Below are 72089 nucleotides of genomic sequence, written 5' to 3' on the forward strand. Positions count from 1 at the left end.
AAGTGGCCGGGTCCAGGATCCAGGCTGCTGCCTGGCCCCACACAGCAAGGTCTGGGGTCCCTACTGCCCAGCCCCCCCACCCAGGGCTCCACTCCTGGCCCCACTCTGTGGAGGGGTCTCTTGGCAGGAGGCGCTGGGAGGGCACGCTGTGGTTCTCAACCTGCGGTATATACAGCCCACACTGATAAACAGGTTAAGAACCACTGGGCTAGGGGAATCTAATGGACTCATCTAGGGCATGAACTAACTCCTCAGGGGGATTAGGAAGAAATTTTTCCTGGTGTCAGTTTATCCCATAACTGTCCACTGCAGGACATCTTTCATCTTCCTCTGAAGCAGCTGGTGCTTGCCATTCTCAGAGACAGGATATTGGATTAGATCTGATGCAGTGTTACAATTCCTGTTTCCCATATGCATGAGTAGAAGTCCATGTAGATGGCTTCTGCTTATACAGATTATGGATGCCTTCCCAGCAGATTGCCAGGTTCTGTAGAGTTGGGAGGAACTGCCTACTGCAAACCTTGCAACCTCTTAAGCCCTCCTGTTGAAGAGGGTACGCAGTGGAAAGCTCAGCAGGGTGGAGCTCAGGTTTCTCAGAGCAGGAAGAATTTGGCCCTGAGCTATTTAACTTTTAAATGCAGCTACAACCATAAATCCTGCTTTTTCCCAAGCATTTGCGATAATATGCAGTAGCATGTTTGATATAAGAATGGGTGAACCAGTGTGGGCTAATTCATGCTGCAGGTATTGTCCATGCAACTAGGCATGAGTAATGCACAGTTATTACCTGTAGAGCATTTTATTGTGACAACAAAATATTCCCTTTTGTAAAATATTAATGTTCATTAAAGGCAAACCCCAACCACTTCTCTCCACAGACAAGGAGGGTTCTGCCCTCAGGGAAACCAGTGTAGTTTTACAGCAGGAGGGCAGCATTTCAGGACCCCGGAATGCTGTAGCACTGAGTTCCCCAACCTGCAGGGGGTCTTGGAGAATAACAGATAGGCAGAGGGACCACATTCAAATCCACTGGCCATTTTCTTTTTCTCCTCTCCCTGCCCTGCCGTGCCCCACCCCAGCAGAGGGGAAACATGCTGGCTGTGCATGTTATTCCAACCCTGTAACCTCCACCTGAGCAGGACACCCTTGCACAATATGGAGTGGTGCAGAAGTAGTGGTATGGAATTGTATTCCTATGTGATACAGCTAAGAGGTTCCAAGCAGTGACTGTAATCAGTCCAGTGCATTGTTCTGAACTTCCTAAGTTCAAGGCAATGATTTTTGAGTATTATAGTCATAGCTCAGAATTCTTTTATCAGCCAGTGAAATTCCATATTCATTTTTCCTGCCCATTTAATGGTCTTGTTTATATATGTAGTTTGTAGATAGCAGAGGTCACAGAAATGATTGTCTTATAGCACTGAGGATATTTCTTAGATACATACCTACTGCTGGACCAACAAGAATTCACTATATATCACAGATCTTTATACTCTGACTATTCTAACCAGTACATACAACTGTTGAAGATCTGGGGTGGAAAGGTGAAAGTGAATCATAAAAAACTGAGAGTTTGTAACATGAAATAAATTTAACTTCCAAATGTGTGTGTTGGCTTTCTGAAAACACTTAACATGCACTTTGCTACGTTTAGCACTGTACTATTAATCCTGATGTTTCCACTTACTGTTGGCATGGTGTTGTTTGCACATAATCTCACCTTTGAAATGCTACTTGTCAAGCAAGCCAAATTTTATAGATTGCTAGTCTTGCTCTGAGCAGGTTACAAGTTCACAGCCATTTGCAAACAGTAGTTCTTTAATGAGAGATTCCAACGTTTTTGTTGATGCACAAGAACGAGACAAACTTTTCCCGAGCAGAAGCTAATCTTTGCTGCCAGAGAAAGGTAACAAATTGTTTCACCTACCACCACTGTAAAAAAAAAGAAAAAAGAAAAAAGAAAAAAAAAGCCTAAATAATTAATTGATGTTGCGTAGCTATTTAATACTATTTGCAATGTAATACCTAAGACAGATACTAGGCCTCCTTGAATAGAAGGCTTTAATATGAAGTTGTTGGATAATACTGATGAATAAGAATGGGCAGAATTTTTCTAAGTTAGAGGAAAGGATAAGAATCTTGAGGCACTAGAGAAGGGGAAACCAGTAGAGGTATTGAAAAAGGGAGCTTGGGAACACAGTCAGAACAAGGGGCAGGGAAGGTGATCTCAGAGGCTGTGTTTTGTGGGGGTGGTGTGATGGTAGTCAAGAAGACTAATTGCTGTGACCACTTAAACCAAGATGGAGAGAGCTTCCTGCGCAACAGATCTGCAGATGCGGTGCGAAGACCACTGCCTATCATGCAACCCAATATCACCTCATTGTTTCCTTATGCTCCCCTATCTCTCTGTCTATCCAGTACTTGACTTATACTTAGATTGCAATCTCTTTGGGGAAGTGACTTTCTTTTTGTTCGTTTGTACAGCACCTAGCTCCAGGACTCGGCCTCTTAGGCTATACTGCAATACAACTATAATACTAGTATTACTGATCAACTTGTAAGGGCATCCATGCATTTAAACTTGCCTCACCCTCTTAGACTAGGACAGCTTTAACCTAACCTGATAGGTTTCAGAGTAACAGCCGTGTTAGTCTGTATTCGCAAAAAGAAAAGGAGGACTTGTGGCACCTTAGAGACTAACCAATTTATCTGAGTATGAGCTTTCGTGAGCTTATGCTCAAATAAATTGGTTAGTCTCTAACCTAACCTGAGACACTGAAAGTGTTTTCATTTTGCTCTCTGGACTTCTACAATTGAGGTCCTAGCTAGCTCCCATTAAAACCAATGGCAAAGCTCCCCTAGTGCTGCTAGATCAAGTCCTTGCTGAGCAGCAAATATCATCTCAGCAGTGCTATACCTAGATAAAAAACATGGGGAGAAGTGAGGTGTCCATGACATAGAGTAGTTGGTTGAGAATAAGTCTTTCCACTGTTTTGCCCACAATAGTAAGTGAAGAGATGCTTCTGCTTTGGAGAAGAAATAGTCAGTGTGGCTGCACCAGGGTAACAGAATGGAATTTGGATCCCCTGTGTCTCCTAAAGCCACTTCAAAATGGAACTAATCATTCTACCGAACTGCAGAGATTTATGACCAGACATATATAAATGGGTTCTAAATAGCCTTCTGTGCATTATCTGCAATTACACTTTCCATTTTGACAGGGTACCAATTAAGAAGCTTACAGGCACTCAGTGCAGCTAAGGAAGCTTGTTCCAAAGAGGCAATTCAAAATCCTGTAATATTTACCTGTAGAGGATGAAACTGATTGGAGGATATTTTGGAATATTTTTATATCCTTTAACAAGTTAGTTCTTCCTGTTTTTCTCATGACCCCTTTTCTCAAAAGAAACACATAGTCCAGGGCCTCTTTCTGTAATGCCGTGGTACAGATCTGAATGGAAAAGAGAAATGTAATCCCACATGGTAGTAATGGTGAATGTTGACAGCATACCAAGGCCCTGAAACAGTTAAACAATGCAATGATCTATTTGTTATCAGAGCAGGCTTCTGGAGAGCAGTGGTGCTTGGAAGTAACTTCAGCATCCAAGTCATGTGTTGTCATCCAAAGGCCGGACAGGTAAGTTTATTTTAATGAAAAATGTGATTAGCCTATAATGGGAATGTGATGGAAAAGCAAGGTACCACACATGGCATTTCTTTTCTAAAGAGCAGAGGAAATTTATAGACTTGGCTGTGTTTTAAGCATTCCAGTCAGAATCTACCCAGAAATAAAGGATCACAAAGCAACTCATTCATCAATGAGCAACACGCAATGTAGAAATATACCTTGCAGTACTAGGAAGTTTCAATACTTATTCTTCCCTGCTGCAAGAGCATGACCCAAAACCTGTAACCATTGGTGCTATACAGCAAATATATTGTACTCATTTGAATTCACTGGTACTATAAGCAAGTAAACAGTGACTTGAATTCACTGGTAATATGATGCTGAATCAGCAAGAGAACAGTTAGGCAATCACTAGCACTCAGCACCCATTTAAGAAAAACGTGGGCACCAAAATCTTACTAACCCCTTCCCCCGCAATTTATAAATTGTTTTTTTTAAAGCTAGTATGGACTCAATGAAAATAAAAATCGAGCAAAAATGTGCGGTTATTCATAATGAAGACAGAGTTTGAAAAGGATGACCCTGGTTAAAATGATTTGGGATACTGAACTTCAAAAGATTTGACCCATAATATTTGCTCTTTTGGCGGTCTTAAAAGAAAAGCCTTCTGCCAGGTTTGCCAGATCTCTCTTCTTTATATTGAGGTCTATTATCTCAAGCAATTTCAGATGATCAAAGATGCCTCAGGTATCCTACAGGGAAAGGGGTGGTCACTCAGTCAGACAAGATCCAGACTATTTAGGACTTCGCAGATCAAAACGAATATTTTAAAATCAGAACTCAATTGGTAGCCAATACATGGAGCATAGGTCTCTTCATCCCACCATTCTTGAAAACCACAGGCAATTGCATTCTGCACTACCTGCAATTTTCAGCTAGTTTGAAAGTGGAGATTGTACATGAAAAATATGACCTAGAAAGGGTTAACAGTTCAGAGAGATGTGCATGTATATCTTATTTACTTTTTACATGTTTATTACCAACCCTCTAAAAACTTAAAACTGAATCTTTTCAAGTCAATTTTTTTCTTTTGTATTATGTAAATGGTGCTTGTTAGCTAACATCCCTCATTATGGCAACCTCTCGTGCTCTAGCTCTAGAAGATTTTCATGAACACTTTCTTCCACTCCTTGAAGAAATAAGATTGTATTTAAACTGTTAAATCCTCAAAGGTGGAGATGTTGCTGCACCAAAAGTATTTGATGGAAGGCCAAAGGCAGCATTCCATCACCAGCTGAAGGTAGCTCTCGGGGTTCTGTTGCCCCTAAGCAAACCACCAGATGTCCATCCTAACAGCCCGCATTCATCCTAGCAACAATTAATAAAGGTTTTGCTACCATCTGTTTTGCCTCTTTGGTAAGCCAATCCTGCCACCAGTCGCTGAAGCCCTGATTAAAAATATAAGAAGAAACCCCTGAACTACTCCCCAATGATCCTCCCCAACTGAGAAGAGCACACACGGATGCCCCCCAGTAGCCCTCACTCTTCTGTTCACCAGCATTTGAAACATTATTGTGGACCCAGGAAATCACATTTTATGGATTATATATCATTTGTGAGCCTACAAAGATGGCACAGCTTTATTAGTACTAGTTGCAGTTTGCTCTGCCATACTTGCTGAGGCTAATCATAGATTTGTCTAGAAAAACACATCACACCAGTGTAGCTAGAGCGATTTCTTGGCAGAATAGTGAAGGGAACAAATGTGCTTTAGTCAAACACAAGTTACTGGGCTCAAAATGGGTAGACTGAAATTTAATGGGCTTTAATATACAGAAGGCCAGAGTAGATGGGTTTCTGGACTCAAATGCGATGAAATCTTTGAAGAGTTCAGGGGAAAGATGGAAAAGTATCAGTATAGTATCTTTCTTACCCAGAATGGGGGTGTTGGATAAAAATGCATGTTTAGAATCCATGGTCTTAAACAAAAGAGTAGATTGTCCCAGGCACTCCTCTATCCTACATTGCACTTGTTGATTTACTTAAACTTTCCTTTGCTGAGCAGATCCCCAGTTCTGGAGCAAAAGGGGTGGGGAACGTCTGTCCTTCCCTTTGCACTGGTAGGGACACAGAGCCAGCATACCATGATGTTCTTTGGTTGCTGTGGCTTGGAAAGCATTTATAGTTTAACTTGGTCATTCATTTCTACTTTTAATGCATCAACTTAGAAGCTTGACTGATGAATAATATACCTGGGGTGAAATATAAGTCAGATGCTGCTCATATGTCAGGTACATAACTTTGAAACACTGGTGTTCCCCAGCGGTTTCTCTGTATTGGAACTGAAGTAACAGAAAGTACAGTCAATGAGCCAAACAACCCTAGACTCCTAGCATGAAGGATGGAATGAAAGGGGAGTTCTGCCTCCAAATCTGAGGCCTGGATTTGTCCCTCTGTTCTATTTATAATATTAGCAATCCATGAAAGAATGGTTTGTGTTCACTGAAACTGATTAGGTGATTTAAATACATAGAAAGTTTCTAGTAAGATTTCATAAATTAATTTAAAATGAAACCACTGATTCCACTATATCAAAATAAAATTTAATATCAAAATATTTTCCCCTATGTACAACAATAAATATATTTACAATATTTGCCTAATTAAGGTAAAATGAGAAGATTTTATACAAGTTAAAGTACATTTATTGATGCTTTTTTCAGATTTTTCTTGCCAAGTACGTGTCAACCTGTAATTTGACTTAGCACTTAGAAGATAAATTATACAAAAGTCTCACAACTGTTCACCATAATATTTGAAACACTGAACTTGACACACTATAGATGCCTTTGCATGTCTATAATACTTCTTTCATCAATGGTAGAAGTATGCTCTTTGTAGCTGATACCGGAGAAATTCCCCAGATTCCACTTTGTATTCCTAATCTCCATTTTGTATCCCTAGCTTCCTTCTTGAATAAGCAGGAGTCACTTCACCACTGAGAAGCTGCAGATCACATACCACTGGATGCTTTAGGTCACATGACTGGTGCTGCAAGTAGAATGAGGTATGGCCACAAAGTATTTCTGGGCTGAGCATGCCTAGTAGAATGTAGGTTACTTAATGTTGCATCTGACGAAGTGGGCTTTTACCCACAAAAGCTTATGCCCAAATAAATCTGTTAGTCTTTAAGGTGCCACCAGACCCACTCATTGTTTTTGTGCTTACTAAGGTATGGCCACAAAGTAATGGTGATCTGGAGCATGGGAAGTAAGGTCAGATGAGGTAATCATGGCTCTGAGGAAAAGCAACACAAGTCAGTATGTGCAGAATGAGAAAATGCTTGGCAATGAGCACCTGCAGTATAAGGGCAGAAAGAGGTCAAACAGCTCCAGCCTGGGATGGTTTGGAGCAGCTTTGTCCAGTAGCTACGAATGAGGTAATGTTTAGTAGTGAGCATGCTCAATAAACAGGAATGAGACAACGTTAGATTGTGAGCATGCTCAATAGAGGTCTGACAGTATCCAAAGCAGTTGTACTGTCATGTCTATAATAAAAAAAATTAAGATATATGGGGCAGGGAGCTGTCTTCCTTACTTTGTTAAATGCCCAGCATGCTTCTGAACTCTACAAAACTATTTAGATAAGACAGCATCCCAAATGTCATGTGCTAGTCTGCATTATTTACTTCAAATTCTTCTGATCTTGATGTGATCATATATCAACCCTGCTCCCTGTATATTTTTCATTTTCCTAAATGTTGCTCACTGTGAAGTTTATTCCCAAGATCAGCAAATCTTGTTCTTGAGGGAATCAATAGGTCATTATACATACATAAAATTCACCTCAGTATATTCTCCCGGACAGCATATAAACTTCTCCGTGTTTTACTTCCCTAATTATTCAGTTAAAAAATAAAATAAAAAATGGGTATTACTGTTAAACATCTCCCCATATTTCCATATGTAATCACAACTAACGGTAGCCAGAGATTTACTGGCCAAATTCCCAGAGGGGAGGAAACCACACATGGATTTTGAACCTATGGACTGCAAAACATAATCTTTTAATACATTTAGAAAATTATAACGCACACAAAATATGTAGAGGAAGGGAAAAATAGACACAGTGTATAATCTAATACGAGAGATACCTATCCTTCCTTTCCGTAGTGTCTGTATTTTAAAACTGTCCTCCAAAATAAAAATTAGCAAACAAAACTATATTTAGTGACAATTAAGGATGTAACAGGACACACTCCATCCAACCAAAACATGAGCAAGGAAATAAAAAGTTAGCAAGATAGTCCTTTCCACCTTCATATTACCTCCAAAGCTATTGACAATGCACTCCAATATTCCATGAGGCTTTTACTTCCATCTCCAGCAGATACCCAAAAGCAAGACATACACCCCTTCTAATATAAACTCTTAACAGCGTCCTCCTATGCTTTTACAGAAACAGATCAGCACATCTGATCGTTACATATTCCACACATTTATAAAGTTATTCTGCCTTAACACTGCTGAGGTCACTGTTAAGATTTTGTATTAGAGTGGAAGTCTAATGAAGCTGGGGTATGCATTACTTTTTGGTATCTGTGGAGGATGGAAGAAAAAAATTGTATGGAGTGCTAAAGTGCATTATCAACAGTATGTGTGTCTCTCTCTCTCTCAAATACAGCCTATGTATTATGTATGTATTCTGGAGTCAGCCCATGAGGAGCAACAATGTAGCCAAAGGGCATGGCCCAGAGTATTTCAGATTTCTTGTAAAAGGGGTACAAAAAAAGAGAGACACAATTCAGCAGGGAGGGGAAAATCACCAAGAGGGAAGAATTTTAAACTCTTAAATCTTTCCTTATCAATTCATTTCCATCAAACCACCATGAAAAATTAAAACAGTGCTCAAAGCTTATATTTTATGTATTGGTTTTTGCTATTTCAATAAGATTTTTACAAAATAAAGGTTTAATGTCAACCTGTTTTAAATTGAACTCTGCAGTGCAACCTTCACTATTACTGCTGCACCATAATCTCTCCAAGACTAACATGAAAGAACACTTCTATTTAAAACTCTTTAAAATCTTTGATCATCTCTTTAAAACATTTTACATAGAAGACAGCAATTTTAACAGATATCAGCTCCTTAATTTTGAAGGGTTTACAAATTAGTCAAGACTAATCAAGCAAAAGGCATTAGAACTCTTTTCTCGTTGAAATTCTGCTCATATAGACTAGATTATACCTTTAGGTACAGTCTTGAGCAAGTGGTGAGAGCATAAGATGCACCATCAAGAAGTAGACAAAGAGGACTGTACCTCAGGGACATCCCTCCAAAAGTACAGTTGCCTCCTTACTCTGGGATGAGAGGCAGTAATTTCCTGCTACTCTATACCAGCGTAGGATGATAATGCCCCAACAACAGCTCAGCTGTGCTAGCCAGAGTGTTCCCTTACCTCCCCACCCACTTGTTGCAGTACGGAGAGTAGTGGATGTAATATTGTCCACTTACTCCTGTGTGCTCCACATAGTCCAAATCACAACATGACCATATTATTTAGGCCACTGCTCTTCACTATTTTTGAAGTGGAGGCCACTTTGGCAAAAAACCTTCAATGTGAGAGCCATATCAACCCAACACAGATGGTTGAACAACTACCCGACACAGACGGTTGAACACTCTGAGTTCTTTGTTGGTTGACAGGGTAATATTATCGTTATTGGTAATATTTCTTGGGGTGCAGGAAGGGGTATTGAGGGCTGGCTCTGGGAGAGGGCTCAGGGCTGGGGTGCAGGAGGGGTATTACCATTACTAAGTTGTCATTCTGAGTCTGCTGACAGTCTAAAACAGCTATGAGGTCACAAATTCTGTTCTCATATTCTCTGGAATAATTCCAGTTATACTGACAGTTAATGAAATTACTGTGCACATACTTGAGTGTATCTGAGAATGGAATTTGGCCTTTAAAAGTTTCATTAGTACAAAAGGCTCATATCTTAGCATCAATCTTTGCACATCAGTAGGAGCTCTACTGCGGCCCAAGGTAGCATATAACCAGAGGCGAAAGCAAGCCAGTCCGGTCCGGCGTACCAGCAAGAACCAGTATGCCGTGCCGGACCGGACCAGCTTCCCCAGGCTGGTGCTTTAAAGGACCTGGGGCTCCCCGCAGTGGCCGGAGCCCCGGGCTCTTTAAAGCACCACCAGAGCCCTGCCGCCGCTACTCCAGCGGTATTTAAAGGCCCCACCTCTTCTGGTCAAGGCCACAGGCTTCAGAGTACCGGTAAGTCCTTTAAGTTACTTTCCCCGCTGCATATAGCCCTATTATTATAGGCTAGGCCCATGGATAATAAAAATATACTTTGGCCCTCTTCACAGAATAAACCTAGCACCATTGATTCAACACGGACAAAGTTTACTTCGGTTAAATACATTCCGGACAATTCTGAATGATCCTTTTCTGGAGCTAGCATTATTAGTCCTTTAAACTCGAACTGAAAAAGCGTAAGATATTTGTGCTGTTGCGAAACCTAAGTTATCCTTACATTCTGCACAACTGCACATTGCAAGTCTCATCATACAGTAAAAGCCTCAGGACTGTTTTTTTTACTTCCTTTTGCTTAATGTATTTATCCCCCCTGCCAATCTTCAGGGATTGTTTACCGGTTTATAAATAATATAGCTCTGAAGCGATGCTTGAATGATGGTTTCAAATATTTTCTACTTCTTCACCCTGCACTTTGTATGGGAACATATCTAGCACTTGCTTGACCACTCATTTTGGGCCAGATTCTGACATCCTTACTCAGGCTGAATCCACAGGCAGGCCCACTGACTTCAATGGCACCATTTGTGGGGTAAAGCGCTACTCGTATGAGGAAGGGTGTGTTAGAATCCGGCCCTGCGTGTCCCGAACATGAATTTTCACCAAAAGGGGCCAAATGACACAAAGTTTAACCAAGAAATTAATTGCAAAAAAAAAAAAAAAAATTCACACAAGTTAATCTTTTGGTGAAATGTAATGGAAAAGAACAATTGAGCTATTTAGCACATACACCCAGTTGTTCCAACTGAGGAGTCTAAAAATTATCACCCTAAAAAAGAAAGGATGCAAGAGCCAGTATCAATTCACTTTAAAGTCAGTTGTTGTGAAATATTGATGATTAGACAGTGTCAGAACTTTGGACATGAACTTTCCTCACAAAGGGTAATGGACATCTCAGTAGTTCCTTGAGGAAACAGCTTTGCCAGGCGGGCTCCATGGAGGAGGGGTTTCATCCTCAAGGATAACCTGGAGCTTCTTTTGTTTTTTCTCAATCTGGTCTCTCCTCTCTTTCGTTTCCTGAAATTAGAGGAGGTTGTGTCAGAGAAGTACTGTGTCAAAGGAAAATTAAATAATTACTATTTTACAGAAGATATTAGTTGAAAGTCCATGATGTTTCATTGGTGCAATTCATAAAATGTAAAAAAAGATGAAAATGGCTGAGAACTTGATCAAAACTGAGGACAAATCCCAGCGATGATTGAACCTGGAGATATTTTAAACAAAAAGTGCTCTCTTCACCCTGACTCAGACCATCTACACTTCATAGTGACACAAAGTCTGAGTGACAAGCCTGGCATCGTATTATAGAGAAGATATAGAGGTAATGTTAATGTGCAATGGGGAGTTGTGCTTGGAAGCTCATCCTAGCATCCCTTATAGAAATACAGCTACACAGCATGAGCAGTGCAACATCCATGCTACAGACATATTTCTCCAAGGTTCGGGTGGATGCTTGGAGCTGAGCTATGCTGTGCACTACCCAAACACGGAGCATGACATACAAGGCATAGCAAGCTAATTTCTGTATTTATCTTCAATTGCCTATTCACATCCTAATGCCTCAAATATAGGACTCTTGAACTCCAATATTAAATATTGTTTTCAATAAAAAAGGATGGCATTTGATGTCTATACCTTTCAGTGCTTTCTAAATTACTCCGGCACTATGCTGTAATAAAACAGGTTTTTAACAGTTTAGCTATAACAAATCTCTGTCGTTTTAATGTCATGCTAACAGTGTCATAAGGTTCGAATGACTTTTTTATAGTTTTAGACATACCATTGGGAAATTAGAACAATGATATTGAGCAGAATGTTTGCAAAATATTTTCACGTTACGTGAAATTTTTAGTTTGTTCCTTTGTAAAATATTTATAATTCATTCTGTAGAGAACCTTGGTTTTCAACAGAAATTTCAAAATGGGCAGTCAATGAATTCCCAAACTCTGACTCCTTCTAAAATGCTTTTTGAATTAGGGATAGGCAGTCTGGTTTGGCCAAATTCACATCTAATTGTTCCACCGAAATCAATGGAGAGATGCGAGGAATATCTTGGGCCCAAATGATAATATAAGCTTTGAGGTTCCAGACTAGTTGACTTAACTTTTGCCTCTACAAGCTGCCATTGCTCTCTTCTCCCCACTCCATCACAAACCTTCATTTGACTGACAAAGCCTGAGCTTTTTGACCTTCAGTCAAGCTGCAAGTTACTTCTTTAGGATTTTCTAAGGGAACACTGTAGTGGTTTGCGGAGGAAAGAGTTTGTACTGTCAAGGCAAAATTTTATATTGTTGAAATACTGAGCTGCATATGAGTTTAGGACGGATACATACTCTAAAAAGGAATAAATATATGATTAGTGCACACTGTTTGGAATAAATTCACACATACTGCAGATGTATTTCAGAATTAACTTAATTGCAGTCACTCTCGAATCTGTATTGAGTACAGAAATAAATTTTAGGACTGGTATTTGATATGTAATGATTAAAAAAATAGCATTTATCATATCACTGGTAGCCCGTACTTAACAAATAACATCTTACTAAGGAATTGCACCTTGCTATATGTAACACTGTATTACTGACTACATGCTGCATAGTATGCTTGTTTAACGAAAAACCTAATTTCACAGCATATACTCCAAGATGAGCATTAAAGCTGGTCTGGGCAGCTTAATTAAGAATTTCTTGAGATTTCAGTTCCTAACCTTAATTTGCATTAATGAAGGGTTTTGTTTTTTTTTAATAGTTTGAGTGTTCTTGTTTTGGTTTTGCTGGTTTTTAAAGATAACATTTGATAAGCAAGTCCTGCCAACAGAGCCCTTCTGCTATTATCTCTCCCACCCCTTCAACACAGCCTTTTGTACAATTAGTCCTCACCACTACTCTCAACCCCATGAGAAATAAATTTACCAAAAACCTTCCTCCTCCCCAAATAATATATAAGAAGGTTGTGTGCACACAGGTATTGAGGGAAGCATAATCAGAATTATGAAAGAGATACAGTAAGAAACAAAATAGCAGCAGCAGTCTGTCATACATTAAATAATGTTTGTTTCAGAGACCCTGTGTTGGGGTATGTTTACACTGCAGCTGCGAGTGAGCTTCCCAGCCTGGCAGACAGACGTGCGCGCTAGCAGGGCTCGAGTTAGCATGCTAAAAATAGCAGCAGGGATACTGTGTGTCCAGAGGAGGCTTGCCCTAGCCACCCAAGCTCAGGCACAGAGGGCTGACTGGACTTGAGAACCTGAGCTGCTGCCTGAGGCTCAACGTTCGCACTGCTGTTTTTGCACACTTGCTTCAACAGACCTAATGAGTCAGTACAACTTTTCTTCATTTACAACATCTGATAAGACCATACCCCATGGCAGTGTGGCTGCAACATAACAATTTTGTTTTACGCAGTTAATGAAGCATTAGGGAGAAAGATAAAAGGAACAGTAGTAAAGCCCTTGTTTCAACACTGCTGAGCACTACTACACCACTACTGAGCTAGATTTCCAATATATAAAATCTTTCAAAATAAGCCTTAACAACATATATCTGTAAAATCATCCGAGTTATTTCCAACATAGAAAAATAACAAATCTGTAAAACCCATCTAATTCAACTTACCACAACTTCTAGAGTGTACAAATGTACAAGGTGCATCATGAGATGAATAGTGTTAAAAACTGGGTGTTGAGTAGTACTAAGCCTCAGAATAAGGGCCAAGCTTCTTAGAGGGTACATAAACTTGCTATACTACACAAATCTCCAAGATCTGTAGTTTTGAAAGAGTGCTTACTTGAAATCTCACTACTCACCAGCTAGAACCAGGTGTGGTGTCAGTATATATGCTGGCAAACATTATAATGTGCCTACATGCATCTGTTCATCTATTTTAGGTATTTATATGACTCCATGGTATCACAAAATGGAAATTGAACCAATATTGCTATTAAATTGAGTAGCTAAGAGGTAAATAATATCACAAAAGTGGAATTTCCCCTAACTGTAGGGGAAAATTAAAGTTATCTTTTTCATGTTAAGAATTTTGGAAGTGTTAATAACAAAAACTCTGTCTCCATTTCTAGGGTTTTAAATTTCAAGATGGAAAAAGTCCTGTCCATGCCCTTCCCTTCAGATAAGCATCCCTTGAGATAATCAGTGAACTCTATGCCACAGTATGACACTTCAGTAACAACAGAATTCCCTGTTCTATTGTATTTTTATGTTTTAGAAGTATTTAGGGAGGATTTTTAAATTCCTATTTTTGCTATCCATAAAGGCTGCCATTTGCTCCATGAGCTGAAAGATTTAATTAATTCTCAAAACTAGTTTTTCCTACTGATTGCTAGGGGAAGAATTAACAGATTTTCATTAAGTTACTTGTCTTTTAATAGAACACTTTTACTTATTTAACTTCTTAGAACTTAGAACTGACACCAATAATCTGGGTACATACAAAAATCCTCCTAGTTACCTAGATAATAAATTGACAGCTTGAGTCACACAAGCGTTCTTTCCCTAAATTTATAAAAAGTGAGTTTTACATTCTCATTGTTTTTATATAAGCCTAAATACTGCTCTGGCTAGCAGAGCAAGGATGAACAGAAACATTGGCTGATGTGACCTCCAAAATACAGAGACTTGAGCCACAGCCAAGGGCTAGATTTTAGAAAATGGACGGAGGAGATGTGATGTGGGGTACAATCTGCTCCTGTTCAGAAGAGCAGCAACAAGCATGCCAGTTAGGCCCTGATCCTACAAACACTTTTGCACATACCCAGCTTTAAGCATGTAAGTAGGTGCTTCGCTTTAGTGGGACTATCTGTTTACAGGATTGATGCCTCAGCGTGCTGCCGACAGCATCACGACAAGTGCTGGTAGGGATGGGGCAGAAGAAGCTAGACATTCTCCTAAAATCATACCCTTTGAGAGCACAGTGTATGTTCCTGTGCATTAGCTGTCTATCTCCTAGGGTTCCCCTGAGCGGTGGTAAAGAAATCTTTACTTATTGGGGGACTGGAAAGGCTCCTAATGACTTCTTCCCACAATAGCACATCAGAGGTCACCCCTTCCTATCAAATGGAGGTAATCTCAATCCTCAATGTAACCGTTCTTATTTATTTTGATTTATACAACTCCCCATATTTAAAACTGTTTCCTTGAATCTAAATGCACTCACTTTTGCAGCTGGTGCTGCTTCTAGCCTTTGCTGGTTCTGTGCTGTGCTGAGTTGGCCCTTCAGAGGTGGCTCTTCCTGACATTGAATGGGAGAAGAGAAGACTGTACTTTCACTGACTGTAAAATGCAAAGAACTCAATGGCATACAGATAGGGAGAATATATCGCATGTATGCCAGATGCTATATACGCTGCACTTTTAAGTGATTTGCTAAAATAACCCTCAGAGGAACTGTATGAAAAGGTATATACTACTGCCATCACCTGGCCATTTTCATAACATGATGAAAAGCATTGACGATTATAATTCAAAAGTTATTCACACGCATTATTTGTTAAAAAACACAAGGATAAATGTAGTAAAGTGTGAACAAATATGTTTACCAGCCATCTTTCATATTCCTCCATAGACCTTTTATCTTTTTCTCCCCTCTCAAATTGTTCTATTTCTTGCCGTCTTTTCTCTTGGATTTTTTCTGTCTTCTTTTGTTTTACAAATTCTTCCTTTTTCTCATTCCTAAATATGGAGAGAAATATAACATACTATTCACTGAATTAAAAAAATGCTGCAAATGTGATTGGTTAACCAAACATCATGGACACTGCCAGGAACTCACATTTATGTCTACTGACAAATTTGATAACATGTAGTTATAGTGCTTGCTTTTTTAATCCTGGGTTACTAATTAAGCATGGGATTGGTAGTACAAGGTTCCATGCTACCCAATGTACCTCACTTTTGATTTGCAGCATTTTCAAATCATTGGCCTTTCTTGAGAAGAGACTTTCAATTCAGCAGATTGACTAGAAGCTGTATGGCAAGTTTTATAAGGTGGACAAATGGGAACGAAAATAAGGCTACCACATTCACATTTGGGAACACAGGCCTGACCCTGTGAGGTGCTAAGCACCCTTCCCTCCCACTGATTTCCGTGAGAATTGAGGATCCTCAGCCCCCTTGCAGGTTCAGGCCCTCAGGCCAAATATTCCCTGCAAAATGATAAGACAAAGGTGCTGGCCCGTACACAGTTATGTAACTAAATCCTCTGTAGCAGTACCATTTATCAACGGCAGACATGCTGTCTCGTTTCTTTTCTGCAATAACTTCCTCTTCTTTCTTCTTCTTGATTCTTTCAGCTCGTTTTTCCTTTCTACTTTGCTCTCTTAAATACTCTGCTTTCTTTTCTTTCCATTTTTCAAATGCCTAAAGAAGACCTCAAGTCCATTAGCAAAGTTGCATAACATCTTTGTTCCAAAACTTCCATTACATTATAGATATTTTTTCTTTCCTACCCATCCCCCTTTGGATTGCGCATTCACAGGGTTGTAGCTTAGCAAAGGATACTGCTACAAGGAGCAAGAATTTACTACTCCCAGCTCATTAGAAAAGCCTCTCTGCTGCCAACACGTTACTCTGTTGATTAACTACTTTACGTATATGGAACAAAGTATTTCACATTAAAAAAACCCTAAATGTCAATAGAAAAAATGTGTGTAAGTGCACAGGATGAGAGATTAGCCCCTGCTATAAAGATGACAATCTAGACATGAATTCTCCCAAAGATCGGGGTATCCAGCTCTAGGGGTATGGTTTGGGTCCCTCTTTTGTTGTTAACAACTACATTTTTACTAAGGACTCTCTTGAGTTAAGTGTCTGTCAGGTATAGATTTCTCACTGCCTTTTGAGCTGCTTCTTTTTTCTCTTCATTCTGTTCCGCTGCTCTCTGTTTCTTCAACTCCTCAAGCTTCTTTTTTTCAGCTAGTTTCTTTTTTGCTTCTCTTTCTTTCATTGCCTTCCAGGCTTCAAAAGATGCAATTGCTTCTTCTTTCTTAGTAGCTTCTTTCTACATAAGAAAAGTTTATACTTCAGAAAACACTGCATTTTCTAAACTCTCAAATGTAGCATTAGCCAAAGAAAAAAATGAAAGAAAATTGACTTGTAGAAAAAACATTCTAAAATCAATGATTCAGTTGTGATTTGAACTACTGCTTGAGCATGACCAACGTTTTTGACCTACAGTATGAGGCTGTTTTCTACAAGATTGGGAGATATAGAAACTACTATGACTCACTTCTGAAGACTGCGTATAAAAAACATTAGTTCTTAAATAGGAAAAATTAAGAGAATTTATGAAGAAAGATGAATATAATATAATTGCGTACATGTTGCTTTAAATGTAGATTACTTATGAGGAGAGACTGAGGAACTGGGATTGCAGAAGAAAAGAATGAGGGGGGATTTGATAGTTGCTTTCAACTACCTGAAGGGAGGTTCCAAAGAGGATGGATCTAGACTGTTCTCAGTGGTACCAGATGACAGAACAAGGAGTAATAGTCTCAAGTTGCAGGGGGGGGTTAGGTTGGATGTTAGGAAAAACTTTTTCACAAGGAGAGTGGTGAAGCACTGGAATGGGTTACCTAGGGAGGTGGTGGAATCTCCTTCCTTAGAGGTTTTCAAGGTCAAGCTTGACAAAGCCCTGGCTGGATGATTTAGTTGGGGATTGGTCCTGCTTTGAGCAGGGGGTTGGACTAGATGACCTCCTGAAGTCCCTTCCAACCCTGATATTCTATGATTCTATGATTATGTACAGCTGAATATAGAAGAGCCAAGATAAGAGCATGAAAATCTTCAGATACATGACTTCTTTAAATTTCATTGCTGAAATACAGACTATCCCATAATCATCATAATAAAAATACAAAGATGGACCCAGACTGCTGGCTATAGTCAAGACGCACAAAGTGAAACAAGAAGGGAGCTGCAAAGGTAGCTTTAATTTATATGGCATCCAAGGATTCTAAGGGTGCAGGGAAGCACCAGCTACACTCCTCTTTTCCCTAGCCGTATTCCCTGTGGCAGCCACAAGGATTAGGACATATAAGAGCTATTACATCAGCTCCATTCCACATAAACTGGAGCCATCTTCTTGTGGCTCTCTGTGATGGATTTAGAGATGCTTGTTGATGGCAGAGTGATTGCAAAGTAGCCCCGATGAAGGGGATAACAACAGTTTTCACTATTTCATTTCTGTGTTTCTTTCCTTTTTTAAATACACCACAACAAATATTGTAATGACATTACTCTATAGAGTGGCAGTTGGCTAGCTCCCATTTAATCAAATATTTTCATTTAAACAAACCTTTTCATTTGCGTTCTTTAAATGTTCTGCTTTGTTCCTTTTAATTCTCTGCAGTTCTAGTAGAAAGACTCTTTTCTTTTCCAACCAATCCTAGAAGATCAAGGAAAAAGCTGTAGCTGAAGAGTTTTAAGGAGTAACTAGATCTTGTACCAAAGTAACTGAGTATTATTGATAAAGCAACATCTGATGTAATGACCACAGGCAATACTGACAGTATTTCTGTTTTCATATATAACCATCATCATCATCTTATGTATGCAAACTACTTCTATAGCAATAAGCCCATCTGGATGAGTGAGGTGTCATTTAAACCACATTCTGAGGATCTGCAGCACAAAAAACATTCTGATCAAAAGTTTCAACTTTTAAGAATAAAACCTAAGAAATTAAAAACTTTATTTTAACAAAAAGATTTCAGTATGGAAATAAAAGAAAGAGAATGTGAGCATGGAAGGGCAGGAAAGAAGAAGGAGCATCATGGTGGGTTTACCTCCAGTGTTACAATCCTGGGGGGTTGAGGGCAGGGAGAGCAGAGCGATACAAATGACATAATACTACTTCTCAAAATCTTCAATAGTGCCTCAGAAAAATAGTTGTTGGGGAGCGAAGGAAGCATCCCCATGTACACATGTACAAGAATGAGCTGCAGCTATTAAACCTTTTAATACAAAATATTTACAACCACTATTTTAAGTTTCCCCTGGATAATTTTTGTTTTAAAAGTACAGAATACATTTTATCCATTTACGATCTATAGGACCACAAAATTTAGTAAAAAACCTCTAACCTATTATATGTTTAATTCAGAAATATCTACAGTGAAAAGTCCTCAACCCATTGACTTCAAAGGCAATACACACCCACAAAGTTTTAGAAGTGTGTGAGTGTTTTCAGGATCAGGGTCAAATTTTGTACATTTGTTCATGTGTTTAGTATGTTGTACTGAGAAGCTAAAATATCTTAATGAAGACTACTTGACTTTAGAAAGTGGCTATGAGTCAATGCACACATACTTGAGATAGCATGATATTTAGAACCATTAAACTGTTAAGTGAATATGATTTTCCTTATGCGGAAACAATTTACGATCAATAAACAGATATGACCACAGTTGAGATTTATGCTAATTTTTACTACAGAGGGCAGAATTCAGATAGATTATGCTGCTTTAGGGAAAAATTTAAGATCTGACATCAAGTTCTTTTTACCTTTCCCATGAAACGTAGCTTTGGAACAGAAAATACAGAGAAAAGAAACTATAGGATACACATTAAAAATAAAAAACAACAAATACAATAACGGAGATAATCTATTGTGTTTGAAAACATTTTGCCACAACAGTAAAACATAGATAAGTATGTTTCTTTCTCATCTGAATCTACCCTTCTTGGCTCATATGCTTTGTAGTGAAGCATAATTTTTAAAAATAAAAAAAAAGTCTCGATTTAAGAAAGGTGCATACAGACATTGAGTATAATTAACAGGCTTTTATTCTTATTGGCAGGATCTTTTCATGCAGGCTTTGGATATGCCAAAATTTACCTGATAAACAGCTGCTCGTAAACTATCTGCTTTGTCAAGCTCAGCACTATATTTTTGCAAGTGTTTATTGTCTAAGACCTTTAATGTTCCCAAGTATTGAGAAGATGTAGTTGTAGATGGAGGGATGGTTTTTCCAGCTTTCTTCAAGTATGTAGAAGACAGAGACCTGTGAAGCATCAATTCATAAATATATCAAAATAAGCTTTGAGTTTCTTATAGTGGATGCCAGGTAGAGTGCCTTCTCATTGCAGTTACATCCAGATATTGCTTATAATCCTGTTTTCACAAGCTTATATCTTTTTTTTTTTTGGCGGGGGGGGAGGGGAGAGGGAGGGAAGGGGAGAGGGGAAGAGAGGGAAAGAGAAAGAGGAGGAGACAGCCTGCATTGTCCATTTCTGTTTTTATGTGGATTTTATCACTACTAAAAGAACCTGCAGGGCCTACAAAAATTCTGCTAGTCAACCCAATAGAGAATGTGAACTCCACAAACACAATAATTTCAGTTCAAAAGTATTAAAAGCCCTATATGCTTTAACCTAACAAGAACATGTTGAGACAGGTACAAACTGTTATTCCTGAGGGCATTCTGCACCAAAAATTACAAATTCTGCATACAATATTTTAAAATTCTGCAAATTTTATTTATCAAATAAATGTGGAGGCTCCAGCGTGGCTTTGGGGAGCACAGGCCACTGGCTGCACAGAGGTGGGAGATCACTGTGCAGCTCCCCACTGGAACATGGACTCGGTGGAGAGGCTGCACCCAACCCTGACAGAGCGCAAGGACCAGACCTGCCCCAGAAACACCCCAGGACTCTGTTCCTCTATGCCAGGTGCACCAGGTGTGGGCAGGCAGGCTCAGCAAGGCAGGATCCAAGTGTGGAGGGGTTTAGTGTGGGGGGATCCAGGTGTGGGTTGAGAGGGTTCTGTGTGGGGCAATCTGGGTGTGGGTGGCTCAGTGGGGGATCGGAGGTGGGGGGGAATCTGGATGCACAGGGACTTGTTTGGGGTGTTCTGGGTGCAATGGTAATGGGAGTCTGCACAGGTGTGCAGGTGAAGTGGTTGGGGCTCAGCGGGGGGAGGGGAGGGGTCTGGGTGTGGGGGGCTCAGTGGGGAGTTTACATGCTGGGGAAGTGGGGCTCAGTGGGGTGGGGATCCAGGTGCAGCTGGTCGGGGCTCAGTGGGATGGGGATACAGGTGGCTCATCGGGGTGGTTCAGGTGCAGGGGGAGTGGGGCTCATCAGGGGTATTCTGAGTGCAGGGGTGCAGAAGGCTTGATGAGAGGGGCTGGGTATGAGGGGGTCTGGATGTATGGGGGTTGGGTGGATGGGGGAGCAGCTCCCTGTACAGGGATCCCTCTCCCTGCAGCTGAGAAGTGATGGGTGCAGGAAGCAGAGGGGTTGAAGAGTTTGCAGAGATTCCTGCAGCTGGCGGAGAAATCTGGGGGCTCCGGATGCTGTGTAGGGGAAGAGGAAGTCCTGTCCTCCCCAGCATAGCTGGGACTAGCAGCTGAGCCCAGCGCAGGGTAGGAGCCACCAGCCAGGTCTTCCCCAGTCCTGCCCCCTACCCCACAGTGATTTACCTCTCTGCAGGCTGCCCTGGGCACCCAAAATATACTGCTGGGGAGGGTCATGTGACCACTCTTGTGGCTTCCCTATCAGACAGTCATTTTTCTGCACGGAAACAAAGAAATCTGTGGGGGACATAAATTCTACACATGTGCAGTGGCGCAGAATTCCCCCCAGGAGTAAAACTGTGGGCTAGTCATTTGTGGGTCCCATGGCACAAACAGACGAAGATTTTGATAAAGGCCCTTGGTGGGTCTGATCTGCCAGTGGAGATGTGAAGGGTTGTCACCCTGCAAAAAAGCTGCACTCCCCTCCTCCAGCACCCTTTCACAGAAGGCCAAATGTTGGCGACAGGGTGATGATGAGCATGAATGAGTGGCCAGTGTGTGTCGATCATGTGTATCTTACCTTTCTGCAGAAATCACATCAGATGGGACCAGATTGTAAACCTTGACATATCAGTATAGTTTACTTACCTGCTTGATGAAGAAGGTCTCACTTTTTCTGAAAGTGTTTCCTTATATTCAAATTCTTTCTAACAAATGGAAAAGGAAAAATAAAAATATTACACTTACTGCCCAACAACAAAACCTGTTCTGCAGCATATATCTGTATATATATAATATATATATACAGCAAATGCTGTATCAGAGGCTTTACAAATACAGGAATGCAAAATATGAATGCAAGGACGGTGAACAAGTATTTCTGCCATTGTTTGTGCTTATTATAATAAACAAAACATAGCCTAGATGAAGTCCAGCATGATCTTATAAATAAAGACCAAAATAAAGTATACCATAATCTCCATTGTAAGTCTTTACACAGAAACATCACTATTTAGTCAGGATTACATTTTAAAAGTCTCAATATAGAATGAGAAAATAGATAGTATACAGTTATTATTCATTATTTGTATTACCAAAGCGCTGAACAGTCCTAGTTATGGACCAGGACACCAGCGTGCTGGGCTCAGACAGAACAAAAAGATTGTCAGCTTTTTAGGGCTGGGACTATCTAAATATAAGTAAATTCTCTTTTTGCCTTGTACTATAGCTAACAATTACCATATACATTACACAAATCACTGGTGTGAACAGCACTTAAAACATAGTAAGTTAGACCCTCCGCTGGTATATTCACCTAAACTGATCTAAGCCAGTTTATACCTCCTAAAGATCTGACTTAGTTTATTTTAAATTCTAGACGTGGATTTAAATAAGGCCAGCAAGCACAAAGTTTGATACGTTTTATTTGTTTTTAAATATTCATTGAATGTATGTTCCCCTCATCTTCTCAAAATTGATGCTATTTTATAACAGAATCAATACCAGAAGCCAGGCAGGAATGGGTGGCTTCTAATGTTGATTCTATTATAAAATAATATCTGTATGTATACAGGATGGAACCAACAAGTTTCATATGATAACTTTTAATTGAAGCTTCCAAGACGTTATTATAAATTATGATACAAATTATATATTTAAAAGATACCTTGTCCGAGTCCTCTGAAGTGCTCACTTCCGCCATGTCTTCAGATTTATCATTCAGTGACATTTCCTTTATGCCATCAGCAATGAATTTCTCTTCCAATGTTTGCAAATTTTCTTCAAGCTTGTCATCAGTTGATTTCTGTAGTTTCTTAGTTTTCTCATACACTGTAGTCATCATAAGTTCTATCACAGATGGGGATTTTCTGCCATTATTCTCCAGTTTCAAATCCCTGCAGTCATCATCTTCTGTTTGATCCTGCCCTAAAGCAAGTCAAAAAACCAATTTGGGAGATGAGACATCAAGAGATATAATTTTTAAGAAAAAGTGTGGTTCATTAATTCAGATATTTCTATACCGTACCTAGAATATTCATGTATGAAAAAGCTTATTAAGCTTGATACAAGACATATTATCTTCTGTATACTTTAATGACTTACAAAAGTATACATAAAAATCATATTACAAGTTAATATTACTGCTGCAATAAATGTATTTTTTATTTTAAGGCAAGTAGCAGCAGTTTTGAGATAAGACAGCTCAGCAAAACTGTAATCTATTAGTCACCTGATCATATCTAGACAAGTTTCTAACATATGAAGTAACAGCAAGAAACATTTGGATCACATCAAGAGCTACTCTGGCGTTCACTGAAGTATTACGGAGATTTTTGCAAAACAATGGCAGAAAACACTTTCTATGCTATTTCTGACTCTCATAAACATTCTCCCCTTTGAAAGAGGAAAATTTTGCTATGTAGCAAAAATGTATGCCTAACTGGAATAGTTAGTAATTATCATTCATTTTAAAAAGGCTTTAAACGGGTATCCCTAATGTAATTTACACTGTGATAAATATAGGATTTCTATTCTATACCTGTAAAACATAAAGACAAAAATCAAGAGGAGCCATAGTAACTCTCTAGTTGCATTCCTGTGCACATTTTTGGTGGAATTCTGAAAGGAGGAAGTGACAGGGAATTAGCTAGGAGATCACTGCAGCTGTGGAAGGTGAGCTGGGCCTACAATTTGGAGAGTGTAATCTAAAGACAAAGAATTGGAGAACTCTGTATCCTATAAGGCTTCTATAGGGTGACATTTGGACACGTTCTAATTTGAAGGTGTGAAAGCTAAGTCACTGGAAAGTCCAGCATACTAATGAGAACTCTAATTGTGCACAATTTCTGCATTACTATATAAACAAGTTTCTGTTTCCTGTGGATAAGTAAAGTTTGCATATTTTATTTGCATATCACTTTCCAATTACAGGTATTAGAGGACTTTACAAAAATTAATTAAACTGCAACACTTGCCATTGTCCTATGGAGTTAGTGGACAAGGCACTGGACTGCAAGTTGGGAAACCTGGGTTCTATTGCTAGCTATGCCACTGATTTACTGTGTGACTTTTGGACAAATCACTTTATTTCTGTGCCTCCGTTTGGAAGACAGAGATGACAGTACTATCTTCCCATAGTGCTTTGAGATCTCCAGTTGAAAAATGCTATAAGACAACCATTATAATTGTGATATCTTCCTTGCCAGATCAGACTATAGTACTCCCTCTTAGAACCATTCCACTTGTTCCCCCATCTACAGACTATAGTATCAAGTTTACATTTTCTCATTTTCTCTTTCAATGCCCTGAACAAATCTACCCCAGACTGCATCTCAGTATTGTTTGTCTATCGTATTTGTCCTTCTTCCTTTGCTCCATAGATGTCCTCATCTTCACTACCTCATCTCTTCCTTCCATGCATGGAAAACCTCTCCAATCAAGTACAACAGGGATCACTATCCTCAACATGTTCAAAGCTGTGCAAAAGACTTGCTTCATCCATAATGCCCACAAGCATTAACCCATATCAAATGTATTCTTCAACCCAAGAGTACAAATTAAATATAGATATTACATGACACTTTCCAGTCATCCCTCTGTTTATATGTTACACACTTTTTCCCACCCGTTGTCTATCTTGTCTACACTGTAAACTATTCAGGGCAAGGACTACTACCTTTTATACATATTCTATAGCACATAGCACAGTGGGGCCCCATTTAAACACTATTAATTTCTTTTATGAGCCTGCCTGTGCATCTTATCTATCTGTGTCAGTCTTACATATCGTAAACTCTTTGGGGCATGGATTCTCAGTATGTTTGTGTCTTGTACAATGCAGAAACAAAGTAATATTTATCATCCCCATTTAAGCAATAGTTAAACAGAATACAGAGAGGATAAGTAACTTGAGCAAGTTCACACAGCCAGGAACAGAACGCAGGCATTGTAATTTCCACAAGACCATCCTCCCATTATACATAAAATGGTGACCAACAGTTTGTCTACTCAGTTGATCTGTGCCTGGAAGGGATGAAGGAAGATAAGGGAGATGCAGGCAGATGGAGATTATTAATTGAAGAAAGTGACTAGGTTGGAATGGAGAGGGAAATTCAGGAGCAGTGGTTTAAGCAAGTCTCAAAGATGTTTAGACAGTGTTAAGTATACAGAATATGAGCAAAGGATGTTTCTGCATTTCTCAAACTTTAGCCTGTCTCCCTAAAAAGAATTTTTATCTGGTTCTTATGTATCATGCTTTGTGACGCTATTCAGAACTGTTTCTAACAAAGAACCTGAAAACAACATCAGTTATGATTTCAATTTGTTAATATAACTATAGTAAACTTCCAGAAGCCACCTTAGGTTAGGTCAATACTACACATCACTTTCAGCAGTGTGAAGTGTACATGTAGCTACACACCCTGGGGAAAAGTAGGCTGTGTCCACACTGAGGTGTGTAGCTACACATCTCAGTGAAAGGCTCTGGCAAGAGGGAGTCAGCTGGTAAACCCTGATGCCTCCCCGCTGCCAGAACCTTCCCCCAACTAGGGGACGCTTTCCATGGAGAGGAAAGGCTCCAAAGCCGGAACGCAGCAGGACACTACGCTGCTAAAAATAGCAGTGTAGATAGGAAGGCTTGGCTTGGGCAAGTAGAAAAAGTGTAGGTTATGTTTTCACATACCTACCCACATCCTTTAGGTATGTATTTACTCGCCTACGTCATGCCCCACCGGCTACACTACTATTTATATTAGGGGGGCTACATGGGTATGTATACTATAGGCCACCAAAAGTGGTGTATAGCGTAGATGTAACCTTATTGATTACTCCTCTGCAACAAACTGACACCAATAATACACAGCTGATGCATATTGTAGCTAGTCTCAGATTTCTAAAGTAAACTTAGTGGTTGGATCCACCTCTATCAATGGAAACAGACTACATTGATATCATGGACGCTAGTATCAGACCCTTAAAAGTTGCTTATACAAAGCAATTCTATTATTTCACTGGTTGCACATATTCAAGTATAATGGTTCTATATGAAGTATATTGATTTCTACCTTTTGAAGGAGAGCCTTCTCCACACATTAACAAATCCAAGTCTCCAGACATTTCATCAGCTGAATGAAAATGAATAGGGAATGGTGGTGAAGAGCTTGTTAGCCATGGACCCTTAAAGCAGAAAGTGACAGCATAAGCAACAACATGAACAATTCACACCAAATCAAAATCAGTTAACTTGCTTCTAAAACATAGTTTTCTATGCAATATTTTATTTAGAGTTCCTTAAGAAAAATATGGCTACGGTTTAAATTAAAGGAGATGTAAAGATAAACAGATTTTAAAAACGGTGTAAACTCACCACAAATTAAGGTCAAATCCTGCCCTTAGTAATGAAGCAGATGGCTTGTCTATACTGCCCCACAGTTTGGATTACAGGGGTGTGAAAAGAAGTGATGTTAACGCAAACTAGGAACCTTTTAGTTCGCACCTGCAGCATCCACACAGGGAAGATACAGCTCAGGACTTTGGGGCGCATTGCTAGTCACACCCCCTTAGTGCCAAATGTGGGGCAGCAGACATGGGCAAAGGAGAGCTAAGATGCTGTCAGCTGTACCTTCTGCCATAAGAATCCTGCAGGCACACAGTTAGGCACTTTCCCCATGGCAGGACACAGCAACAAGGAGTAGGGTTCAATCTGCCGCTGCTCTTCTGAACTATTATATACTGCTGATAAGTAGCATATATGCTAGTCAGTTTGAGACTCAGCATAGGCAACTACCCTTCCTTTGTAGAAAGGTTCTGCATTTTGACATACTAACTAGGTGTACTGCCTAGAGCATTTTTCTATCTTATGGAGGGAGGATCCTGTCCCCCATGACCTTCTTTCCACACCATCATCCACCAATTTTGAGAAAACAAAACAAATCCAGTCATCTTTAGGTCTCTGTTCACAGTATAAAGAAATCTTTACATACAACTTATTTGTCATGTTACATTGATGAAGAAAATGTGTATGCAAAGGAATAGAACTTTTTTATAACATACTTCTAGGCTTGGACGGATTAGATTTTTACTGATAAATGTCAATTTCACTGTGCACACAAATTCACTAAAAATATTTCTGTCAATAATAATAAAAATGTACAGATAAGTAAAAAAAATGCTGCTTGTTATTTGTTTTGTACATTTAGATATATGATGTTTACAATTTATGTTTTAATGGTTATAAAGCTTTAACTTTCTGAACCTTAAGGTCTACTGTCATCAAATAATTACTGTTTGACCCACCACCATCCTGACTCCATCCATAATTTCCTTCAACAATGAAAATTTAAATAGGTAAATACAAAAAAATGCTTAAAACCCGTAATTTTGCACAACTATGAAAAACTAAATCAATAAAAAATAGGGAAAAATGCTTTAAAATAAACACTGATACTATCCATTGAAATTATAAAAAATAAAGATCAAATTCTGCCAATACTACGTATCTCCCAGAGTTAATGACCTATAGTTGAGAACTACTTCCTTGTAAATCAATAAAGAGATATAGCAAGGCAACAGAACGCTCAAAGCTGCAGATGTAGGAGACTATTTCCTATAGAAGCTCCACTTTTTCAATCCAAGTAGCCATGCTCTTTGAAAACTTGATTAAATGTACCTCTTTCACCCTCCAATCCCTCTTTTTTTGTGTTATGAAAAATGGTATCACAATCACAGATGAATAAAAAGAGTGTTTGGATGATGTTATTCCAGTGTAGAATAGGCAAAACATATATAGAAGGGAAAAAAATAGATAACTGTGCACATATATAATAAATACTACAGTAATGCTCTTACCTCAGGACTAGGGCTTTCAGCAAGTGCCCTTTTCTCGGATGTTGTTATTTTGTCACTCAGCCTAGTTAGGGAGGATGGTGCAGAAAATGAAGGTAATCTGTAACTAGAAGAAGCAGCCTTATCTTCTGCTCTGGCAACATCTTTGTCTTCTACATGGCTGGTCTTTCTTAACACATTTCTTGGTTGAGGTGATGGTTTATAATGATCATCCAGTGCAGAAATGCTGATATTCTCAGCTGACAATAAACATTATTATTTCATCATCATCCACTAAAGATACTTTATTCAGTTTGGAATATTATTTTGTCAATTTAGGATTGACTAACATTTTCGGATGAATCCCTTTCTTCTGTAAATAAGCAGCAGTCACAGCAGGTCAATGACCATGATATATTATTTAAAAAAAATGAAGTGTCCTGAGGCTCTTACTACAATGAAGGTGAAAACAATCAAACCAGAACAAATGCAGCCAAGTGTATATATATATATATATATATATATATATAAAAAAGAGAGAGAGAGAGAGAGAGAGAGAGAGAGAGAGAGAGATATATATATATATATATATATATATATATATATATATATATATATATATATATAAAAATTGTATCTTCAGAAATGTTAACCAAAGTTTTGAAGCTCTGAATGTAATGTAAAGACACAGGTCAGAAGTTCATCTTTCAATTTACTTTGTTCTCTGTATAGTAAAGATCAAATTCTTTATATTCTATATATTTAGATATACACTTTGAGTATTATACTTGGGTGTTTATCTGGGGCCAGGAAGACAAACCTAATAGACTGTAAAGGCAGGAAAAACAGCATGTGGCTAATGTAGCACTGCTGTGGGAAGACTTTCCATTGTGATCCTACTCTATTTTTTTTAATAGGCCCACTGAACTCATTACATAAACCCATGTGCTTTCCTCTGTGCAGGGCAGAATAAATCAAATTTGTGGGGAAAAAATAAATGCAGTGAGAAGGGTGGAGGAAGGAACCAGGTGACTACTGGGATATTTGCCCCCTTGTATGCATAAATCTCTGTCCCTTTTGTAAAAAGGGAAGGGCTCAGCAGTCACAAAGAAATAAAGTGTGCTGCCAGGAATGGGGTGGAGGAACCTAGGAACAGCCAGTACATTCAGCATTTTCCCAGACAAGCTGCAGAGCCTTCAGAGCAGTGCTAAATTAGTGCCCCTTTTCAAGCAAAAACTCATTTTCCCCAATCCACAGCTGTCCCCAGGCAGCCAGTGGCAGTACAGCTATCCTGCCTGACATCTTTCACAAGGACTAGATTTATTCAGAAGAGAGGGAACAGTGAAATGTGTTGCTTGGTGTGCTCCTCTGCATGCTAACCCACATCCAAAATGAACCTCCAAAGCTAGCCATGGAAGTATTGGTATATGAGCATTAGGAAGTAACAGTACAATGTGTGTGCTTAGTGCCATTTTCTAAAATATCATTTCATAAAGTGCAAACAAGGGTGAAATTCATCCCAGTGCACAGGGCTCATCAAGGCCATCCACATTGCTTAAACACTAATTCAGCTCTTACTTGGGAGGAAGGACTTGCAAATAAATAAAGTGAATTTGTCCTCAATAAGCCATCAGAATATCAAAAGAGGCCAAGCTTATCCTTCATTAAAGGAAGTCACTGACCAGAGATTAGATCAAATTTTCTAAACATGAGATAATTTTAAATTAGTTGCCTGTTGGAGAAGAGAAGCAGGTGTCTGTGTACTTGCTTTTTTGATAAAAAGAAAAGGAGTACTTGTGGCACCTTAGACACTAACCAATTTATTTGAGCATAAGCTTTCATGAGCTACAGCTCACTTCATCGGTTGCAAACTGTGGAAAGTACAGCAGATCTTTTTATACACACAAACCATGAAAAAATGGGTGTTTACCAATACAGAAGGTTTTCTCTCCCCCCACCCCACTCTCCTGCTGGTAATAGTTTATCTAAAGTGATCACTCTCCTTACAATGTGTATGATAATCAAGTTGGGCCATAACTTGATTATCATACACATTGTAAGGAGAGTGATCACTTTAGAGAAGCTATTACCAGCAGGAGAGTGGGGTGGGGGGAGAGAAAACCTTTTGTAGTGGTAAACACCCATTTTTTCATGGTTTGTGTGTATAAAAAGATCTTCTGTACTTTCCACAGTATGCATCCGATGAAGTGAGCTGTAGCTCACGAAAGCTTATGCTCAAATAAATTGGTTAGTCGCTAAGGTGCCACAAGTACTCCTTTTCTTTTTGCGAATACAGACTAACATGGCTGTTACTCTGAAACCTGTTTTTTGATAAAGGACGTCTGAACTTTTGTCTGTCCAAAGTAAGATTTTCAAATTAAAGTACCTGAAGCTTTACTGCCACCGTGTGTATGGAAGTGGGGAATTACAAAGCGTTTGCTATTGTTCATCATGCACCACTCATTGCAGTTTGTGTTTTCCCATCATTAATAGTAAATGGGCCATGGATTTATCTCAAGATAAAATATCATTGCTAAGTGGCAAGTTACTGCATGGCAAACAAAGGTCTGAATCAACAGTGCACAAGCTTGCCACGCAGTAATGTCCCTTGTGGACACTGCTACAGTGTAAAGTCCCAGAGCGTAGCTTACCATATACTACTCTCTATTCCCTCTTTCTGACATAGTCTATCATGTGATTTCAGCAATCCTCTATTTGCCTATAATTTGTTTGTTTATCTAGTTACTTGTGGCAGCCAGTTGCAGAATATTAAAAGGAGCACTTAAAAAATTAGTTAAAAACTGTGATCCTCTTTGATATTAAAGATATTGAAACCACACCCTATACTGAAGTCTAAAAATAATTCTAACATTTTCATTTGCAACATTCGATTAATTTTAAAATATTATAATATGAATATACAAATAGCAGCAACAATATTCAAGTGCCTTCTTTTTACCTGATGATATATTTTTGATTCTGTGCTCCCTTAGCTTTGGTACTGGTTTGTTTTCAAATTCATGTTGAGTAATTTCTTCCCTTTCATTCTGCAGTACAGCCATATGTGATTCATTACAGTGGTCACCTTCATTACCACGACAAGTTGATTTTTCAATGAATGACCATTCTGTTTCATCTTCTCTGTCACCAGTCAAGTTTTGGCTATTCAAAATTGTCATCTGTTGATGTTTCTCTTCATCTTCATCTTCATCAGCAATTTCACTTTTGAAAAGGGCCTTTTTCTGAGTAGTCTCATCATCTGAGAGGGTAATATCAAAGGCAACTGATTTCTTATTTGTGTTTTCAACAGCTGAATTATTTTCAGGAAGTTCTTCTAGAATACCCCAAAACAATGTATTTTCATCTACTTCTATATTAGATTTGTATTTCATATATAAAAGGAATACAGCCATCTCATATTTTATACCATAAGAAAATTCTTTGTACAGCTCTGCTCTGGCCAACATCTCTGATCTTAACTCCTATTATGTTGCCCCCGATTCCACTAATCTTAATTTACTTTGCTTCCTTTTCCCACTCCTGTTCTCCTGCCTTTTTCAATTCTAAACCCTGTGCATAGAATGCCCTCCCAGTCTTCATTAGTTAATTCATACCAATCACCAGATTCAAGTTCCTTCTAAAAACCCACTTCTCCACGACTACAAGAAGTGAGTTAAGTTAAAAAACAACAATATATTTCAAGCAGAATCATAAAGATGGACACATACTATAAAATGAGCAACCTTAGGATCTTATTAATGGAACCTTTGTGATACCTCATGCCCTTCTATCGTTACACTCACTGGTTGTGTCCAATAGAAATTTACATTGTAAGCTTCACAAATAAGACACGGTCCTTGCCCTGTTCTGTACAACACCCTGAGGCAGGGCCGGTCTTAGGGGTGGACCACCTCAGCAAACTAAAACGTGCCATGGTCCAGGGGGGCACCACACAGCAGCGCAGAGCTGTGCACTGCTGGCATAAAGTCAGAAACTGCTCCTGGCTGGCAGGAGAGCGTTGCGTGGCGTGGCGGTGTGGGGGGACGCACCCCGATTTTTCCCTGCTTCCTCCTGGCATAGGAAGCTGGTGGGGGGAAGAGGGAGTGGTGATGCACAGATTCCGCTTTCCCTCTCAGTGTTCCTCTGCATCCCCCTAAGGGGCTGTAATGGGGGGAGCGAGGAGCAATACCAAGCGCTCCGTGCATACAGGTCACTTTCCCCACTTGTTTCAGAGTAACAGCCGTGTTAGTCTGTATTCGCAAAAAAAAAAAAAAGAGTACTTGTGGCACCTTAGAGACTAACCAATTTATTTGAGCATAAGCTTTTGTGAGCTACAGCTTACTTCATTGGATGCATAAAGTGGAAAATACAGTGAGGATGTTTTTATACACACAGACCGTGAAAAAATGGGTGTTTATCACTACAAAAGGTTTTCTCTCCCCCCACCCCACTCTCCTGCTGGTAATAGCTTATCTAAAGTGATCACTCTCCTTACAATGTGTATGATAATCAAGGTGGGCCATTTCCAGCACAAATCCAGGGTTTAACAAGAACGTCTGAGGAACAGTGGGCGGGGGGAGGAATAAACAAGGGGAAATAGGTTACTTTTTATAATGACTCAACCACTCCCAGTCTCTATTCAAGCCTAAGTTAATTGTATCCAATTTGCAAATTAATTCCAATTCAGCAGTCTCTCCTTGGAGTCTGTTTTCGAAGTTTTTTTGTTGAAGGATAGTCACTTTGAGATCAGAAATCGAGTGACCAGAGAGATTGAAGTGTTCTCCGACTGGTTTATGAATGTTATAATTCTTGACATCTGATTTGTGTCCATTTATTCTTTTACGTAGAGACTGTCCAGTCTGACCAATGTACATGGCAAAGGGGCATTGCTGGCACATGATGGCATATATCACATTGGTAGATGTGCAGATGAACGAGCCTCTGATAGTGTGGCTGATGTTATTAGGCCCTGTGATGGTGTCCCCTGAATAGATATGTTGGCACAGTTGGCAATGGGCTTTGCTGCAAGGATAGGTTCCTGGGTTAGTGGTTCTGTTGTGTGGTATGTGGTTGCTGGTGAGTATTTGCTTCAGGGTGGGGGGCTGTCTGTAGGCAAGGACTGGCCTGTCTCCCAAGATTTGTGAGAGTGATGGGTCGTCCTTCAGGATAGGTTGTAGATCCTTGATCATGCGTTGGAGGGGTTTTAGTTGGGGGCTGAAGGTGACGGCTAGTGGCGTTCTGTTATTTTCTTTGTTAGGCCTGTCCTGGTACCTACTACTGTTCCTCAGACGTTCTTGTTAAACCCTGGATTTGTGCTGGAAATGGCCCATCTTGATTATCATACACATTGTAAGGAGAGTGATCACTTTAGATAAACTATTACCAGCAGGAGAGTGGGGTGGGGGGAGAGAATACCTTTTGTAGTGATAAACACCCATTTTTTCATGGTCTGTGTGTATAAAAACATCCTCACTGTATTTTCCACTTTATGCATCCGATGAAGTGAGCTGTAGCTCACGAAAGCTTATGCTCAAATAAACTGGTTCATCTCTAAGGTGCCACAAGTACTCCTTTTCTTTTTCCCCACGTGGGCTGTGCTGTGAAGCGAGCATCAGGAGCTGCTGTTCTCCTGCCCTCTCCTTACTCAGCCCAGGTGGGGAAAGTGAGCTGGATGCACGGAGCCCTGACATCGCTCCTCGCTCCCCACCTCACAACCCTCTAGGAGTACACAGAGGAGCAGCATTTGGGGGAGCAAGCATCAATGCCAGCTGCTCCATGCATCCAGCTCAGTTTCTCCACATGGGTCTAGGAGGGGAGTGCAGAGCTTAGGGGCACAGGAGAGGAGTGCAAGGGTTAGCGGCAAAGGGTGCACAGTGCAGGGGTTAAGGGTGCACATGGGGCACAGTGCAGGGGTTAGAGGTGTAGAGGATGGTGGGGAGCCTGGGGCCCGTGTCAATGGGGGGCACTCGCGGGGGCCAGGGGCAATGGGAGGTCACCATGCCCACGGGGACCAGGAGCACCAAAATACAAGTTTGCCCAGAGTGCCATTTTCCCTAAAGCAGGCCCTGCCCCAAAGTACAGTTTTGATTAAGAAAGCTGTTTTATAGAACCTTGTCCCTGTTATTACTAATTGCTCGGAATTGTTTCAGGTGAAAAAAAAAAAAAAGGCCCACTAAAGAACACAGAAGTATCAACGGTTTCATAGTAGCAGCCATGTAAGTCTGTATTCGCAAAAAGAAAAGGAGTACTTGTGGCACCTTAGAGACTAAAAAATTTATTTCAGCATAAGCTTTCGTGAGCTACAACTCACTTCATCGGATGCATTCAGACATGTAACATGTGTCAAATTCAGGAAGGAAGGGACTTGCTGTGTAGTCTGTATTTAAAGGAATGTCTGGGCCTTTGCACATCAGTGTAATATAAAAGATCTGGACAGATATGGCGAGTAAAACCAGGTATCACATGGACGAAGTGTCTTAAAATTACAATGTAATGTAATGTAATTTATGACATTTAAAAGGCCAAACTTCCTTTAAAGAGATAGGGAGGGACCTGATTCATTAGGGCTTCATCTGCATAAAAAAAGTAAAAAATCCTTTAAAATTATATAGACCCTGGACTGAGGAAAAACAATGGCCCAATCTTGCACCTACTGATGTCAATAGGAATTCTGGCCCTAACTTTATTGAACAGGACAGGGTACATAATTTAGGAGTAGTTGTAATGTGGAATCTTAAACCATATTGGCTCCAAAGGATCTTTAGTGATCTATCAGCGAAGGGTGGAAGGGGGAGAACACAAACAAAACTGCTGCTATTTAACATACCATCCTCATCACTGTCAAAGTCATCTGAGTATTCAGCAGTTTGGTGTCTTGCTGCACGAGCAGAAATTGCTTCTTGTAGCTCATCCTGAAATATTTTAATAGATTCCTTTTGAATAAAAGTTAAGATCCATTACTTCAAGTTCAACTCTCATTCTTCCCACTACCAAAAAGTGTTTTGGGACAGTAACAGGTATGAATCTTTGGGGGCGAGAGGGAGTGGGTGAGCAAACTGGTGTAGTATAGTGTTTCCCAAAATTTTGAAAGCTGATGCACCTTTCAGGAAAACAACACCAATTGGACCCCCCTCTCCATCCTTGCCACATACTGATAAAAGTCTATGCATCTTAGTTTATATATCTTTTGAGTAAAACCCACAACCCCTTAGAACTTTGTGCTCCCTCTTCCCCAGTGGGCTTGCCCACTCTTTGGAAAATATTTGCCTAGTTAACAAATTGCTTGACTGGGAGTCAGAAAACATGGCCTGTTTCTGATAGTGCCTGCTGTGTGACATTGGGTATGTCACTTCAGCCCAGATCCAAAGGGACTTAGGAACTACACTGCTGTCACAAGGCCTTACTTTTAGGTGCCTTGAAGAGCACTGAAAACCACAAAGCCTGAGTTAGGTATCTAGGCTCCCTACACAATGAATGGGGAGAGATAAGCATTTAAGAATGGGATCCACAAAAGCAAGCATATTAGACAGCTCCCCTCCTAAGCTAGTCAATAGTAGAGAGTGTTTTCTTGCTCAAAAATTACCAGCCACTAGCAACCTGGAAGCAGTGAGACCCTCCAGTAAAGTGCATATAATCTTCATTGATGTGCTTTCACAAAGAGACCACACAGATCTTTTCAGGTCCTATAGAATCTACCACCAAAAATAAAGGATCTGATGATGGATAAGTGAGGAACTATGAATTAATTAATTAATTAATTAATATACCTAACAGGATATCTTAGAAGCACCACAAAAATCTTCAAGACAAAGTTTTTCTTTTCCTCAGTCACCTACTGTGTAGTTTATTACTAGACAGGAGACATCTTCTATAAACATCACCTGCAACCTTCAAAACTTAAACCCTGATCGTGCAAAGATTTATGCATGTGCTTATCTTCAAGCATATAACAAATCCCATTGACTTAGAAGTTAAGCATATGCTAAAATCTTTTCATGACCAATACCAAAGCTACTGTAACAAACTGGCTGCATGCAAAAGTTACCCACCCAGGATTTGTAGTCCAAAGTTCCTTGCTTTTATTGGTTTAAACTAGATGTTTTACTTTAAACTAGGACAATTATTGTGTACATTTAGGAGATCAAGAAAACCTCAGTATGATTTTTCTAAAGAAGCACACCGAAACTAAAGGAGAATGTCAATTCTACTTTTAAGATAGGAAAGTTTTTGCTTTTCTTGCATATTGACAGCAGAGTTGTTTTCGTCGCTAACCTTAGTAACACAAAGGCCAGGTCTACAATAGAAACTTTAGCCAGTATAGCAATGTCGATTAGGGGTGTGATTTTGGTGACATTTCTAAACTGGCAAAAACTCCACTGTACATGTACCTGCATAACAAAGCGCTTTTATTTCACTTGCCAAACGGGTACAGATTATCCTGGCAAAAGCACGTTTTTACTAGGATAAGCTGTACCTGCACTAGGAGGGTTTGCCAGTTTAGCTAGCCTAGAGTTGGCCGACTTTTTAATCGGACAACGTGGGGTAAAATAGTTTACCTGAAAAGTGGTTCTCCTGGAGACCTTGGGGCTCTTGGTATACGCTAAAGTGGTGCCAATATCTTCATCAGACATGGTGGGGAAAAAGGCTGGAGAAATGACTCTTATGCAGGTTCTTCGTGTTTTCACGCCTTCAGCACTGGGCTCCAGTGAACTCAAATCTCTCCTGCGGGTTTAAACAACGGATCAGACAGAGTGATTGAAGCAAGGCTCTGTCTGCCCCTAAAGGGAATGCACCTGGCCAGCTCCGCTCGGGCTGGCCCGGGGCGCTGCAGGAGGCGCCGGCGTGCGGCGGATTCCCCCCGCCCCGGGCAGGTCTGCGCTGCGGGGCGCACACGAGCTCTGACCCACTGAACCCCAGCCCCGGGGCCGGGCGGCGCCCCCCTGCCCCACGAGCCGCGCCCTGCACGGACGGGTCCCACCTCCCGTGGCTGCCTGTCCCGTGCCCGCGCGAGCCCGTCCGAGGGAGGCTCGCCCTAGGCGCTGCGCAGCAACCGCTCCGCTCCTGCCGTCGCCGTCGCAGCTGCATTAACCTGAGAGGCGGAAACTAAGCCCCCGCCGGCCCGCGCGGCCATACACGTTACCTAGTAACCCACCAACACCGGAAGTGACCGCATAGACCGAGCCCCCGCTACTCGGGGGACCGAGCCCCGCCCTCTCCCCTGCAGTTGGGAAGGGGATACGGTCACGTGTCTGGCTCTGTCTCCTGGAGTCCGGGATCTGGCCGCGCTTAGAACCGAACCAGAGCCGGCCGGGCGGGCGGGGGCTGGTGGGGAGAGGATGCGCGGGGAGTGGGGCAGCCCCAGGGCCCCGCCTCTGCAGCCGATTTGCCGGGGTTTGTCTAATAGCGTCTTCAGGGCTGCGGAGCACGGAGGCGATCCGGACGTGTCCGGCCATGGGCTGAGTTGTTTCAGATGCTGGCCTTGAATGTACCTGAGCAGAATGACTGGCTGCGCCTTTCACACGCTCCATTTTGCGTCCCTCTTAAGTCTTACCCATTAACGCTTACCAAATGCGTTTCCTCTTCTCCGAGTGGGTCCTGACACCTCACTCATTCTGCCAAGACCGTGTGCTCCCACTGCCCCGTGCAACTTGGTTAAACGGCACTGCAACTTTTGTTAATTACAACGAACCTGCGTATATCTCAAAACCCAATCTTCCCGTAGGAGACCCCCAGCGCTTGTATGGAAAACTGTGTGAACAGTTGTGTCTCTGTTTGCACTGGAAATGATCACTGTGGTAGGGGCAGAGTGGGTGTTTGTGCATGCAAGTGCCATTTAAACACCTAGCTGTTCGCACGTGACTTCTATAATCGTTCACACAATAGTCAAAACGCAGTTGCAAATACATTTTTGCCCATGAAACTTGGGCCTCTGTTTTTGAACATTTGGTTTTCAAGCTGTATGAGCTGCTGGGCACAGGTCTTGCTTGGACCAAACTCCACCCTGCTTGATGCTTTATACAAGCTGAGGGAAGTCAATGGGATTTGTCAGGATTGACTTTAAGGCAGAACCTAACTCCTCCCTTTCTTAGGGCTGAGGGAGAACATACGTACATGTAATTGAATTATTTGGGACTCATACCCTTAAGTATTCAGCTTCCATTTTCTCTAAAATGGTAGGTAGCAGTGCAACCTTTGCTAAAAACAATTCATGCTTGAATGAGTGATCAATTTGCAAAGGAGTATTAATTCTTTTGGGACTGTCTGTTGTGAGTGTCGCTAATCTCCTCTATGAGCAGGTTAATGATTGCAAGCAGGCAAATCTTCAGAACATTGCAGCAATACTTAAGTCATCTATATTTGAAAAAAACTTAACTTTAAACCATTTAATTTAAAACTCCACAAACACATGGATAATGATCATTCTCTTTTTTATTAAATCTAGTATACTCACATTCTCTCCCTCCAGATTAAATGCTTGTGATTTCTTCTTTCTGTAGAATAAGACTGTCTTTAATCATTCCAGAGCATCAGTCATCTTAATAACAATGAACCTGACATTTTTAATATTGTTAAAAGACATTTTTATTATATTTGCATATATTAATCTTCCGTAAACAAACTGCATATACGTATTATGTAGGAAAAAAAATCTGATTAAATAACAAATTGGACAGAACCCACAGCTTTAGTTTTTTTTTTCTTGTTTATTAATATAGAGTGGAGTTTTGAAAGCAACTCTATTGTGCTAGTGCGTGACTGCCACGGAAAAGGTTTGGAACTGAAATGGCACTCTCAAGATTAATATTAGATTTGAACATATAATACATTGTGAGTAATTTAATCTATGTTTGTGAATTGTCTGTGAGCAGTTTACAGTGTTGCCAAGTTTAGTTATTTGAAATCATAGAATAATTTTTGTGAATAATTCTTGGTCTGTAGATTACTCATAAACAGTGTAGGTAATAATGCTGGATACTCAAAACTCTGTTGTTACATTTTGATTGGTTCTTTTCCTTGCATTAGAATAACAATTGGAATGAGGTTTCTAGTGCAGACAATCATATATACCAGTTCAACATTTGGTTTCTGCCAGTGTACTTCTGTATTCACTTAAAATGTAATTCAGGTGACCAGACAGCAAGTGTGAAAAATCGGGACAGGAAGTGGGGGGTAATAGGAGCCTATATAAGAAAAAGACCCAACAATCGGGATTGTCCCTATAAAATCGGTACATCTGGTCACCCTAAATGTAATGCTTCTGCAAACATTCCTGTCAGTAAACTAATTTTCTAGAATATTCACAGAAAGTGAACAACAAGGGGCTCAACAGAGTCTAAGGTTTCAGAGTAACAGCCGTGTTAGTAGCTCACGAAAGCTTATGCTCAAATAAATTGGTTAGTCTCTAAGGTGCCACAAGTACTCCTTTTCTACAAAGTCTAAGTAACTTCCATCTTTAATTTAAATCAATATTTGCAGGTAATTTTGAAGAATTTACACTGCTCTACTTAATATGACGATAACATGCAGATTTCTGTATCTTATGCCCTGTCTGCTCTTGGATTTAGTCCCAATTTCAGTCTTTGATATAGCTGAATGAGTATAAACCCATAATATAAAAATGGAAAGCTGCCTTTTGCACCAGTAGAAGCAGGGGTAAATTCTACTAGTGCAAATTGTTGCTTTGGTTGTCTACATTAGAGTTTTGCATCAATGCACTTAAGTTGATATGTGAAATCAGGGCTAATTCCAAGTGCAGACCAGGGTGGATAAAAATCAATTATTTAAAAAAAATCAGATTTTTTTATTTTGAAAGCAATTCTATTGTGCTAGTGCGTGATTTAAAAAAAATCAGATTTTTTTATTTAAATTGGATTTTTTTGGATAAAATGCTTTTTGAGGAAAAAACCTAATCTAAAGTTAGTTTTAATTAAGATACTTTATAGCTCAAAGATTTCTGATCAGGGATTATAAATTCTAATTCTATAGTATGAGACAATATATTCATGTAATGTTTAAGAAAAGTTTTGTAAATGAGTTCCAAAAGTTCATGGCTTAGGGACCCAATCTTATGGAGTTCCAGGGGCTTCTGTATAGATTATTTAGGTTAATCTTTCTATCTACCCAATGGGACTCAGTGCTCAGTCTAGAAGATATCATCAGAGATGCTTAGTTGTGCAGTTCTCAAACTGTGGATTTGTGTCTCCAGAGATAACATGCTTGTTAACAGCAAAAATGCTTTTAAATAAAAAATATATATAATATATAGAGGTGAGAAATAACAGATCTCAACCGTATTGTCCCTCTGCACATTTGTGTACACAGAGTCAATCTCTCACTAAAAGTGAAAAGTTTCAAAAAGTTCAATGAATAGAAGATTGTTGGGGGTGGAATAGAGCTGGACAAGGAGAAGTCTGGAGATAAATGTGAGAAGGAAGGGACAGGCAGTAGAAACAAAAGTGAAACTGTTTGAACAGCATATTCCATAAATCTTGAGGTCTTTCTGAGTGTAGTCTTCATTGATTTGAGATCTACCATACAATTCTCTCACTAAAAGGGAAAACCTATAATGGCAGCAGGTCGTAAAAGAGACCCAATTTTGGAATATTTTAATGAAGTTCCTCTACCTGTGGGTAAGACAGGCATGCGTGCAAAATGCAAACAGTGCAACAAAGAAATGCAAGGCTTGGTCGCCCGAATGAAATAAGATCATGAGAAGTGTTACTTCTCAGGAGGAAGATGCATTGAAGATGATGAAAGGAACATGTCTGAACATGCAGGACCTTCAAGTTGGTAAACTTTTTTATTTCATACTTCTTTCTTAAGGACTTTCTGTCTTCCTTCTGGACCATTCTTGAATTCTCATGTTTGAACAAAAGATATAGTTGTTACTCTTTGGTACTATCATTTTAGATGGAGTTGTGATAAAAAATAAATAGCTGAAATAGGCAGATCTTCCTTTTACAATTTCATCTTTAAAGTAGTACGGCCCGTCAGTGAATGCAATGAGTAATACTAAATGAGCAGTATCGTAACAGTAATTAAATAACTGCATTGACTTATTTTGTTTAGAAGAATTCTGGATTCTGAAGACTATTCACCCTCAAGATCACCATCATTTTCTATAGTTTCAGAGTTATCTGCCAACAATAGTGTTTCAGTCACATCATGTATGTCACATAGTCATAGTATATCACCTGTAGCAAAAAGGAAAAAAAAATTCCACCATCCAGAAACAACCAAAGTTAAGTTTGTGATAAGAACCAGCAGATTACAAAAGGAGGTAATTGATTAAAAAATTGCCCAGTTTGTTTATGCAACAAACTCTCCTTTCCATATGACTGAGAACCTACACTTCATTAACCTGGTTCAGTCATTAAGACCAGGATACAGTCCAGCCAACAGAGCAGATGTCACAGGCAAATCGCTGGATAAAGTGTATGAAAGAGAAAATGCCCAGTGTGCGAAAGATCTAGAGGGTAAAATTGTTAACCTGAGTCTTGATGGGTGGAGCAATGTCCACAGTGATCTTGTTGTATGTACTTGTGTGACAACAGAAGAAGGGATTGCCTTCCTTACAGAAACAATTGATACATCAGGAAATGTACACACAGTAGAATACTTACAAGAAGTAGCAGTAAAAGTTATAACGAACTGTGAAAAAAAATTCAAATGTCTAGTACGCAGCTTGGTCACAGACAATGCTGCAAATGTATCCAAGATGAGAAGAAATTATTTAGAAGAGAGTCCTAAGCTAATAACATATGGTTGCAGTGCTCATTTGATGCACCTCCTAGCCAAAGACTTCAGTGTTCCAGAAATAAAGGCTAACGTTGTTGAGATTGCAAAATACTTCCGTAACTACCACTTTGCAGCAGCTGCTCTGAAAAAAGTGGGAGGAACAAAGCTAACTCTCCTACAAGACGTGCGATGGAACTCAGTAGTGGACTGTTTTGAGCACTATATCAAGAACTGGCCTAATCTGATGACAGTTGGTGAACAAAATTGTGAAAAAATAGATGGCACTGCCACAGCCAAAGTTCGCAACATTGGATTTAAGAGAAATGTTGAACACATGCTGAGTGCCCTGAAGCCTATTTCTGTAGCCTGGAACAAAATGCAGGGAAATAGCTGTTTTATTGCTGATGCTGTTGAAATTTGGAAGGAACTGAGTGAGATCTTAAAAAGAGAAATATGCAATGACAGAGTTAAATTACAAGCATTAAAAAAAAGAATGGGACAAGCACTATCTCCAGCTCATTTTCTTGCAGATATTCTCAAAACTCAGTACCAGGGTCAAATCTTAACTGCTGAAGAAGAGGAGTTGGCTATGACATGGGCATCCAGCAATAATAAACTTCAGAGGTAAGGGTGAACCATTCAAGAAATCTATGTTTGCTGATGTTTTAAAGAAAATCACACCAGTGAATTGATGTAAGTCACTTAAGCACTTGGATTCAGAGACTGTTGAAGTAATAATCTCACATTTAAGAGCAGTAGCTTCTTCTGCCGGTGTAGAAAGAATATTTTCTTCCTTTGGACTAATTCATTCCAAATTGAGAAATTGTTTGGGACCTGAAAAAGCAGGAAAGCTTGTTTTTCTTTTCCAGATTAAGAACAAACAAGAAAATGAAGGTGAAGACGACTGAGTTAGCTGCAGAAGCCAAAATTTTATGTTTCTCATGTTGACCTGGCTGACACAGTAGATTTAATTTTTTTTTAAAAAAAATATTTCATTTAACTATTTTAGTTAAAAACAATTTTAACAAAAACAAACCTGATTTTAAAAAACTTAAATGTTTAACTAAATTCAAATGCTTGTTTTGTTAAAATATTATATGTTTGCTGTTGCAGAAAAATATCCAGAATACATAAAGTTGTTGTTTTAGATAAATAAAACAATTTAGATGTTTGTCTGGTGATGTTCTCCTCCTAATACAGCATGGCAAGAAAATCCTCCACATATTAATGATTAACCTGTTGAACTGGAGATAGTTCACCTCCCAATGACTTCATAAATATTTGCTTCAATCACCTTTGGTAAATGAAATAATCAAACCATCATTCATTTTCTGATAGAGCTGTAAAACTAATCTGCCTTGCTCTGCCTCTTCCCCCAAGCCCCACCCCCAAGGTCAGACCCCCGTTTGCTCCTCCCCTCCCCCGGTGCTTGCTGCTTTACCCCTCACCCCCCCGCATCCCCTCTGCCCTGGTCGGGCGGGGCTTGCCTGCCAAGCTGGGGCTGGAAGCTGTAGCCACCTGAGATAGGTAGGAGGCGGCCCTGGCTGAGTAGGGGCTGGTGTGAGTGATGAGCTAGCGTTTCCCTGTCCCCTTATCAACCAGATACCTGGCACTCTACTTGCTATATGCTGGGTTTTTTCTTATCAAAATTACAGGTATATCCAAATCCTGAATATTAATCCTTAATGGGCATTCCAATATGGGCAGATTAGTATTTTTCTCCCGGAATTTGTGATTGCTTATCCAAATCTGGAATGGTCACATTTTATTTGAGTTGTTTATATGAAATCTGGCTTAGCTCTTTTTTAATAAGCAAAGCTAGCACTTTGAGATCAGAAACTTCCTGGTTTACTTTTTAACCTGGATGGAGTCTTACAAATTCAGAATCATTTCAAAAGGCAATCCTGTAGAAACTATACTCAACCTGTGCTACTGCATAGCCATAGAAAGTCACAGATGCTAGCTTCACAGCAGGCTTACCTATGCAGTAAACTGGCTATTGTGCAGCGGAAGCAAACATAAAACAAACCCTCCAGCTGTGTGGCTAGCAGTTATGGAGAGAAAAGCTTATGTAAATGAGCTTCCTAGTGCTTGTGCTCCAAAAAGACTGATTGTTTTGACAGTTTGCTCACCTCCCTAGGCCACAGAGCTGTCTGGAATGACTTCCCTGTGTAGACCCCCCTGGGAGAAATGGAACAATTCCAGGACTAGGCTCTGAATGATAGGCTACAAATCTCTGTCGTGTGTGAATGGTAAAGCATTTCAGAAAGGATTGCTTTCCTGTGGTAGTGAACAAGAATTTCTTTTTAGAATAAGAAAAAGATATTATCTCTTTATCTCCTCTCCCTCTGTCTCCCTCTGCTTCGCTGTGGAGCATCTGCCCGGGCTTGAAGTACAGTTTTAATGAAACAGTGTGTGCTGCAACTAACTCATATCACTGAGCTGCTGCAATAGAAAGCCCCCATTCAATTTACAAGTCTGAGGCCGTGGAAGACAGGCTCAGATAAGCAAAGATGAGCATTCCTTCCATCAATCTGGACTCCAGGTTGAAGGGTTCTTTGTTCAATGTTTTTTGGGTCTGAGGGAGAAAATCTACCAGCTTGGTTTTTTTTATCTGCAGCGCTGTTTTCTTTGTCAGTCTGAGTTGCCTGTTGACTATAAGAGCTCTAAACCAGCTGTGCTTCAGGAATCCTCAACCTCCCTATTAGGACAGTTTTTCAGCCCCTTGGCATACCCAGAGTGGCACAAAAGGTCCAGGACACAGGCTGGGCTCTTGCCCCTAAATGTACTTCTGTTGAGTTGACACAGCTCTTATTTTAACTTCTGGGAAAATGGTTTTTCACAGTGCTGCATTTAGTAGTTTAATTTCTCAAATCTATTTAGCACAATAATAGACATTCATATCCAGTTATTTGAATTAAGGGTAGGTCATATTATCTGGTTGCAAACAGATACTGGAGCAAAAGTACCTGAGAAAGTGACTTTTTGAACACAGCACAAACTTGATTAGGAAAAAAAAAAGAGCTTTAATGAGAAACATTTTGAGCCAGTGCTGCATTTACTAGCCACCTTGAACCTCTTGAAAGTAATGGGCATTGAGGCAGAGAGAGAACAGAAGGGGACATAAGGAATGAGGCTGGGGCACTGTGCATTTTAATTTTAAGATGCAAAATCAGTGATGTCATGAATATCTAATAAAAAGTTATCTTGCACTAATCTCTTTAGTTCCAGTATTAAACTTTTTGAAGTCAATGGGAGGCTTGCCTGAACTGGGACTGCAGGACTGGGTTTATACTGTAGTAAAATATTGGTACAATTCACCTCCATCTGAATCTTCAGTGAGGTGATGAGTAATATTTCATTTGTTATTCAAATGTTGACAGAATCCTTACAAGATTTAAAAGCCCATAGTTCCAAACCTTCTCAGAGATAATATTGCTTTTGTATTTCAATTATGTGAGCTGACAATCTTCAGTTTCTACCTATACCTTTATATAGAGGAAATCAGTTATATTGATAAAGGTTAGTTAGTGCTCCCTACTCAAATACACTGGAATAGCATTGCCTTCAAAATGGATGGTATTAGCACAAGGCTCTAAATTGACAGCAGTCAACACTGTACAGCAGTGATGAGGAGAGAATTCTGATGTCTTATGTACTCAGTCTGTTTTAATTGATAAAGATAAATCTCTACATCTTATTTCATTATTTTATAAACATAACAACCTAAAATCCTGGATTTGCACTATCCCATCTCTCAGTGGAACATAAAATCTGTGCATGCATGTTTAAAATGGTAAACATATTGAAGTAGAGAATGTGTGTATTGTTTGTCTGTACTAATGCCAGCAACTGTTACTGAAGACAAAAATATGTCATAGTGCTAAAAAAAAAAAATACAACCTCCACACAAAGCCCGACAATCAAACTGTTCTTAAACTCCAGAAGGTGGCAGCAAAAGATTTGAAAGGGACAAAATTATTGCCTTGCTGGCCAATTATCCATATTGTTCATGTTTCTTTTACATTATCACTGCTGGCTAAGCTTTACCTTTGTGGAAGTAGATAAAGGGAATTTGGATGCAGGCCTCTGAAATGAGCAGGAGTCAGGCTAACTCTAGCTTTAATAACGCGAGATTTGTAGAAGCGGGAATAGTGCAAAAGAACTGTGAAAGAGGCTATTGTGACCTTGTATAAGATAAGAATAGAATGTAGACCAGGGGTCGGCAACCTTTCAAAGGTGGTGTGCTGAGTCTTCATTTATTCATTCTAATTTAAGGCTTCGCGTGCCATTAAAACATTTTAACATTTTTTAGAAGTCTATATAGTATATAACCAAACTACTGTTATATGTAAAGTAAACAAGGTTTTCAAAATGTTTCAGAAGCTTTATTTAAAATTAAATTAAAATGCAGATCTTATCAGTTTAGTGTGATTCTTGCCCTTGCTTTTCCTTGCTGAGTTTTCCAATGTCTGGCACGTATTTGGATACTTTAAGCTGCACACCGGCTTCTGAGAGATCAGTTGTTAACCGGCTGCGAGAGGGACAGAGGACAGATTGCATGTGTGAAAATACCTGTTCACACAGGTATGTGGATCCAAATGCTGAAAGCATTGCAAACGCAATTTTCTTCAAACAGTTAAATTTCACTGGCAGGGACATCCAGCAGGTCAGAATAGGGGCCCCATGATCTTTCTCGGTAGCTTCAAGTGCGCTCCGCAGATCCACAAATTTTGATGTCCACAATTCTGAGCTTTTTAACTGAATGAGTTGCATTTCGAAATCTTCAACACCCATCCATTGAAATACAGACACATCCAAGTCGCTTTCTTTGAACTTTTCAGGTTTAATTAGAAAAGAAAGCATTGGGCCAAATTGCTGGAAATCTTGAAATCTGTCAGAAAATTCTGATTCCAGTTCTTGCATGTACTTTCCAATCTCATCAACATTGACAGTGCAACGTGTCGATAGCTCTTTTATGAGTTGGAAGTAGCGAAAGTTTGAATATCCCTGGAAAAAACTGCTAGTTTCACAACAAATGCTTTTCCAAATGCTTTCTTTTCATAAAGATCCAGAACTGTTTGCCCTGCACCCTGGAGACAGAGGTTGAGTTCGTTTAGGTGAGCGGTGATATCAGTTAGAAACATGAGCTTACACAGCCATTTGTCATCATCCAGTTCGAGGTAGTTTTGTTCTTTTTCCGACAAAAAGGCCTTGATTGCATCAAAACAGTTTACAAAGCGCAACAAAACCTTGCCACGACTTAGCCACCGAATGTTGCTGTGAAGTGGGATGTCGTTATAAGCACTGTCCATCTCTTCTAGCAGTGCTTGAAATTGTCGGTGAGTCAAAGCAGATTGAGCAAGAAGGAAATTCACAATTCGCACCACTGTATTCATCACATTATTAAGCTCTGAATTAGAAATTTTAGCACACAGGTTTTCTTGATGGATGATACAGTGAAATTTGACTGTCAGACGGCCAATTTGATCTCCAAGTAACTTTACAAATCCCTTCTGTTTTCTGACCATAGCAGGAGCACCATCTGTTGTCACACAAAATATTTTTCTGATGTCAACTCCTCGTTCTTCAAAATGGTTTACAAAACTTTCCAGTATATCTTCCCCCTTTGTTGTGCCATGCAGGGGTTTTAGGCAAGAAAGTTCCTCTTGGATTTCATCGGAAGCACAATATCTTGCAACAACTGCAAAACATGGAACGTCGTTTATATTCACGCTCTCATCAATTGCAACACTAAACACTGCTATGTCTTTCAATGCAGTTGTCTGCATTTCTTAATGTTTTCTGCCATTTCACTTATGCATCTCTCAACTGTTCTGGCAGAGATGGGCAGTTCTTTTATTCTAGATATGATCGTATCTTTATTTGGCAAATCATTGAACAAAATCTCCGAACTGCTGAGAAAAACTTTTTATATATTCCCCATCTGTAAACGGCTTTCCGTTTTTTGCAATGCACTGTGCAATTTTGTAACTTCCTTCTGTAGCTTGATTTTTACTTACACTTAAGCTTTTAAAAACACTGCTTTGCTTCTCATAGGCTGCTACTGCCTTTTTGATCAATTCAGTCTTGTCTGCTTCATCAAGAAAGGTCTTCTCATGCTTTGTTTCGAAATGTCGAATACTTGATGTGCAACAAACAACACTTTCGTAACAGAAAGCAGAAATAGCACTGTCCTTCTTTTCAATAAATCCAAATGCGTCTGTCCAAGCAGGCTGAAATGATCGGACATCTAGATTCACTTTCTTAGGAGCTGCCATTTTGTTAAATGTTCCCTTCAACTCTCAGTGGGAAAAAAAATGGCGATAGAAGGCAGGCAAGAGGTCAAATGCAGCGTGGTCTGATATAAGCAATTTTAAGATGGGGGTGCTGAGCTGCACCCTCTCTTGCCTCGTGTGCAACCCTCACTGTCCCAGGCTGGGGACGGTGGGCCACAGCAGGGAGGCTGCAGAGCACTGATCCAAGGCCCGAAGCAGAGCCCCAGGTGGCCTGCTGGGACTCCAGGACAGAAAGCAGGCTGAGCAAGGCTGGAGATCCAGACCCCGGCTGGCAGGAGGTCAGCAGCTGGAACCCCAGATTGGCAGCTGAGGTGAGTGGAGCTGGCCACTGGTACCCCAGACCAGCAGCAGGCTGAGCAGGGCCAGAGGCCTGGACCCTGTCTGAGAAGGGGCCTGAACTCCAACCGGAAGCAAGGTGAGTGGGGCTGCTGCCGGGGATCCCTGCTGGCAAGGGGCCAGCAGCCGGAACCCCAGAGCTGCAACTGAGCGGCTCAGCACGCCCCTGCTTTGGGGTTCCAGCCCCTGGCTCCTGCCAGCCTGGGTCTCAGCCCACTGCCAGCCTGGGGTTCCTTCACCCAGGCCAGCAGCAGGCGCTGAGTGGGACCGGTGGGGGGACTCTGGCTGGAAAGGGGCCAGCAGGGGAACCCCAGAGCAGCGGCAGGCTGAGCGGCTCAGCCCGCCCCTGTTCTGGGGTTCCAGCCCCTGGCTCCTGCCAGCTGGGGTCTCAGCCCGCTGCCAGCCTGGGGTTCCTTCACCCAGGCCAGCAGCAGGCGCTGAGTGGGACCGTCGGGGGACCCTGTCTGGCAGGAGCCGGCAGCGGAAACCCCAGAGCGGCGGCGGCTCAGGCCACCGCTGCGTGTCATCAGAAATCGGCTCACATGCCACCTTTGGCACGTGTGCCATAGGTTGCCGACCTCTGATGTAGACTATAAGAGAAATTGGTGAGAAAAATAAGATATCATGAAGGAATATGTATAAACAATATGCAGCTGTTGCTTATTATTGTCTGTAAAAAAGGTATAAATGCTTGCTCTAATTGTTTATCTTTAGAGAGACCTGCCTAGGTGGGGGAAACCCTGTGTCCTAGTGCACTCTCTCCCTCTGTGCAATTGCTTGAGATAATAAAGTGTATCTGACTTGCTGCACCAACCTGAGATTGAGGACTGTGTTTTTCTCTGACACCTGAAATGCATGTTAGTATCAGTTCTCAGTGTTTTCATAGTCTAAAAAGAGAGAAGACTTGTTTTTTTAATACTAATCACACAAAGAGGCCTGAAATCAGAAGTATTTTTTTAAAAATAATCTATGGAAGTTTTGTTTCATGGTCTCTGTGTGTATATAATGTCTTCTGCAGTTTCCACGATATGCTATGCATCCGATGAAGTGAGCTGTAGCTCACGAAAGCTCATGCTCAAATAAACTGGTTAGTCTCTAAGGTGCCACAAGTACTCCTTTTCTTTTTACTATATAACTTATGTAGGCAATATTTGAATAAAAAGTTGAGACTTCCTAGTACTGAAGGACTGAAAATGTGTGAATGTGTCTGTCAAAGCATAAAATAGTAGTTAGTTCCAGAACTTGCATTCCTTACTCAGGGCAAAACTCCCATTGATATATGTAAATTACATTGAGATGAATGGGATTTTTGCCTAAAGAATGCAAGATCCAAACGCAAATATAAATGTATTTTAAAGGTCTTGCTTATTTTTAAACGACTCTGATGAAACTAAAATAAACAGACCTGAGGTATTTAGGAATTCTGTTGCTCAAACGTTTGTGAAGCACCATCGACGTCTGATAGCAGAAAAAGAGAACCTTTTAAGGACAGAAAAAATAATACAGAGACACACATCATAAATACAATATAATTCTAAGAGTGTTACAACCAGAATGCAATCTGCTGTGATGATTATTTTTAGGTGTTTATTGACTACTTAAAGACTCTGATCCTATAACTCTTACTCATGTAATTAAATACAGCTACTTGTGAAAGAGTTACTTATGTGAGTAAGGATTGCAGGATCAGATCCAGTATTTTGTCAGAACAATGATACACAGATTCTTATATCCGAAGTCAAATACTATATATCTGTGTTGGACAGAGCAGTGTTTAATTTGCTTTGATATATTATTTCCTTATGGTGAAAGTTAACCTGAAATGAGATTTTTAGCTACATAAACTGCTTAAGTAGCTGCAAGTATCAGAGGGGTAGCCATGTTAGTCTGTATCCACAAAAACAACGAGGAGTCCAGTGGCATCTTAAAGACTAACAGATTTATTTGGGCATAAGCTTTTGTGGGTAAAAACCCACTTCTTCAGATGCAAGTGTATAAAGTGATTTTTGTTGTTGCATGACTTGAATCTTAAAGATATACTGATTTAACTTTGTAATTCCATACCCAATTGTCCAACTATTTTTTTCAAATATAAATAAATTTAAAAATCCCTAAATCCTACTCAATCTCTCAGTAATTTTTTTCTTGACAATCAAATATACAGCATTACACTCTCTCTTTCTGCATCATACAAAATAACCCTTCCTCTATAACACATCCGATTTCGGAAATCCATTCTTGCAGAATATATATATAACCTTGATATATTACACTGAGATACTTTTTGTTACCATCCTTTTCATTTGGTGTATAAAAACATTGTAGCATCCTTCCTGAAGACAAATATTTGTGTACTATAATAAATAGAACTGCACATAGTCTCATGTCTGTGTTATTATAATACTTTGTGTTTGTATAGAAACTTGTATCTTAGTGTTTTAAGCTTTATAATTAATGAGGTAGCTAAGCATTACTGGCTTGATCCAAAACCCATTGAACTCAATGGAAAGATTCCTACTGAATTCAAAGACTTTGGGTCAAGCCCTATTATTGTATCTAATTTGTAGATGGATAAATTGAGGCACATAGAGGTTAAGTTACTAGCATGAGATGATACATATGAATCAGTGGCAAATATGGGAATATAACTCAGAAGTTCTGTCTGTCACTAGACCTTATTAATTGGGATTCCACCTATTTATTTTAGTATTTAAAGGTGTGAGCAGCTCCTAACATTTCAGCAGCGTGATCTCTTTAAAAAAAAACGGCAGGAAAAGAATTGCTCTATTAATGTCTTTGCAGCCTATACAAAACTTCTAATGGGTTCTTTTCACTAGAAAAAAACACAACAACAGTGTCTAAGGTCTTGATTCTGATTCTTTAGGCATCTATTTACTTGAGTGGGCGTTTGGGTGTGAAAAAATAACAGAAGGGTCTCGAGTATGAAACGGGATCCAGTCTCCATTTGAACCAGTAATGAAGTCCCTTCAGCGATACATAGCTGTTAACTCCCTGCTCTGGGGTTCTCTGTTCGGTGAACCCTTCTGGATCCCTGATTTTCACCCTGTGACCCTCATACCCATCTCTGTTTTCTCATTAGTTGTCCCCTAGAATTGTTTGGGATCTGGGTCAGGGAGCTTTTAGCTGTGGGCAGGCTTGTGCCCACCCATCCCTGGCTTCCCAATAGGTGCTAACTCCTTGCACTTTGTCATAGCTTCCTTAATAATCATTTTCTGAGGTGAGATCCATGTCAAAATTTAGCTGAATTACAAAATGGCATTTTGAGTGAATTATAATCTCTTCATTTTTCTATCACAGAATTCCAGAAGCAATAATACTGTATCCTTTTATTCTTCACAGTTATTTTGAGTAAATTTCATTCATTCTCAGAGAAAGGTTTGTCCAGACTGTGAGCGGTATTTAATGACTGACCTAGATAACTATACTAATGGGCTTCTATGTGCATACCTTGATCAAATCTGCAACTACATTTTCAAAAGCAGAAAGACTTTGGGGCCAACCCTTCTAAACATCAATTTTGGCTCCTCCATGCTTGGTTCTAGGAAAACAGTTTTATTGTCTTCTTTGGACACCTAAACTATTCTAAACAAAAAATGATGCTAAGAAATGTGAATGTTGCACAACTATGAGTACAAAAGTTAGGAAATATCAACTGAAAAGGTTGCCCAAACAACTTTGCCTCTGTCACCTTGTGCATATTCATTGTGATCTAGTCTCTCATTATATGATAACATACACATTTTAATTTAGTTTAATTACAAAAACCGCAGAACAAAACTATTTCAAGGCCAAATACACATAGCTCCTTCCTTTATTTTTCATTAAAAGAAAGTGTCATCATCTGATGAGTAATACCCTAGCTGAGTCTCCACCGTGTATAGAAAAATGCTTGTGTTTCAATAGGGCACAAATAACATTTTTCAGGCATATCTGAAAACAAAACTAAGGAAAGGTGTCAAATTCAAAACCAACAACTTTAAATTGAACTTTATCTTCAGTCATTCCTGTAGTGAGTCTCTCAGTGGAAAAACATAATTTCTGACTTTTGTATGTAACAGACACCATGTTTCTAGTGCAGAACAGCAAAGTCAGTGAATGTATGCACAAATTAATTAGCCATGATATCAGCATGATAATGTGGTATCATGGGGATCTGTGGAAAAGGGTCTACATGCATCAAATATAATAGCTGTGCTAGCATCAGGGTGGTCTTCCTACTCTTACATATTTATCCTCATTTGTAAACGGGTAAAAAAAATCTGAGTAAGGATTTTGAGAAATGTAAGTTTTTATGAACCAGATCATTAAACTAGAATTGTATATACTGCTTTCAAGGTCAGCAGTCACAGATACATTGAAGGAAAGAACTGGGAGGTTTTTCATGTTTGTCTAATTTAGGGTTTTTTCCCCATACTTTAAGGCTATATTTCTTTAGGCTGCAGTTTGTTAAGAATACATGATGTGATTTATGTCATGGAATTTATAAGAAATGAGACAATTTTAACACTTCCATCAGTCACAGTAATAGGCACTTTTAAACTAGACAAAGTTTGTTTGTGACAGCAGAAAAGACTTTCTGTAAGTGTAGCTAAAGTGTCCAGTCCTGCAAACACTTGCTCATCTATGGAGTCCCTTTATAGACAAGTGTTGCATGTGAATAGTACCATTTATATATAAAGACTTTCCTCTCATGAGTAAAGGGTTACAGAATTGGACTTAAGATGGCCCAGTACCTTTTGGCCAGCATGGAAACCACAGTCAAGCCTAACCGTTTCATAAACATCTTGCATACTCAAAGCATCTCTAAGTGCACTGTCAAATAATGAGCAAATAATACTGCTGGGAAAACACATCAGCCATTAAATGTTGAGCAATAAATCTTAACATTACAGCATGTTTCACTCAGAGAGGGAGAATGTCAGTGAGGTTATCACCTACACTTTTCAGAAGTGCTGTAGTACCGCAAACTGTCACCTGCAGAATCACCAGAGGCACAGACGGGACCTTAGATTAAAGACATGGATGGTATTCCACAACCTTCTAGCTCTAAGGAGAGAGCCATGCTGTCACCATTAAAATTAATCATAGAAAACACACATTATATGACAAACAAAGCCAAATTAAATGGATTTATGGTCAAAAAGGTTGACTGACTAATGCTCCCTGATGATAGTAATGTTTGCCTCTGCTTGTCATATAATCAGTCATTAACAACCAGTGGGGCCCCTGGACGATCGAGATACAAAAGGAGCACTTAAAGACACTACAGTCATTGCAGAGAAACTAAATGAATTCTTTGCTTCAGTCTTCACGGCTGAGGATGTTAGGGAGATTCCCAAACTTGAGCCATCTTTTGTAGGTGACAAATCTGAGGAATTGTCATAGATTGAAGAGGAGGTTGTGGAATTAATTGAGAAACTTAACAGTAACAAGTCACCAAGACCAGATGGCATTCACCCAAGAGTTCTGAAAGAACTCAAGTATGAAATTGCAGAACTATTAACTATGGTTTGTAACCTGTCCTTTAAATCAGCTACTGTACCCAGTGACTGGAGGATAGCTAATGTAATGCCAATATTTAAGAAGGGCTCTAGAGGTGATCCTGGCAATTACAGACCAGTTAGTCTAATGTCAGTACCGGGCAAATTAGTTGAAACAATAGTAAAGAATTAAATTGTCAGACACATAGAACAGCATAAATTGTTGCGCAAAAGTCAACATGATTTCTGTAAAGGGAGATCATGTCTTACTGATCTATTAGAGTTCTTTGTGGGGGTCAACAAACATGTGGACAAGGGGGATCCAGTGGACATAGTGTACTTAGATTTCCAGAAAGCCTTTGACAAGGTCCCTCACCGAAGGCTCTTACATAAATTAAGTTGTCATGGGATAAGAGTGAAGATCCTTTCATGGATTGAGAATTGGTTAAAAGACAGGGAACAAAGGGTAGGAATAAATGGTAAATATTCAGAATGGAGAGGGGTAACTAGTGGTGTTCCCCAAGGGTCAGTCCTAGGACCAATCCTATTCAACTTTTTTAGTCAGAAATGATCTGGAGAAAGGTGTAAACAGTGAGGTGGCAAAGTTTGCAGATGATACTAAACTGCTCAAGATAGTTAAGACCAGAGCAGACTGAAGAACTTCAAAAAGATCTCGCAAAACTAAGTGACTGGGCAACAAAATGGCAAATTAAATTTAATGTGGATAAATGTAAAGTAATGCACATTGGAAAAAAATAACCCAAACTATACATACAATACGATGGGGGCTAATTTAGCTACAACTAATCAGGAGAAAGATCTTGGAGTCATCGTAGATAGTTCTCTGAAGACATCCACGCAGCGTGTACGGCAGTCAAAAAAGCAAACGGGATGTTAGGAATCATTAAAAGAGGGATAGAGAATAAGACAGAGAATATCTTATTGCCCTTAGATAAATCCATGGTACACCCACATCTTGAATACTGCGTACAGATGTGGTCCCCCATCTCAAAAAAGATATACTGGCATTAGAAAAAGTTCAGAAAAAGGCAACTAAAATGATTAGGAGTTTGGAACGGGTCCCATATGAGGAGAGATTAAAGAGGCTAGGACTTTTCAGCTTGAAAAAGAGGAGACTAAGGGGGGATATGATAGAGGAATATAAAATCATGAGTGGTGTGGAGAAAGTGAATAAGGAAAAGTTATTTACTTGTTCCCATAATATAAGAACTAGGGGCCACCAAATGAAATTAATCGGTAGTAGGTTTAAAACAAATAAAAAGAAGTTCTTCTTCACTCAGCTCATGGTCAACCTGTGGAACTCCTTGCCTGAGGAGGTTGTGAAGGCTAGGACTATAACAGGGTTTAAAAGAGAACTGGATAAATTCATGGAAGTTAAGTTCATTAATGGCTATTAGCCAGGACGGGTAAGGAATGGTGTCCCTAGCCTCTGTTTGTCAGAAGGTGGCGATGGATGGCAGGAGAGAGATCACTAGATCATTACCTGTTAGGTTCACTCCCTCTGGGGCACCTGGCATTGGCCACTGTCGGTAGACAGGATACTGGGCTGGATGGACCTTTCATTTGACTCAGTATGGCCTTTCTTGTGTTCTTATATTCCTTATTTCTCTTTTAAATCTTCCTTGCTATTATGGCTACACTAGAATAGAGGATTTAAAAATAGATTTGAATGCAGGATGTGATTCTTGCCACCCTCACTCATATTGAGTAGTACTTTACATTGCAGATAGTCTCACTGAGTAAGGTACTAACTATTCAACTTGAGTAAAGATGGCACAATTGGGCCTATAGTGTGTAAATCAAGTATTGATCACAAACTTCACTTGTTTGTTGAAGTAACTGATCATAATACTTATATACCCTCCTTCCCCCCCATATTATTGAGCACCACATGATCTTTATGTATTTAGCCTCACCATACCCCTGTGAAGAGGGGAAGTGCTATTATCCCTGTTTCACAGTTGGGAATTAAAGTACAGAAAGGGTAAGTAACTTGCCCAACGTCACACAGGAAATGTGTGGTAGAGCAGAGACCTGACCCCAGACCTCTCAAGTCATAGACCAACAGCTTAGCCACTGCTCCATCCTTCTCTCTAGCTAGATGGTCTGATAAGTACTTGTGTCGTGACATCACATGGGCAATATAATTAAAATTTGAAAATTAATAGTCTTCTGTAAAATACTATTTTTATTATCTTGAATTATGATTACTTTTAAGATATTTTTAAATACTGTACCTACTGATGTTCCTCTTAGATTTTTAACATAGCTGGGTTTTTTGTTGTTTAGCTATATCATTTTGTGTTTCTCTTTTCCTCTGTTTTCCATTATCACAATGCTACTATGAATGAGATGATGTATGTTTGTACAATGAATAAATAAGCCAGAAATGATGCATGCAGGTTCTTGAAGCTTGAATCCCAGCTGCAAATGTCAATAGGATTTTGTTTGCTGTAGAAATGCAAGATATCCAACCCTGACCAATCAGATGGACTTATTTTCTTTTGCTTGATTTTTATCTAAGAAAATAAAAGAGTAGACTCAAATTAGAAAGAAATCTTGCAGAAAACTATAAAGATATCTGAGTAGAGCTACATGGATCTCTGAGTGTTTGATACGTTTGAGTTCCATTTCAAGGGCAAGAACAAAAACATTTCCCACTAGGAATCTTGTTTTATGGAAACACTTCACTACATGGGTTTCTCATTCTTAATTAGCTTTCTTAGCTCCTACTATCATGCATCATATCATTGTTGTCTGTGCTTGACACAAACCTGCATGACAAAATTTAAAGCCAAGGAGAAAAAGAACAGGCAAAATGTATTCCTTGTCAGTATGTCTACACTTTTACAATGCTACACAAATATTATTCATATTCATCACCAGGAGTCTGAGGCTGCTGCTACTGATTAAAATGAAGTTGGAAATGCTCAGATAGAACCGTATAAGGAGCATAATAAATGCCTAAATGGATCTTTAGGGGTTCAGATGAAAGTTCTCATACTATTCCCATTCACCAATATTTCTGTTGAGCAATTGTACCTCAATATTTTCTTGCTGTGAAGCACTAGACCTATGCATGTGCGCGCACACACACACAAACAAAAATGTTAGAATTTGACCATACATTTTTGTTTATGCATGAGGGTGCGTGCACAGATTAGTCCTTCAGAGCAAGAGAATATTGAGGCCAGTTGTAGACCTGGGAATAGAATCCAGATTTTCTTGGTCCCTGTGTACCATGCTATTGACTAGGCCACCCCCCCATCCCCTTACTCATTAATACACTACAGCATTCCGTCTGGGCCTGGTCTAGCTCCCATTGCAATCACATGTACTTCGATAGGAGCTGGATCATGACGCTATGAGCAGCCACACATGGCTTCCCTTTCAGATGCCCAGTACAATCAGTTTTCATTACACCAAATAACCCTTTCTCAGCTTCTGTCATGGAGACTCGTAGTGTGGTAACTAGGCAACATCTTGAAGACGGATCGTGAATGGACGACTTCTGCCCATGTTCCTGATGCCAGCTATTAGTTTTCTGGTGTGCATATATGGAGCACCAGCCAGAACTTGGGTTTTATTTGACAAAGCTTATGATGCACTGGTATGATTGAATTTTACATGTATTGTATTCTAGGAATATGAATTGTGTTGTATGTGTGAGGTTCCTAGAATACTACTGTAGACATTAGTTTGATTAACTATTACTGTTTTTTGAAAAGCAGTACATGCAGCCTTTTGACTTTTTGAGCTATTTCAAACAGTAGCATTTTTCAGTGACTAAAAATCACTTTTGATGCCTCCTCCTACACAGCAGAGAAACTATAGAAAAGCTGGTAAGGCTACCACTCACAGGAGCACAACAACAAAAATAATATCTCAAGACATCTCACTAACCTATTGGGGAGCCAAGGACCTACTAAAGGCCCAAGCATGTAGTGCTTATTCAGGCAATGCTTCTATTAAAGTCAATGGAACTTTTGCTCCGTAAGCCTCAAACACCACACCATTATAACAAATCATTCAGCTGGGCAGAGAGCTTTACAAGCTTGGTTCTAAAGAACCATTTTAATTGATGGTATTTGCAGATCCTTCTTTTTTGTGGGCTAGCTATTAAAGGGCAACATAACTCACTCTTTCTAAGGATTGCAGGATGGTGCTCTAAAATGGTAACACTTGAAAGGCCAGTTATGTGGCCTGGATTTTGTGTAATTTTTTACGAGACTCATCCCACATGATGATATTTTTCTCAGATTGAGAAGTATGTTGAGTTCGTCTATTTTTATTATTATCACTGCATTGTCATCACCGCTTAAAAGGTCATGGAAACAAGGTTCCAATCGGATTCATTATAAAAAAGCAATTATCCACAAGCACTTTGAAAGTAAATAATCTAAGTAAAGAATCTTAAACATTTAAGTCCAATTCAGTATTTGCAAAAGAAGCTTAGGAGTTCATCATTCCTGGTCTTCCATGTTTTAATGTGATTCCTTCCTTCCATTTTGTAACTAAGCTTATAGCCCCACTGACTGATCTGAAGTTTTGCAGCTGTCTATTTGGATCAACTTCAGTTTAGATTAAGCTGAAAATGTTATCCTGCCCTTGTTTAATTGAATCTTTCATTTCACCTGCTGGTTCTTTCTAGATGATTTGTTTTGAGATTACCAGAGGTTCTCTACAGTCTATATAAGAGTTGAATATTCTCTACAGTCTATATAAGAGTTGAACAATTTATATTGTAGGAAGAATAAATCAAAATATAATCTATAAAACTGCATGACCAGGTTTTAGAATCAAAATTTCATCTTCTCCATTAATCATCAAAATGCCCAAATGGCAATGCTTAATGATTTGTAGTGCTTACTTATTTAACTCTCATGGAAAGATTATGCTGATTGTAGTGGCCAAATTGAGCTCTAGTCAATAAACAAAACAGCGTGACATTTTCAACTAACTGCAGTCCAATATGCTAAAGTAGTACATTCAACAGATAATAAGGGCCTGATCCTATGAGGTTCTGAGTGCGCTCATGAGAAGAGCATAGCTCCTTTGAGAATCAGGCCTTAATTCTCAAAACTTCTATAGTTTTGCAACCTGCATATTCTTAATCTTTTGATGCCATATGAGGACCAGATGATACTCTCATTTACAGTGGAGTACATCATGAGTAAATATGCTGAAGCCACTGGAGTTACACTAGCGTCAATCCAGAGTAACTGAGAGAACAATCTGCCTTGAGGACCAGTCTCTGGACCAAATTTTCCCATGGAGTGGAGCACAATCATACATAAACCATTCATAAATTTAATACAATGGTCCCCAAAGTTACTGTATGAGGTTGCAATATCTGTCACATCTTTCCCATAAAGAAGCCAGAGTCCCTTCACCCCCCACCCCAGCATGATTCCAACTTGCTTGGCTCCTGTCTATGGCAGCCAGGCCCAGGCGGGGGGAGGGTGGGGGGGGGGCAGTGCTTGCTGCCAACACCCTGGCCAGGCTCTCTCAAGCAGCTGCTGTACTGCCTACAGTAGCATCCCAGAGCAGTCAAATTGAGCTGCGTGAGAAGCAGCTCCGTTCTGCAACTTCCGCTCCCCACCAAAGCCCAGCTGCTGGGGAGAGCAGCCAAGCATGCTGGGGTGGGAGGCACAGTGGGAGAAGGACAGAGTCCCCCTGCAGGGAATATGGGGCAGGGAGAGCGCAGCGGCCCTGAGCTGGCGCAGGGTTGGGGGAAGTTGCTGGGCAGAGGAGACATATGGGGTGATCACGTGTCCTCCTTTAGATTGTGTCCTTGCAATATGGGAAGTAACAAGTCATCTATGCTGGGTGGTGTGGCAGCCAATACCTTCTATAATTTTAAATTACAATAATTCACATAACAAAAACATTCTTCCCCAAAGCCCAGTTCCTTTCTCTGTCCCCATCCTGGGAAGTCAGGGCACAGTATAATCTCAGCTTCTCGGGGGAAGGAGGAAGAATATTGAACGCCTTGTGTTCCTCCTCCTGGGTCCCATGGATGTGACTTGACCCTCTTCTCCTGTTTGAGCTGGTGGCATTTGTCCTGGTCAGCAAGCTTCTGTCACTTCAGTGCTGGCTCCAGCTCCAGTCCTCTCTCCTGCACAATCATCCAATTCCACTCCAAACTCTACATCTCAGGATACCCCAATGACCGGTGATGGGATACTAGATGGGGATGCCTGAGTTACTACAGAGAATTCTTTCCCAGGCGTCTGGCTGGTGGGTCTTGCCAAAATACTCAGGGTCCAACTGATTGCCATATTTGGAATCGAGAAGGAATTTTCCCCTGGGTCAGATTGGCAGAGATCCTGGGTGTGTATGTGTGTTATGCCTTCCTCTGCAGCATGGGTCACGGGTCACTGTCAGGTTTAAACTAGTGTAAATGGTGGATTCTCTGAAACTTGAAGTCTTTAAACTATGATTTGAGGACTTCAATAACTTAGCCAGAGGTTAGGGATCTATTACAGGAGTGGGTGGGTGAGGTTCTGTGGCCTGCAATGTGCTGGAGGTCAGGCTAGATGATTATGATGGTCCCTTCTGGCCTTAAAGTCCATCTCTTGTCATCACTGCTACCTCTGCTGGACCATCTGTGGCACCATCTCCTCCATCCCTGCACACTCAGCAGGAGGAAAAGGGAGCTCTCCTGACCCCATCTGTGGGAGGTACCTAACCCGCCTCAAATCATCTGAGCACAGTGTGGCTACCACTTCCAATTTCTCCTGATTGGCAGCAAACAAATCTTTCTGCTCATACAAGTTCAACAGCTGCTCTTCCTTCAGTGGTCCCTAACTCATGTTCCGGTCTCCCTTTTCACTATTCTGTTCCCAAAAACACTACAAGACCCTTTTTTCTCTGTGCCTTTCCATCTATAATACCTATGTTCACTGCTGTTGACCCTTATGGCAGTCACATTGTCATAGATCCCATACACGTTGCCACCATATTGTCACGGTTTCAGGGTAACTGCACCTGTATTTCCCTCTGTGGTCCACTCCTAGAGTGCTCAGTCAGGTCTCAGGTCTGCAGCCATCACCAGTCTCTGGGCAGGGACCCTTGTCCCAATCCCTTCTGAGCAGGGATCATAAGGCTGCAGAGCCCCACTGCCATGCTCTGCGATATCTCCAGCAAGCCAGTCTATCTAACGACCAGTGCCCATGCATTGCTTTCTCTCCAAGGGCTATGAACAGTGTATTGCTGGCAGTTACAAGTTGCCACACAGATTTTTCTAAGCAAGCACAATTATTCTTAAGGTAAAAGCGTAACAGAGGAATAAACAGATTTAAACATACTCTAAACATGCCAGACATTGCCCCTCAGTCTTATGGGGCACTACTAGGCCAAAGTTCTTCCGACATATCAGTAGGATTGGGGCCTCTTGTTTACTGAATCAAAGAAGGCCCTGTATCAGTTCAAACTCAGAGGGCCTGTTCATACTCAGCCTTTTCATACCAAAAGTGCTTTCTTTTTTTGAGTCTCTGGAAAAACTCAATTTGAACCAGGCTAGGCAAACCTCTCCAGGGGGTAGTTCTTATATGGAGTTGTTTAGTCTCAGTGACTCACCTTAATCACCCCTCCACTATTTTTGGGTTCCTGGAAGTGCTATGGTAACCCTTCCCTATAAACTCTCATTTACACTGGAGTACATCAAGAGTAAGTCTGGTGAAGTCACTGAGTTGATCTGAATTGACACTAGTGTAACAGAGAACTATCTGCCTCACTGTCTCTGGACCAAGTTCTCCCATGGAATAGAACATAATTTATTCATAAATTTAATAAAATGGTTCACAAAGATACTTGGAATTGCAATATATTTCACAATCAGATCTGGGCATTACCTCTGCATAAGGCATTAGTCTGGTGTCCATACTTCCAAAAGGGTGTTGGCAAATTAGAAAGAGTTCAGAGAAGAGCTACAAGAATGATTTGGGGTCTGGAAAACTTGCCTTATAGTGAGACTAAAGAAGCTCACTCTATTAAGAGGTGACTTGATCACAGTCTAAGAGTACTTACATGCAGAAGGGATGTGTGATAGTAGATGGCTCTTTAAATGGGCGAAAAAGGCATAATGTGACCCCATAGTTCAAAGCTAAGGCTAGACAAATTCAGCCTAGAAATAAGGTGCAAATTTTTAACAGTGAGAGTAATTGACAATTGAAACAAATTACCTTGGATTCTTCATCACCTGAAGTTTTTAAATCAAGATTGAATGTCTTTTTACAAGATGCTATATTTCAAACAGGAATTGCTGGGTGACGTTCTTTGGCCTCTGTTATGGAGGTCAGAATGGATGATCATAATGGTCCCTTTCGGTTTTAAAAATCTATAAATCTATGTGCCAGTTTGGTAGCTGGACTGCTAACTGTCCAATATATTTGCAAACCCCATGTGTTGGGGTATCAAAACAAGGATTTATACTTAAAAACTGGTGCTTGTAACTTTAAAGACCAAAACTGATCTCTAGTTTGACCTGAAACTATTATTTTCAGATTCTTTCCACGTTAGAGTAAATCTGTTTTTGAAGTACCTGTGGCAGAAGTTTACTGTTTAAAAGGAGACATTTAAAGTTTACTTGCAGCCTGATGTTTAGAGGCAGCAGCCACTCAATTGTAAGTAGATGTAATATTTGATTTTTTAAAGTCACTGGCCTCTTTTTGTTGAGACCAGCTCCTGTGACTATTTCAAGGGTAGGAATGAGCATGGCCTTTCCCATTGCATCTTCTGCCTTTGATTTATCCATAGTATAGCAGCTTCTCTCAACGCAGATGATATTTTTGAGATCTTTACAGAACTATGAAATTGTCAAGGTTTAGATGCTAAAATTACTGCACAGGACAAGCAAAACACCATGCATTTATTCAGCCACTGAGATTCTATTTCTGCTAGTAGAGCTGGAAGCTCTCACAGCAAAATATAGCTGGGAAATATATTTTGGCTTGTATAAAAACATTCTTTGCTTCGTAAAATAAAAATAATGGAAAGCAGATCGAGATGCGGTAGTAATAACATGCTAATCAATTTTGTGCTACATTTCAAAGTTTCCTAAGAAATCTTTTTGCTCATGGTGCAAGGGACTCATTTGCACCGCAGTAAAATTGCTAAATGGATTATGCACTGTATGTTTTAGATAAAATTACTGGCTCTCTTTCTCCTCAGTTCTTTTGTTACTATTTTCTTCATTGCATACATCTATTTACTGCTTTATTTTAAGTCAATGTGCTGTTTTTGTTTGCTTGGTTGTCTCCTCAGTCATCTGGTGCAAAATTGTACCTGTTAAGTACAGCCAGTAGTAAGAAGCAGAGCCATCCCATACTGTCCTACAGGGCACACTGGGAGGCATTGAGTCTGTGGAACTTTGCTGATTTATACCAGTTGAGGATTTATTAAGATCCAGTGTAGTTTTCTCTAATACTCTCTGCAAATTTCACTAATTTGGCTCCTCCAAACTTCCAGGGTTCTACTGGACATCCATACACTCACTGGATTTATACAGATTTAGGGTACATATACATTGTGTTTTAAAACCTGTGGCAGCAAGCCTCGAAGCCCAGGTCTACAAACTCGGACTCATGTTATGGTGCTAAAAACAGCTGTGTAGATGTTTGGGCTCAGGCTGGAGCATGAACTCTGAAGCCTAGGGGGAAGGGTAGTCTTCAGAGCCTGATTTACAGCCTGAGTCACAATGTCATACTGCTGTTTTTAAAAGCCATAGCAAAAGGCCTGTAAGCCAGAGTCTGTAGACCTGGGCTCTGAGACTCACTGCTGATTCTCTCTACCAAACAAACAGAAAGAGATAAAGGGTCACAGGCTCCAGTCAGGGTCCATCTTCTTTCAAAAGAGCAGAAAACCCTTCTGTGCCAATAACATTAGGGCTTAAGACACATGCTTAAGAAATTCTAATTCCATCTAGCAAAGTTCAGTGATTCACATATAAACCAACCAGCACAGTACAGGTGAGATGTTCAAAAGTGCTCAGTATTAGCCTACCTTAGCTCCTATTAAAATCAATGGAATAACTCCAATTAATGCCAGCAGAGTTAGGCCAATGTTGAGAGCTTTTGAAAATCCCACCCTATACATTTATCCCAATGAGGCAATGCTATTGAGATGTTTGGAGTTCCTACTGGTTTATCTGTGACTATCAGATGGCACTAGAGTGAGTTACATATATTGTAGTGAATAATTTATTCAAGAAACTGCATCTCTTTTTCATTCATGCATTGTCCATGAACAGACCATGATTATATTGACTTTATTCATTATTTCACTGAATGTCATATTCTTCTACTATTATGAGGAGTAGCACCTTACTTTACCAGTAGCCCCTTTAATCTCAGTGAGAGTACTGGTACAACAAAGTACTACTTAGGGTGTGTAAGTGTGACAGAACAGAGCCCTAATTAATTTTGGCAAGTAATTCTTAGACTAAATGGTTGATGAGACTTCATTATGAGTATTCAATATTTGAGCTGTTTGGATTGGTCACTTAAATCATATAGTCTATTTTTGTTCCATAACTGGATGAGCATAACTTTTAGCAATAGATTTCCAGCGCAAAGGGTAACTGTTATATTGTCTTTAAGCACACCCCTGAGCGAGGGGTAATGCCTGACCTGCATGAACTCAGGAGTAGCCCTGGGAAACAATGTTACTAGAAACACTTCTCAGGGTCACTATGCCTCCCTACTTTCTCCTTACTCCTGAGAGGTAGTGATTTACTGTTAGCCTATACAGTGATTAAAGTAGACTGAAACAAGAGGGAGTCTATGAGGGAAGTCGAGTAAAACAACTAAGGAGAAGGTAGAGCTGTGGTCAAATACTGATTCCCCAAGTCAGGGAGAGGAGAAGTAGCTGCCATCTGATTTAGTTGTATATGGTGCGTTTCTCTCTCCCCCTGTAATAATGGTATGTAGAAAATTATAGAGCACTTCACATATTAAAAATGCAGTACAGCCATTACATAATTAATCTTGCAAGCACCCATGTGAATTTACAATATGTAAGTATTATCCCCCTTTTAAGATGGGAAAACTCAGCTATATCCCAAAGGCCTTCCTAAAAACAATGACTTAGATATTGGTGGTACAGCACCAGTGTAGGATTATGGAAAGGTATACCAGTCATTTACACACCAATATCTCACCAATAGTTTACACACAGGCTGGGATATTAGGACCTGTTTTAGTGTGACAGTTTTTCACATGAAAAAAGATACTAGTGACAAACAGAAAGGATCTTGGTTTTGTCCTATCATGGAGCACACCACTCACCACCAGACTGGTGCCTCCTCCTGGTACTCTGGGGATTAGCTTGAGGCTGACACTCCCTCCCTCCCATGGTTTACACACTGTCACTCTGTCTCTGCTGTTTGCCTGCAGCACCTCTTGCAGCCTCAGGAACTGCAGCATCCTCTTTGTGGTTTGGCCCTCCGGCCGTTTCACTGTCCATGTTCCCCCCTTCCAGGGGAGGTTTAGCTCCTCAATAATCCTAAGCAGTCTTGCTGCTCAATGCGTCTGTGCCACTTGCCCAGTGGCTGATAGGGGAACCCAGGCTTCCAGCCCAGGGACCCTCAGCCCAGCAGTCTAGGCCTTCTCTCTCTGGCCTCACTGCTCTATACCTGGGCTTCTTCCTACAACTGGTTCCCCTTCTCTTCCTGGGCCTACAGTTCCCAAAGCCGCCTTCCTCTTCCCAAGGAGTGATTGAAGTCTGCACTCATGGCTCCCTTTTCCCAGCAGCCTCTTTTGCTTCCAGCTTGTAGGCTTTATAGGCCTCACCTATTCCTGTCCAGCTGATCTGCCTTAATCAGATGCTTAATGGGTTAATTGGCCTAGCTGGCCTACATTAAATCCTGCAGGGTGAGTATGGGGTAGTCACCTCATTGCATGTGCTCAGTTTTCAAAGCCGGGAACAGTGGATAAGTCATGCATTTCCATGATGTAATCCTATCTTTTCATTTCACCACCATCATAGTTTGTTCACCTAAACAGCCATCTGTATGTGGAGTTATTGGATTGTAACATCTGGGTTCTTGGGTGTGCTGTGAGTATGTGTGCATTTTACACAGATCACCAGCTATGTGAGGATTTTAACATTTCTTATTTGGAAAGCTCCTATTTGCATATTTTATATATCCATCTAGTATGTTATATATTTTTGTATATAATACTTTAGTGTACAGATTGTAATATACAAAATGAGTCCATATATGATCTCATATGTTCAATATATAAATCATAAGTCATGTAGACAGTATTTGCATATAAATTATGAGTGGGATTTTCAAAAGCATTTGTATTGGACCAACTCTCCTACCATTGAACTCACTAGGAGTTTTACCATTGATTTCAAAGAGAGCAGAAATAGCCTGAGGCCTTGTCTACACTACAGTGTTTTGAGGTCAAACTCTGAGAACAGAAAAATTGTAATTATAAATAAATAAATACAACAATGCAAATTATTGTTTATTTATTTTTCATACAAGGATGGGTTTGCCATCCAGCCATGTTCTTCCCAAGAATCTTCTTTTCTGAAGACTTCTCCCGGAATTCTTGTCTGTCTTCTGGAAACTGAACTTCAGAGAGGGATTAAGGAAGTCATACCATCCTAGAATGCATCAAATTCTTCCCCCCACTTGTAGATGTTATTCTTGCAAGTATATTCTTCCCAAATAGAGACTTCCACGCTTATTTTTGAATACCGATACTTTCAACGCCATTTACATATTATCTATTAAACAAAAAAAATTGCTTAGAAATCTTAAAGGTAAAATACCTTTGGAAATTCACTTTCTGGTCATGCTGCCACACAATGAAGTGCAGTTGTAGTCATCAATTTGCTAATGTGCACTTGTCTGTCTGCCTTGTCACCATTAAATATATTAGTAACCTTTATTTCCCTTTGGAATGTCCTTTCAAGAAATACATGCTGTGCCTGGAGTGAAATAAATGTGTCACCTTTTAATTAAGTATTGGCAGATAAACCACTATCTTTCTGTTTCATCTGCCCAAGAAAAGATTAGAAGTGGGAAAATTCAAAACATATGTCTTGTCAAACCATGTGTCTATTTTGTCTATTTAGACTGTAAGCTCTTTGGGATAGAGACTGTCTACTACTGTATGTGTGTACAGTGCCTAGCAGAATAGGGGCCCATTCCTGGTTGGCCCTTAGGCATGACTGTAGTAAACATTACTATTAATAATTTGCTCCCTTCCTCTAACTATATAATTAATTTTGTTGTTTAGTTCCCATTATTTTATTATGAAAACTGAACGTTTTACCAGAAGTTGCTTTTCAGTTGTACTGTATATAGAGGGCTCCATGGTGCTAGCTGAGACACACTAGACCTCAGTTGTGCTCCAATGACCCTTGATTCCTCTGATATTTTAATATTTAGAGACTGATCTAAGACACTGCCCAAGTTGCTGTTGATGGGGGTGGTGGAGGTAGTGAGGAGGGGCTGCACACAGGGCATAGTTCCTGAAGGCATTGTGTTTGGGGTAGGCATAATGAGTGAAGTCTTGGCCTCATTTAAATGAATGGGAGTTTTGCCACTGACTACAATGGAGCCAGGATTTGGCCTAGTGACTAACAATGCTGGAGGAGCGCGCACTGCAGCGGTTTGTGCTTGCAAAGCACAGCATAAACTCCTCCTTCAAAGTCTAGTCCAACTCAGTTCTATTGGCTAGGGCCACAGGTGCTCAGGACACTGTCCCATTCTTGCTCTACACCTCACCATCACTTTTAGACTTTATAGTGCTGCCGATGGCACTACAGTCCTTCAGCAGTGGGAACGGAAGAAACAAGAGTGTGTCTACCTCCCTCTACAAGGATACAAGGGATTGGTGGGGGAAGCACCTGCTTCCTGCTTTTCTTGCCTACCCTATGCAAGGTTAGGAGAAATCTAGCCCTCAATTTATTTTAAAAATCTTGATATTGCATGTTTTCCCATTTATTTTTTTGTTGCCTCTGTGACAAGCTAGACACCCTAAGGGAAGAGTAGAAGGTTTAAACTCCAAAAATGAGCAGCTGAACTGCCAGATTGCATACTGTATTATTGTACTGTAAGGGGATAGCGAGTAAAGTGTTTTATGAAAGCTTGTCATGTTCTTATCTCCTGTATACAGACTGTGATTGTGCAGCTTTATATTTATGTATATAGAAAACTGAGTTCATAACCTGTACTACAAGTTCAACTATACCTCACAGCAGGGCGGGGCACCTCCCAAATCAGGTGTTTACACAAAAGCAGCTTCAATTTCCTAGCCCAGGAAAAGAGAATGATGGACCGTTAGAGTTAATGGGAAGACACTGAGACATCCCTGCAACCAGGTCAAGAGGTAATTTCCCCCACTGGGAATAACCATGAGTTACCATGGGGGGGGCAGGGGGGAGAAAGAAAAAAGACTTTTAAAACCTTTAAAAACTGAGGTTTTCCTTCAGAAGCTGAGGGACAGCCTCTGGGCAGGAAGCTGTCCATGACTGCTGTATCTCCCTCTATAGCTAGAGGGTACAGTTGGCAACTGGTCAAAGGCAATAGTATTAGAAAAGAGATTTTTATCTAATATTGAAGTGTAAAGCCTGAGACTGTATCTTTAGGTTTATTTTCTATGTAATTTGTACACTTTTGCTCTCCTTAGTATTTCATCTGTGGTTTTTTCGTCAATCTGTGTTTTCTTTTATTAAGTAAACTTTTGGTTTATTTTTATCCCAAGCAGGTCTCCTGTTCAAACTGTATGGAGTGTGTATGCTGAAGTGAATTGATAACTGTAGGGCTCCCCCCGGCTCTGCCCAGGCCCCACCCTGCTTCTTCCCACCCCTGCCCTGCCTCCTCCCCCCAGCACGCTGCACCCTCTTTCCTCTCCCCTTCTCCCCCCCGATACTGTGAAACAGCTATTTCGCGGCGGGCAGGGGGCGCTGCTAGGGGGGCTGCCAGTGGGTGCTCAGCAACCATCATTTTTTTCCTTTGGATGCTCCAGCCCCGGAGTGCCCACAGAGTCGGCGCCTATGGCTGGAAGGGTGGCCCTCTAATCCAGAGAGGCCCTCTAGTCCAGCCCCCTGCACTGAGGCAGGACCAAGTATACCCACACCATCTTTAACAAGTGTTTGTTCAATCTTTTCTTAAAAACCTCAAATGTTGGGGTTTCCACAGCCTCCCTTCGAAGCCTATTCCAGTGTTTAACCATCCTTATAGTTAGGAAGTTTTTTCTAATATCTAACCTAAATCTCCCTTGCTGCAGATTAAGTCCATTACTTCTTGTCCTACCCTCAGTGGACATAGAGAATAGTTATTCACCATCCTCTTTACAGTAGCCCTTAATATATTTGTTATCAGGTCCTCCCTCAGTCTTCTTTTCTCAAGACTAAACATGTTTTCTAAACCTTTTTCATTTGTGTTGTGCTCCTCTGGACTCCATCCAATTTGTCGATATCTTTCTTAAAGTGTGATGCTCATAATTGAACATGGTACTCCAGCTGAGGCTTCACCAGTGCTGAGTAGAGTGGGACAATTACCTCCTGTGTCTTATGTACAACATGGCTGTTAATAAACCCCATAATGATATTAGCCTTTTTAACAACTGCATCACATTGTTGATTCATTTACAATATCTGATCCACTATCGCCCCTCCTCCCCCATCCTTTTCCGCGATACTACCATCTAGACAATTATTAGTCATGTAGTAGCTGTGTCTTTGGTTTTTTTTTCTTCCTAAATGTAATACATTGCACTTGTCTTTATTGAATTTCATCTTGTTGATTTCAGACCCTTTCTCCAATTTGTCAAGGTCCTTTTGAATTCTAATCCTGTCCTCCAAAGTGCTAGCTATCCCTCCCAGCTTGGTGTCATCTGGAAATATCATAAGCATATTTTCCACTCTGTTATCCAGGTCATTAATGAAAACATTGAATAGTGTGGCAGTGAAGAACTTACTTGTAATAGATACATTGTTTAGTTGTAACAGATGTTGCTGATTAACTTAAACTTCTTCAAATGTCTCATTTCATCATGATACAAAAAAATAAACAAACTTTGCAGTAAATCACTGATATGGGAAGAGTAACCAGCTTTAGCTGCTAATCTAAAATAAACACGGTGTCTTATTTATTCTACACTGCCCAAAAGAGGGAAATGTGCAGGTTTGAGCACAGAGAGAAATGTCAGTGTGGTGTAGTTCTACGTGTGTTGAAATGGCATGGAATAATTACCATGGTTTAATGACTTACTTATCGGGATCCAAGCATCCTACATTTCCTTGTAAATACAAATCTCATTTACTCATAGCTTGGTAGCACCCAAAATGTGCTAGGTACTGTTCAAATATATAAAAACAACAATCTTTGTTTTCTGCCTTATCTTTTCAGACAAATGCCACCTTTCGTAAGATGTCTACACTTTGCTTGTTGTTTTTCTCCCTCTTTCTGACCCTGCAAACCTGACCCTCTTCCCATATTTACAGTGAGATGCCAAAGTCTGCCTACACTGCTATTACTGTCCCAATGCACCCTCCTGTCACCCTTAGGGCATAGATGTTACAGGTCTTGCTGAGTCCCCTCTAGCAGATCGCTACCAGTCTGCTGTCTTGAACCCAAACTTTGGATCGCACCTGTTTTCAAGCCACCTAGTTCTGAGCAGCATCCAGCATCCCACATTGTCTCTAGTTCTGGCCTCTCAGGCATGTTCCTGGGGTCTAGACTTCCTGTCTGGCCCTCTCCCTTAGGATGTGGGATTTTCCAGTCCAACTGTCCTCAGCCCTGAGACTAGTACTGGCCACCCTAAACCTTCCTCGTAACTTATGCAAGGCCTTCCCAGAGGTCCACCCTCATGGGGACTCCAGATCATAATTTAAATAAAGAACACAAACTTCACAAAGCATGTTCTGAAGCACCCCCCCCCCCCCACACACACTTTTAAAAATCACACTAGAGTTACAGAATAGACAACAAACACAATTGCAATTCCCTTCCTCAGAGTCCTCTCCATCCTTGAGAGTCGTATGACCTTAAGGAAGGCCAGGTACTTCCTGCTCCCATTCCTCCTTGTTGTGTCTTCTGCTTCTGGAGATAGTATAGCCCTCTGGCACAGAGAGCACATCTCTTGTTAAATAAGTCTGTGGTACCTTTTCCTACTTCTCTTCTTATGCTGGGATTTTCCATGCTTTAGCCCTCGAGTGAGACTACTAGCAGAGGACCCCATTGTGCTAGGCACTGTACACCCACAATGAAAATACAGTTCCTGACCCAAACTAACTGTATGCCAAGAACCACGCCTCTGCAATGTTTTACATATGGGAGGTTATCTGTGTGTGGCCTTATTTTAAAAGGTTTAATTATGTTGTAAGCTACAGTGGAAGTTTGGAAAACTGATCGAAAGACAATTTTAAGGTGAGTGCTATGAGAAAATAAGATGTCTTCAAAACTCTATAGACAGGAATTAACCACAATGAATATAACTGACTCATGGCAGTATTGAAGCTAAAAGGTAAACCTTTTATATGACACAAGAGAGTTCAGACACCAACAGAGCCTAAAGCCACGTCTACACTAGCGTATTACAGTGGCACAGCTGTACCGACGAAGCTGCAATGCTGTAAGGTCTCTTGTGTTGCCGCTCTATGCCGACCGGAGAGAGCTTTCCTGTTGATATAGGAAAACCATCTCAATGAGTGGCAGTAGCTTTGTTGGCAGGAGAAGCTCTCCCACCAACATAGTGCTGTGCACACAAGCGCTTATGTCGGCAAAACTTACGTTGCTCAAGGGTGTGGCTTTTTACGCCCCTGAGCAACATAAGTTTTGCCAACATAAATGGTAGTGTAGACATACCCTAAGTCAGTGTAAGTAGATTTTCCAAAATCTTAAATTTCAATATACTACTCAGTGAATGAATGCTCATGAGAGAACTTGAGTGTGATTAGGTAAATAAGTAAGAAGAAAATCATCAGCTCGGTGAAGCTCATTTGAAATGAATCATATGCCAGCACATAAACTAATTTTATTTTAATGTGAAAACAAACAAAAATTGTTGTGGAGAACTGCAGCTAGGTTTGAAAAAAGCAGCTTCTAATCCCATTATTTTAGCTCCCAACCCATATATTCCACATCCTTTCTATTTACTCTAGCTGCACAAAAATACTATTTTTTCTTTTCTCGGTTTGTGCT

The 72089-nt window shown here is 40.2% G+C and overlaps 1 protein-coding gene across 8 annotated transcripts; it reads right to left on the minus strand.

Annotated features, from left to right (window-relative positions):
• Positions 1 to 6217: 6217 nt before the first annotated feature.
• MAP9 (microtubule associated protein 9) lies at positions 6218 to 37141 on the minus strand. 8 transcript variants are annotated; one of them, XM_043545879.1, is made up of 15 exons: positions 37001 to 37141; positions 36579 to 36744; positions 34850 to 34934; positions 30983 to 31282; positions 28048 to 28283; positions 26265 to 26376; positions 22868 to 23127; positions 21850 to 21908; positions 19806 to 19971; positions 18264 to 18353; positions 16800 to 16967; positions 16182 to 16327; positions 15508 to 15640; positions 15126 to 15206; positions 6218 to 10970 (listed from the first exon to the last, which is right to left on the minus strand). In XM_043545879.1, exons 1-15 carry the CDS (start codon positions 37105 to 37107, stop codon positions 10848 to 10850), a joined length of 2232 nt encoding a protein of 743 aa, XP_043401814.1. In that variant the 5' UTR covers positions 37108 to 37141; the 3' UTR covers positions 6218 to 10847. The 8 variants fall into 8 exon arrangements, with proteins under 8 accessions (XP_043401814.1, XP_043401818.1, XP_043401812.1 ...); XM_043545883.1 differs by having other exon boundaries at positions 30983 to 31222; positions 37001 to 37137; XM_043545877.1 differs by having other exon boundaries at positions 16803 to 16967; positions 30983 to 31357; positions 37001 to 37125.
• Positions 37142 to 72089: the final 34948 nt, after the last annotated feature.

This window comes from Chelonia mydas, chromosome 4 (genome assembly GCF_015237465.2).
Source record: "Chelonia mydas isolate rCheMyd1 chromosome 4, rCheMyd1.pri.v2, whole genome shotgun sequence".
In the NCBI taxonomy this organism is placed as follows: Eukaryota; Metazoa; Chordata; order Testudines; family Cheloniidae; genus Chelonia; species Chelonia mydas.

What these genes read in the sequence shown, in the direction of transcription:
- MAP9 (XM_043545876.1), bottom strand. Translation starts at nt 37,107, where the DNA reads ATGCAGCTGCGACGGCGACGGCAGGAGCGGAGCGGTTGCTGCGCAGCG. An exon ending in TACGAGCAGCTGTTTATCAG is followed by an intron (nt 18,354 to 19,805) that starts GTAAATTTTGGC and finishes TTGATCTTCTAG; the next exon opens with GATTGGTTGGAAAAGAAAAG. An exon ending in AGGAATATGAAAGATGGCTG is followed by an intron (nt 15,207 to 15,507) that starts GTAAACATATTT and finishes TCTCCCATTCAA; the next exon opens with TGTCAGGAAGAGCCACCTCT.